This window comes from Thamnophis sirtalis, unplaced genomic scaffold, assembly GCF_051295495.1.
Source record: "Thamnophis sirtalis isolate CommonGarterSnake01/CBP01778 unplaced genomic scaffold, rThaSir2_p1.2 scaffold_15, whole genome shotgun sequence".
NCBI lineage: Eukaryota > Metazoa > Chordata > Lepidosauria > Squamata > Natricidae > Thamnophis > Thamnophis sirtalis.
Genome location: NW_028261395.1, coordinates 10,427,474 through 10,499,562, shown reverse-complemented (window position 1 = coordinate 10,499,562; position 72,089 = coordinate 10,427,474). Strand labels below are relative to the sequence as shown.

Below are 72,089 nucleotides of genomic sequence, written 5' to 3'. Positions count from 1 at the left end.
ACAAGCAAATGTGGAAACCTTTCTAGCTTTTGCTGAGTCCTAATCTGATTGTAAAGTTAATCGGGCTTCTCCATTGACTTTGCTTGTCAGAAGGCAGCAAAAGGGGGGGGGGTCACATGACCTCAGGACACTACAACTGTCATAAATGTGAGTCAGTTGCCAAGCATCTGAATTTTGATCTCGGGGCCACAGGGATGCTGCAACGGTCGTAAGTATGAAAAATGGTCTTAAGTTCCTGTTTTCAGTGCCGTTGTAATTTCAAACAGTCACGAAAAGACGTCTAAGACTATCTGTACTATAACAAGAATGGCACTAATTGGCATTTGTAATGAGATGAAGCCAAGGTGTAGGGCTTCATTTGCACAGTTGCAGCTGCCATCTTGAGGTTGTTGGGTTTTTTTACCCTGTCTTGTGGGCATTCCTGAAAACTAGCTTGACCCAGAACTCTCTAGGACAGTGATGGCAAAGCTTTTAGATACCGAGTGCCCAACCTCAAAGGCGTGTACCGGATATGCCCGTGGACCAGTGGTGGGTTTCAAAAATTGTTCGAACCTACTCTGTGGGTGTGGCCTCCTTTGCGGGAGTGGCTTTGTGACCGGGTGGGAGTGGCTTTGTGTCCGGATGGGAGTGGCTTGCCACCCATGTGATCGGATATGAAGATGCCGACGACACTTGTCAGAACCACCTTAAATTACCTCACACACAGCACTGGCGTGCATAAGAATATGATGTAAACTTGTTTTTTAAAAGGCATCTTTGGTTTGCGTTAAAACAATTTCAACACACGCAATGTTCTGACTGCACCACAAACGCAGTAGTCATCCTTACCTTTCACAGAGGCACTGAGTTTTATAAATATGAGCATGATAGTGTAGAATAATCATATCCAAGGACCAGTGGTGGGTTTCAAAAAAGTTTGGAACCTCTTCTGTAGGTGTGGCCTGCTTTCCGGGTCCACTGCTGGAACCTCTTCTAACCAGTTCAGGAGATTTGACGAACCGGTTCTACCGAATAGGTGCGAACTGGTAGCAACCAATCTCTGGCGTGGACCAGAGGTTGTTTGCTGCCGGTTCGCTCCGGATTTGACGAACCGGTAGTAGTGCTGGCGGGAGGCTTCGCCCACCCACCCGGACGCTTCCGCGCATGTGCAGAAGTGTCGCAGGCGAGCACACACGCAGACACAAGCGAACCAGTAGTAAAAATATTAGAAACTCACCACTGGCATGGACATGTGTGCATACTCAGCAGAGACCCAGAGACCAGCCGGCTGGCAGGAGGCGGGGCATCCCAACTCTGGCAGCATGGCAAGAGATAAGATCTTTTTCTTTCGTGAGCTTCTGTTTCGGTGTTTGCAGGGAAACAGAAGCTCAGAAAAGAAACACCACGGAGATATGACCTGGGGCGACGGCGCATGTGCCAGCAGAGTGCATTCTGTGTGCCACCTTTGGCATGCATGCCGTAGCTTCGCCATCACGGCTCTACAAGCTGCTGCTAATCTGAGGGAAGGTAGTGAGTTAACCAGGTTATAAGATTGAAATTCAGTTGCAGTTCCAAAACTTGAAGACTTCTTTTAAAGAACAAGTCTTGCTTGGCAGACCAAAGTTTGGCTAGAATAGTAAAGAGCAAATGAGATGCATATAAATCTCAAATTGAAATGCTGTCCAAATCTGGAAAGAGACAAGCCGGAAAATAAATAGAAATAACAATACTAACCACAAAAGTCTCCCACAAGTACAGTTGTCTATTAGGGATTTCATGGACACATCCATGGCAACAATACAAAAATGGTTTGCTATTTTCTTGACTAGTACTGATGATGTTACCTACTCTGGGTAATGAAACATCTGCAAGAAAAAAAAATCAGGCTCACAGAGGACCCAAGGACTCCTCATTTCAACCCTGAGCTAAAAATATTCTGTTTTATTTGTTATTTCCTTTCGGGGGGGAAAGTGTTGAACTTCTCAATCTAGTCTGCAGTGTCCACCCAAGAATTTTGCTGTGCTTTTTCAGATTGGCCAAAATTGGCTTGACATTGCTACTAATGTAACATCAATAATAATATCCCTCAGTTAATTTTCTTACGTTTGTTCCAACCCCATCACTTTTGTCTGGGGAAAAACAATTGTTAAATTTCAAGGATGTCTTTGATTGTTATCTTCCATTGTTTGTTATGTAAGATTCTATAGAGATTCTCAGTCAACCAGCTCATTGGTTGTCCCAAAGGTGTTTTTTCAGGAGGCAACTGGACTTCCTTCGCTTTTCCTTGAAGAAGTTTTGCTTCTCATCCAAGATGCTTTTTCAGTTATGAGTCTTCTAACTTAGTTTCATCTAAGACCCTGTCACAAACCCACCCTATCATGCAGAAAGTTACTCAACTTTTATAAAATGTAGATCCTCTGGGAGGAAAAGATTCCAAGTGGGGGGGGGGAAATCACTTAAAATCTTTGTAGCAGAATGACAACTGAAGACAGACATGTAAACTGGTACAGGAGGTCAACTTATTCTCTAAAGCTACTGGGAATAGGACAAGAAGCAATGGGTGGAAGCTTATCAGATGGGAATCCAACCTGGAACTAAGGAGAAACTTTTTGACAGTAAGAACAATTAACTAATGGAACAGCTTGCCTCCCAGGGCTGTTGGTGCTCCATTGCTGGAGGTTTTCAAGAAAACAGTAGACAACCATTTGTGCAGGAGGATATAAGGCCATGATGGCGAACCTATAGCACGTATGCCACAGGTGGCACACGGAGCCATATTTGCCGGCACAGAAGCCCTCAGCTCTGGTGCGCATGTGTGCGCTGGCCCACTGATTTTTGGCCTTTTAGAGAGCTAGGGGAGGCCGTTTTCACCCTCCCTAGGCTCCGGAGGCTTTCCTGAAGCCTGGGGCGGGTGAAAAAGAGCCCAACAGGCAAACTGAAGTTCGTGAACGTCCAGTTGATCTTTTGGGCCTGTTTTTTGCCCTCCCCAGGTTCCGGAGGCTTTCCTGAAGTCAGGGGAGGGCGAAAATGACCTCCCTGAGGGCTGCGGGAGGCCGTTTTCGCCCTCCACAGGTTTCAGGAAAGCCCTTCAAAGCCTGGGAAGGGTGAAAACTCCCCCCCACACACGAGAGGTTGTGCGCACAAGCGCAGGTGGATGGGCACAATTTTGGCACACCTTTAGAAAAAGGTTAGCCATCACTGATATAAGGTCTCGTGTCATGGGTAAAGGGTTGAGCGAGAAGATCTTTAAGAATCCTTCCAGCCTTGGAGAATGAGTAGACAATTAGCTGATACTCCAAAAGAAGCTTTCAGAGATCAGAAATATCTAATAGCAAAGCCAAAATGTCAACCATAACAATGATAGACGCAAAAGAGGGTGGGGTGCTTTGATTGTATAGTTGTGCTGCCATTTTGACTTTTTTTTTGACACATCCACGTACGCACTTTATGGACACTTTCATTCTGAGATAAAACTTTTGCTCTGCCAGTAGTTTGCGGAGGCAAGAGAAGCCATAAATCATTTCTAGTTTACCACCATATGCTGAACTGAGAAATTCCTAGAAAACAGCATTCCAGCCCCCACGTTGTTTTCGCAAAGACCAATGTCTCGTTCTTGTGGATTCCTCCTTTTGGCAGAGAAATACATAGTCAAGAGCATTCTGATAGTTCCTTGAATACAGGCACATTTGTAATTCTCAGAATCCAGATCTGGGCCATGAAATTTGTACTGCCAACATAAAGACTTCTCAGCCAATTTTAGATGTTCTGTCCCTTAATTTCTTCCTGCAAGATTACAAAAAAAAAAAAAAAAGATTCTGGTCTCCTTCCAGCGATTTGTGTTCCTACTGCTCCAAAGAAAGGAAAAGAGGCAGATCCCCTTTTAAAGATGAGTCAACGTCAACGCAGAAGGCACCACCATTTATAACTTAGATGGCAACCATCCAGGGCAACCAATGCCAACGTCTCATTTGTTCTTGAAAGCTTTCAGATGAGATTTCTTTCAAATGTTCATGCCTCTGAGGTTTGAAATGCCTGCCGCATTGACGTTTGATTGATTGGAGTGGATTTCTTTAATCGTTGAGATGACACTCTAAAATAGCACTCAACATTAACATCAGAAATGTATTATTAAAAAAAATAATAAGGAAGACAAAAGTCAAGCAACACAATGGCAATTTTTTTTAAAAGTATTGTTTATTTACTGTATCTGTGTACTGTATGTCAGCCTTGAAAAACAAAAGCGGTTAACCCTAATAAAATTATCCTTACCAAGCACTAGATGGAAAGGATTATGTATTTTTTTCCGCACAAAGTTTGAGTTGAACACAGACCTATTGTCCATTCCAAAGCAGATTATCAGAACTCAATCCCATATTTTCAATGTGTGCGGAACACAGAACACTAGAGAAAGAGCAATGCTGCACCACAGCACTACTACACACCTCACAACGTCCGATAAGAACTCACAGGTTAGGCCAGTGTTTCTCAACCTTGGCAACTTGAAGATGTCTGGACTTCAACTCCCAGAATTCCCCAGCCAGCGAATGCTGGCTGGGGAATTCTGGGAGTTGAAGTCCAGACATCTTCAAGTTGCCAAGGTTGAGAAACACTGGGCTAGGCCTCCTCCGGGTGCCGTCGGCCGGACAATGCCGACTGGCGACCACTCGGGGGAGAGCCTTTTCTGTAGCTGCTCTGGCTCTGTGGAACGAGCTACCAGCAAAGATCCGGACCCTTCCCACCCTTGTGGCCTTCCCAAAAGCCACCAAAACCTGGCTGTTCTGGCAGGCCTGGAGTTGCTGATTTAAATCAGGTTCAACCCCCAATTAAACCGGATGTATGTTGTGTTTTTAAACTGTTTGTTATTGTTTGTATTCTCCCCCTGTGTGTTATTTTATTTCATTCGTATTTGTAAGCCGCCCTGAGTCCCCCAGAATTGGGCGGCATATAAACCCATTAAATTGCGAATTGCATTGAAACTCACAACTTATATCAATCGTTCACTCTGACACTAAAAGCATGGAGAGAAGTCAGCCAGCTTATGTCATGTTTAATTAGGAAACTTCGGTAGTAGATTCCGGGAATCCAGGTAGGATTCTGGGAATTCGGGGAATGTGGTAGATGCTGGAGCTTGCTTGACTCAGAAAGTGGGATCCCGCCATTTATTGAAAGCAGAATGCTTTTGTGGATTTGTGCCAAGCACCCAGGCGGCGGTGTGTGGGGGGGGGGGATGAGACAATTAGAGAAGTCACCACCAAGCAACCAAGGGATGCCTCCTAAGAGCCGAGGTAGCGCAGTGGTTAGGGTGCAGTACTGCAGGCCACTTCAGCTGACTGTGATCTGCAGTTCAGCGGTTCAAATCTCACCGGCTCAAGGTCGACTCAGCCTTCCATCCTTCCGAGGTGGGTGAAATGAGGACCCAGGCTGTGGGGGCAAGTTGCTGACTCAATTTGCTAAAAAAATCTGTAAACCGCTTAGAGAGGGCTGAAAGCCCTATTAAGCGGTATAGAAGTCTAATAAATAAATAAATAAGAGACTGAAAGATGAAACTGCAGCAGTAGCCAGCTAAAAGGGCAGAGGCCTTGGGCAGAGGCTAAAACATATGAAGGACAGTTTCAGGAACTGGGTATGTTTAGTCTAGTGAAAAGAAGATCTACGGGTGACATGATAGCAGTGTTCCAATATTTGAGGCGCTGTCCCAAAAAAAGAGAGGGTGGGCTGTCAATCTATTTTCCAGAGCACCAGAAGGCAAGACAAGAAGCAGCTCCTTGCTCTTGTAGGAAGTTAAAACCCACCCCTCTCCTAGAAAAAATGAAATATCCTGGCAAATATTGAAAAAAGCAGAATATTATATTTCCCTGGATAAGAAATGGAGAAATGTGTTTTAGGCAGGAAACAGGCTTCCTCTTAACAGCCCCCACCTTTGTCAATGGGCCATTCAAAGGCCTGAGCCTGTCTATTCTACATAACAAAGATCCCCCCCTGAGCTTCAGGGTGATGGAATTAAGGCATGATTGTATTAGCCTTTCACCCATCTCACCACAGGGCACCTGGGAAGAAGCAATGCTCAACCAAACTTGGACTCAAAACACAGCCTACAGAGCTGCCCTGCATGGCCCCATGGGAGTCTGACAACCAATCAGAATACAAGATCAAGATCAAGGGCCAGAGAGGGCATAAAACGAGGGACTTTCAGCACCTCGCTCTCTTTTGTCTTCTTCACCCAACATCTAGAAGCCTGTGATCCCCCTTTTCTGTTCAGGAGCTCAAGCCATGTGATCCTGTCCATCATTAAACCATCTTTCCAAGCAGCCTTCATGTTTCCAGTGTCTTTTTCCCCACTTGGAACTCAACCCAGAAGGACATTTCTTCCAACCATATCTACCATTAAGCAGAAATGTAATGCAATTGATGTGTTTCTTCCACCATTACACCTCTAAGCTATACATGACCCACTGATATCCTTCTATTTGCATGCTGCAATTAAAGGCATGGGAGCCTTGCCAAATGACAACAGGCAGTGGTTCTGCTATGATGTCAGCCCACTGTTTTTAAACATTTCGCTAACATTAAATTCCAAACAGAATTGTTCTGCAGGTTTGCAGGAGGCCAGTAAATGGTGCCTTTTTCCAGGGGAATACAGCAATCCTAATTACACAGTATGCCAAACAATAGTAAGCTTTCCAAAGCCTTGTCCTTCATACCCCTATATTAAAGCTGCATTTCTTCTTCCCTTTGCTCCTTACCAGCATTATCATCAGAGTGTCAGGCTCTGGAGAACCTGTTCTTCAACTGGGAATTATATGGTTCTGACTGGCTGCAAAGTTAGCGCAATTAATTGCAGCCAGACTCAGCTCCTGAACATTTGAAAATGTGGGTGCATGAGACATTTGAATTGAATTGAATTGAATTGAATGGGTTTATTTATAGGCCGCCCTTTTCCCTGAGGGGACTCAGGGCGGCTAACAACTCATAGGAAGGGGGATACAGACAATAACATATAACATTACATATAATTAAAAAGTAAACAACATTCATCCAACATTCGGGTGGGGGCAGATCAATCTCTACCCCCAGGCCTGGCAGGATAGCCAGTTCTTGAGGGCTGCGCGGAAGGTCTGAAGGGTGGTGAGGGTACGGATCCCCACGGGGAGCTCGTTCCAGAGGGTCGGAGCTACCACTGAAAAGGCTCTCCTCCGCGTAGTGGCCAGCCGGCACTGGCTGGCAGATGGCACTCGGAGGAGGCCTAATCTATGAGATCTAATCGGTCTCGAGGAGGTAATCGGCACACACAGTTCCAGGTAAATCTTCGATTCTTGATCATTCCTCCCTTTTTACCACCAAAAACTCCCCTTTCCATCACCACCCCCCAGAAAGTAAGTCATGTCAGAATCAATGGCAGGGAAATCACAAGGGGGAAAGAGAGGAAGGCAGCAGAACAGAAATTATAGTCAATTGCATTTTGACTTAGACTTATATACCGCTTCACACTGCTTTACAGCCCTAAGGGGTTTACAGAGTCAGCCTATTGCCCCCAACAATCTGGGTCCTCATTTTATCCACCTCGGAAGGATGGAAAGCTGAGACAGCCTGGAGTCTAGTGGGATTTGAACTATCAAACTGCTGGCAGGCAGTGATCAGCAGAAGTAGCCTGCAGTACTACACTCTAACCACTGCACCACCACAGCTCTTATGCTGAAAGTTGGCTGAATGGACTTTCAACACTCCGCATGTCAATTAGCTTTGTACCAACAAAAGAGGCAGGACTGAGGAATATCATTCCATATGGTCTAGCTCTAGCCTTAAATGATTGTTTATAAATTTGAATCACAGCTTGGAAAAAAATAAGGAAGCCATATTTATTTGTTTGTTGAAATTTAGATATAGAGAAAAAAATATTAAAAAGTAGAAACGAACAATAATTAAATATTTATTTCATGGGTTGGTCCTTGACCACCAATAAAAACTGGTAAATTAATCATTAAATAATTATTAATTGAGACATAACTATTATTTCAAAACTAACTTAAAGAAGTTAATGAAAATCATTTCTTTCAAAACTAAAACTGACTGAACTGCAGGGTGGGGGGAACCAGTTGAAATTATGTGTGTGTGTGTATGTGTATGTGTATATATGTTGCTCCTAGTTGTATTGCATAATTTGAACTGGTTTTTCCCCCTACGGTTCAGTCTCCCTCTCCCTCTCCCTCCTTCCCTCCCTCCCTCCCTCCCTCCCTCTCTCTCTCTCTCTCTCACACACACACACACCCTATACATTATTCCATAAACTAAAGCACATTTATTCTGCTTTGGCTGTCCTCAAAGATACAAACCACTTTAGCTCAATCCACAGCTATTAGTTCTGAATCCCAAGTAACTGGTGTGAAATGACTTCATCCTTGGTGTGACTGCATTCTGTATTTTTTCCAGCCCCGAGACATACCATTATTACAAACATAAAAATAAGATAAAATAAGATATGACGTGATGTTACACCTTAAAAATCACTAACACGGTCAACATTTGAAAATATATTAACAGTAACAGAGTTGGAAGGGACCTTAGAGGTCATCTAGTCCAACCCCTTGCTCACGCAGGAGACCTATACTAGGGATTCGAACTGCCGACCTTTCTGATCAACAAAAGCTCAGCATCTTAACCACTGAGCCACCTAGCCAGGAAGCCCCTGAGCCACCTATCCAGGTGTAAAATAATGGATGTATTCATGATCACATCTTGATTCAAAGATTGCATTTTTTTAAAAAAATTGTACTTTTTAAATGTTTAAGTGCTGAAAGAAAAAAATTACTAGAACCGAGAAACATTATTTTCTCTATATATTTCAGAATAATGCCAAAGAACAAGATATAAATATATATACAAATATTTTTATTTGAGGCATATACCATATTTTTGGGGGACTATAAGACGCACTGGTGTATAAGACACACCAAGATTTCGAAGAGATAAGTAAGAAAAAAAAGTTTTTGTCCTCCTCGGCCCCCAGGAGCATTCTGTAGGCTTCAGCAGAGCTGGGGGAAGGCAAAAACACCCCTGTTTTTATGAAAAACGGGCAGAACATGGGCCGTTTTTCACAAAAAGGGGCATTTTTACCTTCTCCCAGCCTTGCTGAAGCTTGCAGAGTTTTTCTGGGGGCTGGGGGAAGGCAAAAACGCCTGTTTTTGTAAAAAAATGATCTGTTTTTTTGCAAAAATGGGATGCAGGAGCGGGACTTTGGGAGGCCAAAAATGGAAGTATTTGGTGTATAAGACGCAGCAACATTTCTACGCTCTTTTTTGGGGGGGGTGCGTCTTATACTCTGAAAAATACGGTAGTTAAGAGTATTCATCCAAATTGCCATTTTGCTTCCTGTATTCCCAACAAACTATTCCAGGAATTATCCTATTTTTTGGTGCCTGAAGGTCCTCTGAAGATGCCTGAAGGTCAAATCATTGCAACTGGACTAAATTTTTTGTTGTTAGCTTGAGAGAGTTTCACTGCCCATCCAGTCAGCTTCCTCAGTCAGAGCAAGTTTGGCAGAGAGCCTAATTGAACCTTCAGACATCTTCAAACAACCTTCTGACAACTCTACTTGGATGATTGAGAAACTTCATCAACTATTTTTTTTGGATGAATTTTGGCTTGGATGTTTTCCGGATTGATTTTGGGCCAAACCACAAACCAAGTATTAATACACCTATTTACATCAATACTTGCACACAGAGATACCACTGTAAGCGATAAAAAATTAGCTGCATTGGTACTTACACCTGGAAAGTATGAAAGAGATTTCTTTCCACACTAATTTGGAAATTTGTTCCTGTTATTTGTCACTGGTGGATGGTCTGCTTAGTTCTTTATAAGTATAATCCTGGTGTTCAAACGGCAATACCTTAAGCCTGATGTTTATATCTTAAAAAAAAAACCTTAAAGTGTGTCACACTTGTTCTTTAATATGATGTTATTGGAAGAAATCTCCTTCTGGGTTCAGTTCCAAGTGGGGAAAAAGACACTGGAAACAGGTAGGCTGCTTGGAAATATGGTTTAATGGTGGATAGGATCACATGCCCTGGAGCTCCTGGGTAAAAAGGGGGATCACATGCTTCCAGATGTTGGTTGAAGAAGAAAAACGGCTGAGATGCTGAGAGTCCCTGAGTTTTATACCCTCTCCTGGGCCCCACTTCCTGTCCCTGTCCCTGTGTAAGAAATGTATTCTGACTGGTTGTCAGACTCTCAGGGGCGGAAGGGGGGGTCTTAGCTAACTTTGTAGACTGTCCTGAGACCCAAGCTTGTTTGCCTTGCTGGCTGATGTAATCTTCCCAGGTGCCATGTGGTGAGATGGGTAGAGGGTTAATCCTACCTTTGTTATGTAGGATGGGCTGGCTGAGGCCTTAATGGCCCATTGACAAAGTTGGGGGAGGCAGAGTTTCTGCCTCTCTGCATTTCTACTTCTCTTTTTAGGGGAAATATTCTGCCTTTTTAACATTTCCTAAAGTATTTCATTTCTCTAGGAGAGGGGTGGGTTTCAACGTCCTACAATGTAAAATGCAAAGGGCAAAGAACAGAAGAAATTCAGATAATTCAAGTCAGACCACAGGGCTAAAGCAAAGAAAAGTCAAACTTAAGCTAGCAATGAGATGCCTGACGCAACAGAGACCTCCAGATGGGTATCAGCAATTGCAGCCAAGCTGCATCTCAGGATTTATTGTTGCTGGGGGTTGGGGTGGGGGAGCGAGAAAGACTGCTCCAAGTTTAGGGAGGGGGGCGGGGAATGTCACGTATCTCATGTCTCACATGGAGAAGATGAAATGGGGGAAGAAGGGGGGTGGGCTTGGAGGAAGTAGAAGAGTTAGGAAAACTCAGCAGTACAAGCTCAGTTGCAGCTGGCCAATGCGAGGCTAAGAAAACCACCGAGTCAGCAGAAACAGTTCAGATACAGTGGGAAACTCCAGGGGTTGCAAAATGAATTCCTGTTTGTTCGAAGACCCTAGGGAAATTTGGGAGGGAGTGGGGCTCTATGCAGCTGCTCACAGAGCTGCCTGGAACCCTCCAAGACCCAGGCCTTGGCTCAGCTCCACCAAGGATGGGCAATTTTCATTTGCAAAGCCTGCAGGGGTTTTAATAGACAAGGCAAAATATTGGCTAGCAATATATCCCAGCTTGTATTATACAGATTCCTGGTCTTTGTACCAAACAGGAATAAAAACACGGAGGATGTGCTTTTCAGGCAGTGTATTTCTTTACATGCCAGTAGCTTTGAGTGAAGGAAGGATTCACTGAAAAAGAGACTAATGCTGGGAAAGATTGAGGGCAAAAGAAGAATGGAACAACAGAGAATAAGGTGGCTGGAGGGAGTCACTGAAGCAGTAGGCATGAGCTTAAATGGACTCCGGAGGATGGCAGAGGACAGGAAGGCCTGGAGGAACATTATTCATGGGGTCTCCATGGGTTGGACACGACTTCGCAACTAACAACGCCTTGAGTGATTTCTTTTTCCATCCATGGAGGACAGGTATTAAAAAAAAAAAACACCATTGTGGATGATGGCCACAACTGCACCATGTCAGACTGAGTCCCTTATTTTTTAGCAAAGCATTTTGAAATGCAATGCAGCTAAAAAGGTTGGGGCCTCAATTGCACAGCTGTCACCATCCTCTTGACTTTTTTGATCCTTTCCTGCAGATACTTGTGCTATCTACAATGCTGTACAATAGATAGATTAAAATATACAACCTGTGCCTTACCGGTTGGTTGGTTGGTTGGTTGGTTGGTTGGTTGGTTGGTTGGTTGGTTGGTTGGTTGGTTGGTTGGTTGGCTGGCTGGCTGGCTGGCTGGCTGGCTGGCTGGCTGGCTGGCTGGCTGGCTGGCTGGCTGGCTGGCTGGCTGGCTGGCTCATTTTCATGGTCGAGTTGCAGGAAAGGCGCAAAATGTATTAATGTGTGACACAAAATGTATTGGTGAGAAAATCAGTATCCTTTCCTAACCACAAGGATGCCAAAAATAACACAATGTGCCTTACAATGTCAGAATGCAAGCTCTGTGCTTTAAAATTGCATTACTACCGGTAGGTTCACCTATTCCCCTCCTGTTTTTAGTTTTTGTTCTGAAACCCATCTACACCAAGGAGTAAGTCTTTGAGTAAATTTATTGCTAACAAAAGGAAGGAGAAACACAATGCTGGAAGGCTAAACTCACAAGCCAGTGTTCCTCAACCTGGTATCCTTGAGATGTGTATGGATTAGTAATCCCAAAATTTCTGACGAGCATATGTGTTGGGCATCCTGGAACGTATAGTCTTGGTTGGGGAAATTTCTGACGAGCATATGTGTTGGGCATCCTGGAACGTGAGACTTGGTTGGGGAAGGTTGTTCCAAGATTCTGATTGCTTGGCAGCGTATGTATGCATATATGTTACTGCAAAACTCTGGAACGCTTCGAGCAATTTCAACCAAATTTGGAACATCGATGACTCTCTGGAGAAAAATACTGTGGGGATAAGATACTCCTAACACCCCTCGGGGTGTGTTCTGTTAAGATGCAGCCTGTTGTGCCTTTAAATAGCTTCTACTGTACTGCAGTAAAATGGCTTCTACTGTACAGTGCAGTGGAGTTGCCATGGTAACGGCTTCACAGTACTCCACAAGGGGGCTCCCTCTGATAAGAGGGAAAATCTAACATTAGAAATTAAGTTTGGTCTATTTCTCCCCTATAAATAAATGCCTGGGCAACACCGGGTTATTGGCTAGTATGTTCTAAAAGTGTTAGGTGGATTTGTAGAATTGGTCTCATACCGTGTAGAATTTGCAACTGTTTATATATATAGACTTGATATACTATCTAACTATTCAAAACACACAGCATGTTGTAGAGTTACAAAATACCAATTAAAACAATCCAAAGCAACATGGCGCTATTGAAATAAACAACCTCAAAAGTAAAAGAGAGCAAAAAAAAAAAAAAAATTTTCTGCATGAAATTTTGGCTGAAACTCAGGAACTTTAATGGTCTTTTGTAGGGCAGATTTACAGAGCTGAATTCACAGACACGCAGTCTGGAACACCCGTTCAGTTCAGCAGTTGCTCATCTTTTAAAAGGAAACTAAATAAGTGGAAATACTGGCTGGCTGATGTAAAGCAAAGTTTCAGCTCCTGGTGGTATCTTTACTTGCAAAAAATGCATCTTACTCTCCTCAAGGGCATTCTTAAAACATGTGGGGGGGGGAGCAATTTGGCTTAAATCCAGAGTTTTTATATGGAAGGGTGCCCAACTGTAGGGGAGGTAGAGGAGACAGAGATTAGTAAAGGACCCTCCTTGGGGGCTTAAAGGAGTAGTGAAGATAATTCTCATCAGTTTGTAATCAAGTACTTAATGGGTATCTGGTGGCTTGATGTACCTCCTGCGGCAGCCATTTTGTGAGTAAGACATGCCTCCCCCTCATGACAGCCATCTTATAGGAACCCTTAACACAGTGTTTCTCAACCTTGTCAACTTGAAGATGTCTGGACTTCAACTCCCAGAATTCCCCAGCCAGCGAATGCTGGCTGGGGAATTCTGGGAGTTGAAGTCCAGACATCTTCAAGTTGACAAGGTTGAGAAACACTGCCTTAACAGACCCTTTTAAGCCGGCTACAAGTGTCCATTAATCCAAAGAGCTGCCCAGTCCTCAATTTACGAACAGTTTAATAACATGTTTCCCCGAAAATAAGACAGGGTCTTATTTTCTTTCCAATCCCAAAATAAGCACTTGGTCTTCTTATTTTTGAGGTGCAGGAGGCAGAGAGCGTGATGACCTCGTGGCTGCTGCTGTGTCGCAATATTTTCGTGGAGGGCTTATTTTAGCAAATGCGCTCAAAAGCCCAATATTATCCAGGGAGGTCTTATTTTGGGGGAAACAGGATAACTATTTGAAGTTACAATAGATTTCAGAGCTATTTATGCAGAATTACAATTGCTACCCACCAACCTGTGTGTGTGTGCGCACACACACACACACACACACAAACTTGCAGTCACTTGAATACATTTTTGCCAACCAGCTCGCCTTTATGGCAAATTTGCAGCATCCCACAGAAACGTGATTGCAATTTGTGACAATTTTTGCTGGTTTCCAGTGTTTATTCCTGGCATCCCGCAAAAAGAAAAAAGCTCATTGAGAGAAATGGATTCACTTAATGACCACCATGTTCACTTAGCCACCTCAGCATTTGCTTAATGGCCATTGTATTAAAAAAAATGGTTGCAACTTCAAATTCAGTCACATGAGGTCTCAATGACTGCAGTGACTGACAACCGCAATTCCAGGCTCCGTTACAGTCACAAGTCAAGGATTACCTGCATTGAAGAAAGAGGAAAAGAGAGGAAGAAAAGAAATGAGAAGGACAAAGTAGAGGAGTTAAGATGACACAGTGGTTAAAGTGCAGTACTGCAGCAGAGGTGGGTTCCTATTGGTTCGGAACTGGCAGCGACCCAGGCCTGCCACGCCCCTGAACTGGTTCTCCTACGGGGCCGCCATCTTGATTTTCGGTTCTTTTCATGCGCAGAACAATTGTAATTGCACAAACGTAATTTTGTTTATTTTTTAAATGTCTTGTGCATGCACAGACCTATGTGCACGCGCGCAGAGCACGCATCTGGCTCGTGTGTGCGTGAAGCGCGTGCATGTGGGCCAAAGTTTTGTGTGCACTGAACAGTAATGCCAGGAGCAACCCACCCCTGTACTGCAGGATACTTCAGCTGACTGCTAGCTGCAGTTCAGCAGTTCAAATCTCACCGCGTCAAGATTGACTCAGCCGTCCATCCTTCCGAGGTGGGTAAAATAAGGAGCCAGATTGTTGGGGGGCAAGAGGCCGACTCTGTAAACCACTTAGAGAAAGCTGTAAAAGCACTATGAAGTGGTATATAAGTCTAAGGGATAAGTCACTGAATGGTTTCCGTCTGTTCACATTCTGGTTCTGCAACTTTGCATAAGAAAATTGGAGTGGGGGAAAAAAGGAGGATGTCTTAGTAGGCTAAACTTTCCCACTTCTCTCTTTATAATCCCCACCCTGTCAACACCCTTCAACGTTTAGATTCAGGGCTGGCAGTTAGTCAGGCACACAATTCTACCCCTTTTGCTGCTACATGAACCACTGGAAAAAAGATAGGCCAGAGAACAGCATCCTGCCTGAGTCCCCAAGAGACATTTGTAAGAAAGAATTAGTGGAAGCTCAGAAATAAAGGCACTTGGCTTAGAGAAAACCACACCTTCTTTACTGCAGATCTCCAGTTTACTGCCATCCATTATTCATTCTATGTCCCTACCATAGAGCAGAAGGGTGCTAAGATCCAGTGGTGAAATCAGAGGTGGGTTCCTACCAGTTCGCACCTATTCGGTAGAACCGGTTCGTCAAATCTACCGAACTGGTTAGAAGAGGTTCCACCAGTGGACCCGGAAAGCAGGCCACACCTACAGAAGAGGTTCCAAAAATTTTTGAAACCCACCACTGGTCCTTGGATATGATTATTCTACACTATCATGCTCATATTTATTAAACTCAGTGCCTCTGTGAAAGGTAAGGATGACTACTGCGTTCGTGGTGCAATCAGAACATTGCGTGTGTTGAAGTTGTTTTAACGCAAACCAAAGATGCCTTTTGAAAAACAAGTTTACATCATATTCTTATGCATGCCAGTGCTGTGTGTGAGGTAATTTAAGGTGGTTCTGACAAGTGTCGTCGGCATCTTCATATCCGGTCACATGGATGGCAAGCCACTCCCATCCGGTCACATGGGTGGCAAGCCACTCCCACAAAGGAGGCCACACCCACAGAGTAGGTTCGAACAATTTTTGAAACCCACCACTGGGTGAAATGTAAAAGATTTGGCTACCAGTTCTCTGGCCATGGCTTCTGTGAGCTGTGAGCCGTGCGATCGTCAGAAGCTTCCCCTCCCCCCCACTTTTTAAAGCATTGTTTTCCTGCTGAATAGGTAGGGGAAAATGCTTTAAAAAGTGGTGGTGGGGAAGCTTCCGACGAGCTGTGAGCTGCGTGATCCTCGGAAACTACCGGTTCACAGAACCAACGACAATCGTCCTTACCAGTTCGTGCAAACCAGTGCAAACCGATAGCATTTCATCTCTCATTACAGTATGTAACAGATGCTTTTTGGGTCAGGTTTCATTTGACAGAAATGGTGTAGGGTCTCCAAATGGTGTAGGGGGGTTGGAGTAGATGGGTTCCACCACAAAACCGCATTCGACTAAAGGGCGTTCGACGAAACTGCGTAGCTGACGTCATCACAGCGCGACAACAGCGCGGAGAAAAAAGCACGCTGTGAACGCTAAACCTAAAATTAACCCCTAAACCTAAACCTAACCCCCCTAAACCTAATCCTAAACCTAGCACTAAACCTAACCCTTAACCTAACCCTAACCCTAAACCTAACCCTTAACCTAACGCTAAACCTAATCCTAACCCTTAACCTAACCCTAAACCTAACCCTAACCCTTAACCTAACCCTTAACCTAACCCTAAACCTAACCCTTAACCTAACCCTAAACCTAACCCTAAACCTAACCCTTAACCTAACCCTAAACCTAACCCTAACCCTTAACCTAACCCTAAACCTAACTCTAACCCTTAACCTAACCCTAAACCTAACCCTAAACCTAACCCTAAACCTAACCCTTACCTTAACTTGAATCGGCTTGCTTTAAAAGCGCTATTTAAAGCGCCCTTCTTTCTCCGCGCTCGCTGTTGTCGCCCTGTTGATGCCGTCAGCGACGCGGTTTCATCGGGCGCGCTTTAGTCGAGCGCGGTTTTGTCGTGCCACGGAGTAGATGACCTACAAGGTCCCTTCCAACTCTGTTAATCTTTTAATACCTGTTAATTATTTCAACAGGAGTCCACCTCTTTTCCCTACTCCCCTCCTACTGTATGAATATCTCTTAGCTTGCAGCTTTGGCCAAGAAGGAAGTGTATCTTACTTCAAGGCACCTCCATTTCCTCCCTTAACAAAGGCAGGTCAGGAGGCGGCTTCCCCACCCTTCCAGATCATGCCAAACCGAATGTTCCTAGGGCTGTTTCCTGATTCGTATCAGCCACTCCGCTGTCGTTCATTCAATCAAGATCTGAAGCTCTGGGCCACTGGAGGCTGCAATACCATCAAGATAAGAAAAAAAGAAAAGAGAACCAAAGATTTCTCTCGGAATGAAATTGTACATTTCAGGACTCGCCCTTAGTCCCTTCAGAGAAGGGAAGTCAGCTATTTAAATAGAGCTCTATACAAAGACATTGGTGTTTTATTTTTTAAATGCCCACAAAAAGAATTCCTTTGGGTGATTCTTCCAAACCCTTTACAAATGATTCTTTAAGAACTTAATTGAAGGTGGTAACATCTTGAGAAGAAATAGCACCGTTTTCAATTAAGTTTGTGCTTTGCTGATTGGAAATTTTTTTTTTAATCTCCACATAAAATAAGACAGGCACAGAGAAAGAATAAGCCCTTCTTTCTATGTGGAATATTTCTTTATATTTTTTTTCTGGGTGGAGCCCATACATCGTGACCCGTCAAAACCGCGGTAGACTAAAGCACGCCCGATTAAAGCGCGTATGTGACGTCAACAGCAGTGTGACGAAAAAAATTAAAAATAAATTAAATTAAAATTAAAATAAAATTAAAGCAAGCCGATTCACATAAAGGTAAGGGTTAGGTTTAGGTTTAGGTTTAGGGTTAGGTTAAGGGTTAGGGTTAGGGTTAGGTTTAGGGTTACGTTAAGCGTTAGGGTTAGGTTTAGGGTTAGGTTAAGGGTTAGGTTTAGGGTTAGGTTTGGGGGGGTTAGGGTAAGGTTTTCGCTTTAATTTTAAATTTACCGCTCACAGCGCGATGTTTTCGTCGCGCTGTGATGATGTCACGTACGCGCTTTCATTGAGCGCGCTTTATTCTCCCGCGGTTTTGTGGTGGAACCCCCGTACATAGGAATAATTTTTAGGGAGGATGCAGGGAACATATCCTTCAGGTTTTTCAAAGTTTTCCCGTTGTCCTCCCCAACATTTAGCCAGTATTTGTGGTGCCTGCAGGATAAAACCAGCAGATAGGTATAGGATAGAAAATCCTCTCTGTATTTATTTGTGAGTACATATTTTGAGCAGGATGTGGTGGCTCAGTGGCTAAGACGCTGAACTTGTCGATCAGAAAAATTGGCAGTTTGGTGGTTTGAATCCCTAATGCCGCATAACAGAGTTAGCTCACGTTACTTGTCCCAGCTTCTGCTGTAAAAATGCAAGCAGAAAAATAGGAACCACCTTTGGTGGGAAGGTAACAGCATTCCGTGCACCTTCGCCATTTAGTCATGCCGGCCACATGACCACAGAGACATCTTTGGACAGCGCTGGTTCTTCGGCTTTGAAATGGAGATGAGCACCACCCCTTGGAGTCAGGAACGACTAGCACATATGTGCGAGGGGAACCTTTACCTTTTACATATTTTGAAGCGATGAGAATGAAGAGTACTACAAGGCAGGCTGTTGTTGTCTTCTGTGTCCTCATGAAGTTGCATTCAACTGACGTTCAGTCCAAATCTGAAAAGAACTATGAATCATCCTTAGCTTACTGGAGATAACTTCACTGACCATCTGGATCATGGTGCACCCAGATTGATCTCTAGGGTGGTTTCTTAATTTGAGGATGTGTGGACTTCAATTCCTAAAATTCCAGCCAGCCTCTAGTCACCAGTTCAGCACGCCTTTTAGGTTTTTAATAGGGGAGTGGGCACATCACACCAGGGGTGGGTTTATCGCCCCGTTCCAACCGGTTCGGTTGGAACGGGGCCGGCAACGTCCTTGTGCAAGCGTGCGATGCACGCGTGCACGTGCGCAGCGCACGCATGCGTATTAGCGTCTGTGCGATGCTCCAGCTGCTCCTGAAGGATCGCGCAGGCGCTGTATGTGTCCTGCACATGCGTGGAAGCGCAGAACTCGACAAAACTGGGTAAGGAGCGCGGGCGGGTGCGCCCTTCGCTGTTCCCGGAAGTTACTTACTTCCGGGTTCGACGACCAACCGGTTCGCAGGGACCGCCGCGAACCGGTTGAAACCCACCCCTGCATCACACCCTCTATTTTCTAGGCATTTATAAGTTATTGTTCAACACAGGCACTTCACTGGAATAGTGCTAAATCTGTGCCAGGTGGAATGCCAACTATTAACTGAACTTAACAGAAGATGGGGTTCCTTTTGAACTCATCCCACAAAAATATTTGTACAAAACCAGAGAGAATCTTGATAGGTGGTTCAATTTGTTGGTATAGACATCTTTTGAAGCCTGTTACTTACCCATCCCCCATCTCGTTTTAAGGTAAGTGATTGCTGGTGACATTTGGTGGAAGAAGAGGGAGTATCGGGGGCAATTTATAAACCTCTGCCTTTAATATGGTCACCATAAATAAGAATCCTACCATTTGTTGGCCATTGTCCCTGTGGGTTCAAAAACGTGGGGAGCTGTAAATTATATGTCACTGTGGTTTTCTGTCGGTTCAAAGAGTGATAGAGAGCATTTTCATTTTGGTTGCAAGAAAGAGCACTATCTTTGTTCTGCTTTGGAAATAATGGAATTTGGTATTAATAATTCTTGTCCCTCACCGCATTTTTCAGAGTATAAGACACACCTTAGTTTTTGGGGAGGAAAATAAGAAGAAAAAATTCTGCCTCTACCAGTATCCATGGTATTCAACTGACACATGGCAACAAGATCAGCCAATGAATAGGCATAGCAACTAAATCAGCCAATGAGGGCTATTTGGACAAATTTGCTGTATGGAGACAGGAAGGAGCCTGCCTTAGCCGAGAACTGAAAGCGAAACTGCTTATGTTTTGCTTGTATTTACTGCTATCTTGGAAAACCTGCTTTTGGTAAAGTATTGTACATTATTATTATTTTGAATCCTGCTGAATCAGTTACTGTGCTTTTTGAACGTGATTGCTACCACAAACTCTGGCCAGCCAGGTCAGCTTCAGCACTTATTGCAGCCTGATTCAGCACAGCTGAATCGGAATACTGGCATATCCTCAACCAGCTGTTCCAGACAGCAGGGATTCCACAGACCATTGCTGCCTCCAGGGTTCCACCACAAATGCGTGAACAACAAAAGCGCGCCTGACTAAACCACGGTGACAAAACTGCGCCGACAAAACCGCGCGACGAATGAGCGTCCAATTAGCCCTGAAGCGTGCCGACAAAAGCGCGCCGACAGAAGCGCGCTGTAACATAACCCTAAACCTAACCCTAAACCTAAACCTAACCCTAAACCTAACCCTAAACCTAACCCTAAACCTTACCTTAACTTAAATCGCGCTTCTGTCGGCGCGCTGTTGTCGGCGCACTTTTGACATTGGGGTTTTAGCGCCGCGGTTTTGTCGGCGCGCTTATGACGTTCGCGCTTTTGTCGGGTCACGGCCTCCATGTCTCACATTTTTGGCCTCTGGAGGAGGTGGGTGGGGCTACATTTGGTGTATAAGATGCACCCAAATTTTCACTCTCTTTTTTTGGGGGGGAAAGGTGCGTCTTATACTCTGAAAAATATGATTTATTTCCATTTTGTTGAGCCGCAGTGGCACAGTGGTTAGAATGCAGCACTGCAGTCTACTTCTGCTGATCATTGGCTGCCTGCAATTTGGCAGTTTGAATTTCTGCAGGCTCAAGGTTGACTCAGCCTTCCATCCTTCCAAGGTCAGTAAAATGAAGACCCAGATTGTTGGGGTCAATATGCTGACTCTGTAAACCTCTTAGAGAGGGCTGTAAAGCACTATGAAGCAGCATATAAGTCTATTGCTTTTGCTATTCTTCTTCTTCTTCCTCAGCTTGGTAATTCTTGATCCTTGTCATATCATATTACTTTGCCAACATAAGTTAGAATATCACACAATGACCCGTAACCTAAGTGTCATGGTTGTTTCAACCAGAGATTTATTTGTTGTTCCAAATAAAAGCATTTGTTAAGCATCTATGGTCTCTACTGAGGCATTCGCCATTTTCTATTCTATTCTGGTACTCATAAAGCTCAGAATAGTTTCCTGCTCTACTTTCTGGCAATATCTATGGCAAATAATATACGGCAAAACAAAAACTTCCCACCACTGTGTGGGATTGAACTTGAACTTTCCAATATTTGGTCAGACTTGAGATGTTTCTTCCTACAATGGTGTTCCAAGTATATTCTCTGCTGCTTCATCTCCTTGAATGCTCTAGTGCAATTTGATCCGTGACTCGACAAAAGCGTGAACGTCATAAGCGCGCCAACAAAACCGCGGGCTTAAAACGCGATGTCAAAACCGCGTCGACAACAGCGCGCCGACAACAGCGCGCCGACAGAAGCGTGATTTAATTTAAGGTAAGATTTAGGGTTAGGTTTAGGGTTAGGTTTAGGGTTAGGTTTAGGGTTAGCGTGCTTATGTCGGCGCGCTGTTGTCGGCGCGCTTCCGGGCTCATTCGTCGCGTGGTTTTGTCAGTGCGGTTTTGTCACCGCGGTTTAGTCAGGCGCGCTTTTGTCGTTCGCGCATTTGTGGTGGAACCATTTGATCAAGAATCCTAACCACCCTCAAATACTTTGGCCACCCTAAGGAGAAGGAAGGACTCACTGGAGAAGAACCTAGTGCTGGGAACGATTGAGGACAAAAGAAGAATGGGGCGACAGAGAATGAAATGGCTGGATGGAGTCAGTGAAGCAGTTGGGGTGTGCTTAAATGGACTCCAGAAGATGGTAGAGGACAGGAAGGCCTGGAGGAATGATGTCCATGGGGTTGCGATGGGTCGGACATGACTTCGCAACTAAAAACCACCTAACCATCCTCTTATTCCAATCTTAACTCAATCCCTCTCTGAAACTCATTGGATTAATTAGGCACTTAGGAGAGATTGATGCAATAGGGTCTTCTCCACTGTGGAGGTTCATTCTGTGAAGCTCCATAGAAAAAGAAGCGATTAGTCCATGATTAGAGACTAACTTTGATGCTCTTCACTTTCAGATCTTTTTGTGTCTGTCTTGAAACATCACTCAGATACAAGGCGTGATCTTAGATACTTTATGTTGGGCTCACAGTAAATTGGGTCGGGTCCATGGTTCATGGTTCATGGGATCTTGGATCGCTCCAGACACCTTATCCAAGAAAGGTAGGTTGAAGTTCTCCAGAAACACCAGTTTGGGGAAACTCCATCACTACTCCAGCAAGTGGTTCCACCACAAATGTGCGAACAACAAAAGCGCGCCTGACTAAACCGCGGTGACAAAACCGCACCGACAAAACCGCGCAACGAAGGAGCGACGAATGAGCCCTGAAGCGCGCCATCAACAGCGCGCCAACAGAAGAGCGCTGTAACCTAACCCTAACTCTAAACCTAACCCTAAACCTAACCCTAAACCTAACCTTAACTTAAATCGCGCTTCTGTCGGCGTGCTGTTGTCGGCGCGCTTTTGACATCGTGGTTTTAGCCCCGCGGTTTTGTCGGTGCGTTTATGACGTTCACGCTTTTGTCGGGTCACGCAGCAAGTAGGCTGAGCAGGCCTGTCAGGGATGCTGCTATGTAAGAGAGGGAGCTGACAAACTCCCTCTTCAGGCTAACCTACCAGCAACGCTATTTTTGGACAAAAGTTTCACACTATTTCAGAAGAAGGCTGATTGATTAGTAGCTAAACAGGTCATTCCAAGACCCACCTACAATTGCACAAGTCCTCTCCACACCTCTTCGGGGGAGTGATTCATATGCATACTGTTTCCTCCTGTAATATGCACCTGGTATTTTTTTTCTCTAGAAGGAAATAAAATGGCTTGTGTTTGATGGAGGGAGGGGAAATTAATAAATAAATAAAAAGACTCAAGGAAGCTGGTTTGTGTAATTGTTTCATTAAGCAACATTTAATTCTACTTCTTTGAGCTTTGGGGAGAGAGAGGCAGTGGACACCAGGGGTGGGCTGCGGAGGGGGGTCACACGGATTTGGGCGATCCTATAGCGAAGATTCTGCGCAGTTCGGCGAACCCCCAAATCCCACTCCTGGCTGGCCCTACCCACCCCGCCCTGCCCCTCCCAGGAGTTTCCACACAGCCCATTCATCATGCCAGCTAAGTGCAGGGCCCACATGGAGGTTCGGGGAGGGGGAAATGGCCCTGTTTCCAGCCTCCGGAGCCCAGGGGAAGCAGTTTTCATCCTCCCGGAGGCTCCCCCCCCCCGCTATGATGCAGGAGGCCGACTAGGCCACACCCACCCAGCAACGGGGCAGCGAACCCGTTGCTGTTACTTTTGAAGCCCACCCCCGGTGGACACTCTAAAAATGGCCAATTCAGGTACAACCACCTGTCTTTAACTTATTTAAACTCAATTAGTCAAAGAGTACAAGGAAAATATGTGTGGTAATGTAAGTAATTTGGACAATGTTGACACAAATGAAATCAGCTTAACGGTGGTAGTTGTGCGGTCGCAAAAGATGAGACACACTGCCACATGATTAAAGGCACAGTAACCACTTTTGTATCTCTGATCACCCTAGGAAAACCCAGAGCGGAAAGCACAGAAGGAACAACAGATGCTTAAAGAAAATTATGGAATCTTCTCCTGGAGTTCAGGTAGAGGAAGCTAAATACCTCTTACTGTTTGTACAGATAGTCCTTGACTTACAACTAACCTTCAGTTAGAATGGCACTGAAAAAAGTGACTTATGACTGTTTTTCATACATCCCCATTGTCATGTGAAGTTTTTTTTTAAAAATAACAATTTTTAATTTGTTTATAATGTAGCATACAAAGAAAATGTAAAAAATAAATAATAGGAAAAATAGGGAAGGAAAAGTAGAGGTTACTGCTTATGTTTTGAAATTCTGTCCGTGAGGTTAGAGACTAGCCTAAAGAGTTTACAACTCACCCCCACATTTAGATTACATTGATATTCTGGACCTTATCTTGAAAGATTTTGTTGCACTTCATATAAATAAGACTTCATGAATGATTTAGGGGGAAAAGAGCCAAGGTGGCGCAGTGGTTAAATGCAGCACTGCAGGCTACTGCTAGATCAGCAGGTCAGCGGTTCAAATCTCACCGGCTCAGGGTTGACTCAGCCTTCCATCCTTCCGAGGTGGGTAAAATGAGGACCCAGATTGTTGGGGGCAATATGCTGACTCTCTGTAAACCGCTTAGAGAGGCCTGAAAGGCCTATGAAGCGGTATATAAGTCTACTGCTATTGCTATTGCTATTGCTATCCTTCACTCTCACAACTTACCTCTGTGCTACTCTTAAAATATCATACCATGGCAATGCAAGACTCACAACCACAATTGAGCCCAAAATTCCCATTGCTAATTTGGGGAATCATCTCATCAAACTTCAGCAACTCCTATCATAATCAATTTCCAACAGGGATTACAGCTCATCTTCTTTCCAAGAGTGTTGCATCAGAGTTTCAATATCTCTCACCTGCTTTCCTGGAAAATTTCTAGATATCTGCATATCCTCTTCGTTCCTCTTACAGTAGAGGTTGGTTTTCTTCAAGGTTGAGTCTGCAATCTATCTCCTTGATGAGCTAATCGGCTGCAGGAAATATTCCAGTAATGTCACTAGAGGGGGCCTAGGAAAAGGTGTTTTGTCCCATTTTTTCATGCTGTGTATATATGTGTGAGTGGAGGTGAGAATAGATTCTTGCATTCCCATCTCTGTTGTTTGTTTGCACAGGTTCACCGACAAAACCGCGCTCGACTAAACCGCACCCGACTAAACCGCGTTGCTGACATCATCAACAGGGCGACAACAGCGCGGAGACAGAAGCACGCTGTAAACACTAAACCTAAAATTAACCCCTAAACCTAAACCTAACCCCCCTAAACTTAATCCTAAACCTAACCCTAAACCTAACCCTTAACCTAACCCTAAACCTAATCCTAACCCTTAACCTAACCCTAAACCTAACCCTAACCCGTAACCTAACCCTAACCCTTAACATAACCCTAACCCTAACCCTTATCTTAAGTTGAATCGACTTGCTTTCAAAGCGCTATTTAAAGCGCCCTTCTTTCTCCGCGCTGGCTGTTGTCGCCCTGTTGATGACGTCAGCGACACGGTTTAGTCGGGCGCGATTTTGACGGGTCATGGTTTGCACAAGCTCTCAAAGCAAATGAAAAGTAGGAGTGAACTTAGCTGGTGGTTCAAGAAATGAACCTTTTCTATCATTATTCATGATAGCACTATCATTAGGCTTATATACAGCATCACAGTGCTTTACAGCCCTCTCTAAGCGGTTTACAGAGTCAACCTATTGCTCCCAACAATCTGGGTCTTCAATTTACCCATCTCGGGAGGATGGAAGGCTGAGTCAACCTTCAGCCGGTGAGATTCTAACTGCCAAATTGCAGGCAGCCGGCAGTCAGCAGACGTAGCCTGCAGTACTGCGCCACACACATGATAACCATCATTTAGCTTTAGAATTCTCCTTATAGTCCTCTTATCATTTATACACATACAAACACCCAAACCAGGTCCATCACCTTCCTCTTCAGGGTTTGTCAGACAGAACACCTTAACGAGACCTGGATGTATCACTCATTTCTATGCAATCTAGTGAATATGAATCATGATAAATGAACTTGACAAGTCTTGATCATCTTGTTTATCACATCCTGGATCCATACCCTGGGGAGAGCGCACATTATAACAGTCAACATATCTGATAGCAACCTCTTTGGTATCCCAGGAAGATTAATACACCTAATTTTTTCCTTGGAGGGTTAAAAGTCTTTTCTATATATTCTGGAATCCCCTGTGAGGCACTATGAATAGCTTCTCACCACTTAATTTCTAACAAAAAATGCCAATCCAGAGTTCCAGAGGTAGCTTGTAGTTCCATCACCTCTGCAATATATTTTTTTAATCCCATGGCAGTATTAACCATTCGTTTGATTGGAAGCATAAGAGCACTCTTCTGTGGTGGGAATCACTTCCCCAACTATGTGCAAAGTTACAATTTGGGTTCCACCACAAAACCGCGGTAGACTAAAGCGCGCTCGACGAAAGTTCGTACCTGACGTCATCACAGCGCGACGAAAACATCACGCTGTGAGCGGTAAAGTTAAAATTAACGCGAAAACCTTACCTTAACCCCCCAAACCTAACCCTAAACCTAACCCTTAACCTAACGCTAAACCCAACGCTAACCCTTAACCTAACCCTAACGCTTAACGTAACCCTAAACCTAACCCTAACCCTTAACCTAACCCTAACCCTTACGTGAATCGGCTTGCTTTAAAAGCGCTTTTTAAAGCGCCCTTTTTTCTCCGCGGTCGTATTTGTCGCGCTGCTGCTGATGTCAGGTATGCGCTTTAATCAGGCGCGCTTTAGTGGACCGCGGTTTTGTTGTGCCACGACAATTTGTTGCCTCTGAAATCTCTGAATTCATGGTATCATTAAGAATTCTAAAATATCAGGACACCTTGTGGTTGAAATAGTATCAGGGAGGAAAATAATATTCTTCATGAGGTAATCTGACAGCCATTTTCAGTATACGGCATAGCAGCTTTTTACAAATAAGATCTTCTTGGGTTCGTGTTATTTAGAGCAGCAGAACACTCAGTCTCTGTGGACTCTTGTAAATAAGCTTTGCCTTTTGTGGAGCCCAGAAATATATTCATTACTAACAACAAGCACCAATTCAGTTTAAGGGCAGCTGCTGGGATGACCCCATCAGGGCATTTGGTGAAATGGCTCCACTTTGCTTGTACGGTGACACAAACACCAGGGGCAAGCTTTCATGTTATAAATCTTTATTTATAGATGTACAATTATATAATTAAGAAATACAGCCTTCTTCAATATCTTTCAAGACCTATGCTTGTTATTGCACGTTGCTCATTCATCCCCAGCTATCTACTTAAGAAAATCAAAAAAAAGATCTGATTGGTTATGGCCTGGGGCTCCTGCCATCTCACAAGCTGGTAATTTTGCGCCGCGCAGCTGGACAAGTGATCCTTCAAAATGACCGGAGGGATCACTGAATGTTAATCAGGAGGGCTGAAGTTTTAAGCCACGATCCGTTCTCCAGGGACAGCGGAGGGTGGAGGCGTCTCCTTGGGACCGCAGACAAATGGAGTAGATTTGTCCATCAAGATGGCCGCTTATGACAGGAAAAACGGAACCCAGCAACTCAGTTCGAATCAAGATCCATTTGTCGATGCCAAAGAAGTAACACAATTATTAGACCGCCCCCTAATCCATCAGCTCTTATTTGGTACTCCAACAATTCTGAACAGAGGGATGTTCGCCAACAAAATAATATAAAGGTTTCTGGACAAAACTAACAGCAACGTAAAGAAGGTTCCAGTGTGAAGTAATGAAGGGCGATGCTATTTCCTTGGCATAACTAAGCCATTTTCTTAACGTATTACCCTGATCCTGAGGGCTGACTTGCTTTGATGGTAGGAGTTGATCCATGCCTGCAAAATGAATCCTTTTTTTTTTTTGACTAATGAAAACGCAAAACCTCTTGCAGGGGTGGAAGCATCTTCAGATTACTGCTAATTCAAGATGATGAGGCTTATTGGAAATAGGAGCATTAACTGTTAACTCTGGCGAATAGCTCAGCTCTTTGAAGTAACTTCTTTTAAGGCTCTTCTGACAGCATTGTATGGACTTCAAAGATAAAAAAAAAAGTCTGGCATTAAGTAGCATTTTTTTTTTCCAAACAAAAGTTGGACTTCACTGCCCAGTCAAGTAATAAAGAATTATTCTTTGTCTTTTTTCAGTTGCTTAAATAATGGAAAGTAGCAAAAACTCATTGGGACAAAGATGGCTGCTCTCCTGAGGAAGAGGACATCAGAGTCCCATTCTCCTGAGGAAGATCCTCACCCAGTCTACAAGCATTGTTGCTGCACAGCCTTTCCTTATTCTAGAGAAGGCAGGGTCTCCACATTTGGCAACTTTTAAGACTTGTGGACTTCAACTCCCAGAATTCCTTAACCAGCCTGGGGAATTCTGGGTGTTGAAGTCCACAAATCTTAAAAGTTGCCAAGCATGGATGCCCCTGCTCTATAGAGAAGGGCCATCCAAGTCTCACCATAATGGAAAAGTACGTAGCTACATCACTGCTTGGTAACCCACGCCAGCGCACAGCAGGTTCCTGGAATGAAATTACCGGCAACAAATTTGTTAAATAAAAACTATTTTATAGAGCAAGAGGAAATCAGATTGGGGAGCAATGGAAAAGGGAGAAGGGGATATCTCTTGGGAAAAAAACAAAACAATAGCACATCTCTGGGTAGCAAAATGAACCCTGATTGCAAGGCAAAAGAAATAAAAAGAAATAAAAAGTCTGCAAAACCTAACAGAATTATTTTTTTAAAAAAGTCCACACAGCAAAAGCCATCCTGGTGAACTGAAGATTGTTATAAGGACAATTTGTTTTCCATTTATTAGGAAGAACGAGTCGTTGAGCAAAAGCCGCCATACGTTGCAAATCCAAAACGGGGCCGAAACGTGTCCGTAGAAAATATAATCTATTGGGCTCAGTATTTCACATTTTAAAAAAAGGAAACAGTTTCAGAGTTTGTGAGTTTTACTTTCGTTTTCCCCCAGGAAGTCCAAGCCATTATAAAATATAAAACATTTGTATTGTCAGATAAGATTGCCGTTGATAGAAAACAGGACATTGGGCCAGAAAAGGGAAGGAAGGCCCAGGCAGGGGAAAAAGAAGCTAGAATTCAGAGATAGTAAATTATGAAGTTTCAGCAAAATAAAAAAAAGAAAAAGAAAAGAAAAGAAATAATTTAATTCTATCCCTGCATAGTTTAGAAGTACAACATATTTACAATGGTGAGTTCAATTCTAAGTAGTGTCTCTCAAAATTAATTTTGTTTTTAATTTCTAGCTCTTCCAGTTCCTCCCTTGCTCTCTGAAGTGACTAGTGCAATTCCAGAACTTTCTCCACTGCTCCTGATTTTCTGATGATCTGGAAAGGAAACGAAAGCAACTCAACAACTGTTCTCGGGGGGGGGGGGGGGGAGATCCTTTGGAGGAAGGGAGAGGGAGGAAGGGAGGGAGAAAAAAAAAGACCAGCCGTCTTTTTCCTCCTTGTCTTACGAGATGTTCAAGTCTAATGCTGGACAGAGAAAGAGAGGAGAGGGCAGTTGTGCGTTGTTAATACTCCAATGCCATTTTAATTTAAGGACTGATTCTTTAAATAGAAAGTCTGTCTCCTTGGCTCAGTGCACTTCCCCCAAAGTCTTCAGGCATTTGAAGAGTCTGAGGAGAAAAACAGCAGACGCATCGTCAGTCTCCGGTCAATTACAAGCAGGGGTGGGCCGCTAGGTGTTTGCCCGGGTTTGGGAGAACCCTTAGCTAATGTTATGGCTGACTCATAGAACCTCCAAACCCCACCCCTGGTTGGCCCCAGCCACCATGCCCTACCCCTGCCACCCCACCATGCCTCTCCCAGGAGCCTCCATGCGGCCCGTTTTTGATGCAAATTAAGTGCACGGCCCGCAGAGGCTCGGGGAGGGGGAAAAACGGGCCTCCCGGAAGGCCTCAAGAGCCCAGGGGAAACAAGTTTTTGCCCTCCAGAGGCTCGAAGAAAGCCTCCAGAGCCTGTGGAAGGTGAAAATGCCCCCCCCCCGGGCAGAAGGCTAAGTAGGCCACGCCCACCCAGCGACCAAGCAGAAAACCCGTTGCTGAAATTTTTGAAGCCCACCCCTGATTATAATGGTAACAGGACCGGCACTTCCATTAAAGAACAGACTGGCATAACTGGAAATGTTAATTTAGAAGCCGATTCTTACTGGTTTTGGTCTTTAAATATTGAAATAAAATGCATAATAGGGTATCTTTGAGCAATGTAAAAAAAAAAAGAGGTCAAGATGGCCGTAACTACATTGACTGAGGCCAGGCCCTTTGAATGCCTACAAAAAGTGGAGTCGCTTCAATTACACAGTTGTATGTCTTTTCGCCATCTTGGCTATTTTGCTCTCCTTTTATGGGTGCCCTGAGAAGGAGCGTGACCCGACAAATTTGCGAACGTCAAAAGCGTGCTGACAAAACCGCGGTGCTAAAACCGCAATGTCAAAAGTGCGCCGACAACAGCGCGCCGACAGAAGCGCGATTTAAGTTAAGGTAAGGTTTAGGGCTAGGTTTAGGGTTAGGTTTAGGGTTAGGGTTACAGCGCGCTTCTGTCGGCGCGCTGTTGTCGGTGTGCTTCAGTGCTCATTCGTCGGTGCGGTTTTGTCGGCGCGGTTTTGTCACCGCGGTTTAGTCAGGCACGCTTTTGTCGTTTGCGCATTTGTGGTGGAACCGAGAAGAAGCACTAGTCAATGAAGACTATCGCTACAGACAAATGTGAGATTAAATACTTTGCTTCTCAGGTATTCTTCAAATATTTCTCCCTTTATCCCCAAACACACATCGACATTCAGAACATTTTCTTAGGAACAGAATTCTTAAAACAAAAACTCAGGGTAGCAGCCTCAGATATCTAGGGTGCCTTAAATAGCCTCTCTATTAAGCCTCTCTACATTTCTAAAAACATGACTAAAATGTTTTTCTCATCAAGAAGGATAGCTATGTCTGGGGATAGTTTGCCTGAAATTCAAGTCAAACCTGTTCTAGAAGGAAAGGGGGAGTGTGTGTGTGTGTGTGTGTGTGTGTGTGTGTGTGTAGCATGGAAGACCATTCTGTGAAATACACCCTGGTTGCATTCTAACTCTTTCTGTGTCATTTTTCTCACTCAAAATAAAACACATGCCACAGGGGGGAAAAAAGAATGAAAAGTTGTGTGACTGGAAATGCGTTAAGTTTTTGGCCTGGTTACACCTGATCGATGTTCACTAATCTGGCTCAGATCCAGTTGGGAGGGAGGACACAGCCCTGGAAGGTTCTAGTACAGTGTTTCTCAACCTTGGCAACTTGAAGATGTCCGGACTTCAACTCCCAGAATTCCCCAGCCAGCATTCACTGGCTGGGGAATTCTGGGAGTTGAAGTCCAGACATCTTCAAGTTACCAAGGTTGAGAAACACTGTTCTAGTACAACTGCCACTCCTGCTGCCTAAAAACATGCAGGCTATCGCTCCATTACAGGCTAAGGCAAAGCACCCAACTCATAAGTGCAGCTAAGCCACCATCTTAATCCCATTAACTAGTGGGTTTAACATCCTAGAGCAGGGGTGCCAAACTGGCGGCCTGCGGGCCACGCCCACCCTACCTCCCAGAAGGGGGAAATGTCACGTGATGACAACGTGACACCGCCAGTTTGACACCTGTGTCCCAGAGAGACTTCCATTTGAGGCTTTCAAAACTTAGTTTCAGAACTCCAGTTTCTGGAACCCACTCGCTCCAAATAATAATCGCTTCTGGGGAATGAAAATATAGTTCAACGGTGTGCATGTTTGGAATAAAATAGGGGGCATATCTTAACTATGGTTTCTTTTTTCCTTCCCAGTTTGAGAACAGTATGTGAGTTTGGTTTAGTGTTTGTTTCTGGAGTAACCAGTTAACCCTTGGATTCCAATTATTATTCCAAGTATTATTTTTAAAGTGCTTAAAATTAATTTTTTTATATTTTGATCAGGGGGCCCCTATATGGAGTGTTTGTAGATTGTTTCAACTTTAGAAATATTCACATTAATAAGGTGTTACAAATTAGTGGGATTCAAAAAAAATGTACTATCGGTTCTATGGGCGTGGCTTGGTGGGGGTGGCTTGGCTTGGTGGGAGTGGCAGGGGAAGGATACTGTGAAATCTCCATTCCCTCCCCACTCCAGGGGAAGGTTATTGCAAAATCCCCATTTCCTCCTAATCAGCTGGGACTCGGGAGGCAGAGACTAGATAGGGGCAGGGCCAGTCAGAGGTGGTATTTACCGGTTCTCCGAACTACTCAAAATTTCCGCTATCGGTTCTCCAGAACTGGCTAGAACCTGCTGAATACCACCTCTGGATACAATGTATATAGATTTGCTATGCAATCACCCCAAAGCTTCAGTTTGCTATGTAATTTGGATGTTCTAAGTTGCTTTGAGGAGAACTGACCCATATTATAATGGAACACAATAAACAAAGATGGATGGCGACAAAGACAACAACTTTAGGTGATAAACAATTCTAATTGGAAACCTACAGAAGCATCACTACCCTAAACCAGTTGCTGTGTATCTTACACTAGTTTTTATTTTCTTTTAAAGATATTTAACTAGGGCTGAATGAAGCAGATGTTCTCATCTCTTTGAAGCTGTTAAATATTATTTCAATGCTTACAATTCTTTTGCCAAGCATCATTATCAGTAAGAAATTCTCACTATGAAATAGACAAATTATTGTGATGTTTTTTTTTTTGCAATCCAAAAGAAACGACACGCAAGGCCACATTTTTGTGGTAGGTCCACCAGGCCCCGCTGAACCTCTTTTCTACAATTTGTAATGCCATGCTAAATCCATGTATTAAAATGAACTATAGTGTTATCTTCCAAATGTCCAATGCCTGTGATATTACGACTACATTTTTACTTGAAAAGTAAAGCAACTTGGCTAAGCACACATGGGCGAAGTGATTTAATTGCTTAAATAATTTTGAAGAATCACAGGACCCTTTAAAGCCACATTTGACACTGAGTTTGCAAAACTATGTTCAGTATTTTAACAATGCAGCAACAATCCATAGCTGACTGTCCATTTGATGCTTGACACACTACCTTTAGCTGAAGCCACTGCTGCTGAAAAGCTTTATCAGTGAGTGCTTCCAAGAAGAGGTTCACCAATCATTCTGCAACAGACCCATCAGCTTCCCAATAATTATATCTGCACCAAAATTAATGACGCTCTTGAGGAACAGAAGGGACCCCCAGCAGTGTTTGCAGAGAGGGGGAGGCCACTCAAATTCAGCAAGATGTCAGATAAAGCAAGTCCTGCCCATTTGATACGTGTGTACAATGCATGTAGAAATGGGGTTGGGCCTCACACTGCAACCCTCCATCTGTCACCTTGCTCATTTTGACAACGGCCCTCCAACCAGAGACACTGCTGAGAGTAGGAAAAGTGCAACTACTGAACTTAAGCTAAATGCTCCGGCAAAAGGGATGGTGATCAAAAGCACATCAGCACATCAGAGGGACCAGAGAGCATATAGGAAGTCACGCTTTGGGTTGGGTGTTATGCAATTTGATTTTTTTTTTTGTCTTAACGTTAACAGGCAAATGGGAGTCAGTGAATTAAAAAAAAGGATTTGGGGCAATAAAGCACTGAAACCATGATTCATGTTGGCTTTCAAACTAAATAAGTGGTTTAGCATGATGCGTAAATAGGAGCATTTTGTTTATTCCCAGTTTGTTTGTCGGTTCCACCACAAAACCGCGGAGTACAAAATCGCGCTCGACGAAAGCGCGTACATGACATCATCACAGCGCGACGAAAACATCGCGCTGTGATCGATAAATGTAAAAATAAAGCGAAAACCTTACCCTAACCCCCCCAAACCTAACCCTAAACCTAACCCTTAACCTAAGCCTAAATCTAACCCTAAACCTAACCCTTAACCTAACGCTAACCTTTAACCTAACGCTAAACGTAACCCTAACGCTCTAAACCTAACCCTAACCCTTAACCTAACCCTAACCCTAACCCTTACCTTGATGTGAATCGGCTTGCTTTAATTTTATTTTTATTTCAATTTTTAATTTTTTTCGTCGCGCTGTGATGACGTCAAATGCGCACTTTTGTCGAATGCGCTTTTGTGGACCGCGGTTTTGACGGGTCATGTGTTTGTCAACTCTGAAGCTGACCTGGCTGCGGCCATTTTGGGGCTTCACTGCTGCCACAACTGGAGCGATGGGAAAGGGAAGGGGGAGTAGAGATAACTGGGGTGCTGTAGCCAAAATAAAATACTTTCTCTTGGGAACAAGGACATTCCGACCAGGTGTCCAGAAGGAGAGGATTGGAGTCATCTAGCAACTGGACTGTATCCTGATTGGACCATGTGACTGATTGTTGGGAGAAAGTGAAAGAATTTTTACTTTTAATTAGGTAAAACCACCGGAACATTTAGAGTCGGTTTTCACCAGCTCGTGCCAATAGGACATGTCCAATAAATCTATTCTTTGAGGGATACAGTTGCCTCCGAGTTTTGATTGCTATGGGTGTGTTATTTGGAATCCTGACATTAAACCGACATAAATGTACCCAAACCGAACATGAAATTAATTCAGAGAGATGCAAAGGAAACGCTGATAAGAATGGAGAGGATGATCTAAGAATGACCAAAGAGCTATCTTTTTTTTTTCTTTTTGTCTGTAAGACTAACACTCGCTTATTTGGCTAACTCTGCTAAAACTAACCACAATTTAGCACAAAACAAGACAAAGCAGCTTTGGATTCTGAATTATGCTGGGAAATTATAATTCCTAAACCAAACTTCCCAGCTCCCAGAAATAGAAATCACCAGCGCTCTTACTTAGGTCCCTATGGACTGTTTCTGCCACAGCTATCCATGCATTGATGCTTGAACTTCAGACAGCCTGGTACAGCTTGGTGTGCCCATCTTCTGTGCTCTCTGATACAGATCTGAATCACCAAAATAACGGGCCCGGTAAAGTAAGCCTTCCTCTGTAAAAGAAGAAAGCCAAATCATTAAAGCAACAGTCCCAAGGAGCTTGCAACTCTTCTCTTTAGTTTGTATTGCATTTCTGATCTACTTTGTGGATTTCACTGGCGAGAGTATACGGTTTTGTCACCTGCCATTCTGAGTTGTCAAAAATATTTATCCACTGCTAAACCCTGCCCCAGATATTGTGGTTACACCTTAGCTTAGGCAGAATTTTTAAAGGAGGCAAGGGCAAAGCGTGGGGACTATTGTTCCATTTGGATATTTTAAACTCTTACGTTTGGGGAAACAGGACAATAGAGTTAGTGCAGAACATAATGATCAATAGGGCTGCATAAAGCCTTTGAAAGGAGCATTTTGCAAGACATGCCAGCACAAGTCAAGCATTCTTCCCCTCAGGCATAAATACATTATATCCTCTGGAAAGCTCATATGTCTCTTTGCAGGGTCTGTTTGTACATGTGCGCACGCATAAATAACACTTGCGCTGCAACGGCTAAATTGTCACATGTACCTCACTTATAAAAGTGGCTTGGTTTTAACCATCAATAACCTCTTTCCAACATCTTTGTGAAGTTCAATTTACAGGGATGGGATATAAATATAATAAAGAAGCAAGTGATACCCTGTTTTCCTGAAAATAAGACCTCCCCGGATAATAAGCCCAATCAGACTTTTGAGCGCATGCGCTAAAATAAGTCCCCGTGAAAATATTGCAACACAGCAGCAGCCATGAGGTGACCACGCTCACTGCCTCCTGTACCTCAAAAATAATAAGACCTCCCTGAAAATAAGGCCAAGTGCTTATTTTTTTGGAGGGGGGGATCAAAAGAAAGTAAGACCCTGCCTTCTTTTCGGAGAAACACGGTAACACAGAGTTTCTTGAAATACAGTTTACAATGCCTTGAATCCTGCATGTCTCTTTATCCCATGTCTTAAAAGCTGGGCTACTCACTCTGCTGTTTTTCTTTCCAACAGTTATTTCTGAGGTTTGCAATATAATCATCTTCCACGCTCCTCTCTACATTTTTAAGATTCGTGCCTGTGTATTCTTCTGCAAAGCTGTCACCTACATAGTAAGACACTTTCAAATGCTCAGTCGTTCGTTTAAATACGTGTCCCACCGACCTGTGGAGGAAAGGAGGACAAAAGCAACGGTCAAAATTGCACACTTGCCCACACGCAAAGGAACATCTGTTTGGATAAGGAGACCAAAGACCAGCCAATCCCACCCAAAAGCAAACCGTGATACCCAAATCTTCCTTTATCCTCTGCCATGCTGCTCCTGCAAGAACAGAGTATAGGTCCTCTAAGGAGAAACAATTTAAATTATCCATAAACTGGGCTAGTATAGATTATCCACAGGCAGAAACAATGTAAAGCTTAAGAGCAGGGTGTTTCTAGCTACTTCATGGGAAGAGAAAATTGAATGAGGGAGGAATGAGCTTAACAATGGATATTAAATGAACATAAGCTTTTGTAGAAGAATAAGGAATGTGATTTGGAATAGAGGAAGGGGACTGCCTCAACAATCCATTATCTCAATGGTTTGTTCCTGAAAAAGTCCATCTTGTCACCTCTTTCCAAAGTCCTTGACCACTACTGACATCCCAGAGACCTTCTGCAACCACCTTCAACTTAGTCTGCAAGCTGAAGCATGTCACCAGTAAGGAAATGTCAGAATATTCATGAACCGGGAAGAGAGGTGATGTTGCGACGGCACAACGTGCGATCTTGGTTTCCGAGATCGCAGTCGAATTCCTGACACTGGACGGTCCATTTGGACCTAAACCGTACGCAGAGACGCTGATTGAGAAGGGCACATTCTGCTGATCTCAGGAATACCACAAAGTCCCTGAAAGATCCAGGAATAGCCTTTTTTTCCAGCGACAGAAACGCAGCTAATGAAGCTGCTGAAGTTGAGACAGCTCCGGAATGGGAAGAAAGCGGAAAGATAAAGTGTGTTTAATTGGTGAGTAAATTTTATTATTAGAGGAAGAGACTACCCCCCCAAAAAAAATTAAGTTAAGATCGAAGACAAAAGACCGTAGGCGGCAAGATTGATCTGCATTGAACTTAGTGTGTTATCTAGTTTCTAATTTCTTTTCTTTTTTTTCATGGATGGAACTTTTGCAGGGGCTCCCTATTTTTTAAACTGAATGGATTATTTTTTTCTTCTTTTTTCACTTTTGCTTATACCTATGGATTAAAATTCTCATTTTTTTAATAATGCTTGATTTGATTGATTGGATTGTTTTTGATCTCCATTTAAGGTTTTTTCTTTATTTCTTAAGCTTGGAATATAAAGAAGAAAATAAGGAGGATTATAAAGAGGGTTGTAACAACAGGGGGAAAAGCAGTTACACTGCCACTTAGAGGCTGGAGGCTGGATACATTGTTTTTTCTTCTTTCTCTTTGATCACTTGAGATTCAAGGTTCTTTCAGCTTGTTTATTGACAGTGATAGTAGGAAGTGCACAAGTTGTTTATACAAGTGCCTTTTGGAAGTTCTATCACTAGCTATCAGAGAGAAGACAACATTTTGACTTGAAATATAATAAATCAACCTGTTTGAAGTTTATTAAAATAGCCTTGAACCCTATAGTGGCAGTATCTGCAAAATTGAAAGAATGGCCCAGCAGGAAAAAGAAACTGTAGCATTGCAAATGATTATGTTTGAAATTCAAAATCTATTAGTTGTGACAGAGAGAATTGAAAAGAGTTTGGAGAATTTGGAATACAAAACAGAAAAATCTGATGGAGAAACTGAGGATGTTTACCAAATGAAGAAAGTGGAGGACAGAGTTCAAAAGATGGAAGAAAAAAATGAGCAAAGAGATAAGAAAACTGTGGATACTGACAACAAAGTGAGCATGGTTGGTAATGGCAAGATCGGAATATGGAAAGGGGAGATGGATGGATTGGAACTCTACCCCAGACTTCAAAGCACAGAAGAAGAAAAGAGAGAAAAATTGACGGCGATAAGGAGGGAAATCTTGATAGAAGCACTAGTGATAACAAAAGATAAGCTGATGGAAAGAGCAGATATTAGGTTTCAAGCTTTTGTGAGATACGAAAGGAACAGCATGTTGCCAAGGGAGGTTTATACAAGATTTATTAAGAAAATAATCAGAATATTAATGCTACAAATGGCAAGAGATATAAGACCGCACTATTGCTGGAGGGATACAGGTTGATGCAATAAAAATGTATAATAAAAACTAAGCTAAATTTAGTTTACTAGTAGTATGTATAAAATGAAGCGACAATAGCTATAGTTAAATAATGATTAATAATGTTAACAATACATATAGATATATTAGTTTGATAATATGAAATTTTATATAAACAATATATGGGGATTATGAGAGGAGGTTTAAAAGCTTTATCTAGAATATGTAATAAAGATGTATTGTGATTGGATGATTTTAGGATGACTTAATGGAATGTTATCATATAATCCTATTCTAGATTTTGAATATTATTTATAAAAGGATGTAAAAACAATTATAGTCAAATTAAGGTTGAGATATAATAATTGTAATATACATGAATATAGGTGAATTTAAAATATGGGATTTGATATGAAAAGCAGGTGGTGACTATGGAAGAGATGCATGGAAATACTGTAACCAACTGACACACTTTCTACAATTTGTAATGGAAGATGGGTTTTTTTACTTTTATTTTTATGTTTGTTTGTCCTTGTTCAAAACGAAATAAAATTTGGTTTTTTTAAAAAAGAATATTCATGAACTGGCAGAGACACAGTAACAGGGTCAGCCAATGAATAAGGCTTATTAACAAGGTCAGCCAATGGGAGCTGAAACACTTTGAAGTCTGGTGTGGCTTAGCTCTGAACTGAAACTAAAAGAAATTTATTCTCTGTATAGCCTGCCTGTATTTGAACTGGTTTACAATCTCTCCTCTCTATCATGTTGAAAGAATCTGCTGTTGGTATTGTACAGTTATTCATGTGTTATTACGTATATAAAGAAGTTAATGAATCCTGCTGAATCAGTTATCAGTTCCACCACAAAACCGCGGTCGACTAAAGCGCGCTCGACGAAACCGCATACCTGACGTCATCACAGCGCGACGAAAACAGCACGCTGTGAGCGGTGAAGCTAAAATTAACGCGTAAACCTAAACCTAACCCCCCCAAACCTAACCCTAAACCTAACCCTTAACCTAACGCTAACCCTTAACCTAACCCTAAACCTAACCCTAACACTTAACGTAACCCTAAACCTAACCCTAACCCTTAACCTAACCCTAACCCTTACCTTTACATGAATCGGCTTGCTTTAAAAGCGCTTTTTAAAGCGCCCTTTTTTCTCTGCGGTCGTTGTTGTCGCACTGCTGATAACGTCAGCGACACGCTTTAATCGGGCGCGCTTTAGTGGACCGCGGTTTTGTCGTGCCACGCAGCTATCTGTGTGTGCTTTCTGGATGTGATTTTTGCAACAAACCCTGACAGAAAAGGCCTGAATTGACCTGCTGCAGATGCTCACAACTAGACATATTTCTGATACAACTAGTTGGTTTCTATGGCTGAAGCAACAGGGCTGAAGCCTTTGTCTCTTATGCCACGGTACCCGGAAAGAAACAGCTTGTGCTAACTTGAAAACAAATGGCACTCTCCTTATTACTTTGGAAAGAGAAAAAAAGGAACCTGATCCTCTCTGTGCTACAGGGCTAGATTAAAGTAATCTGCTGAGAAGACTTTTTCCTCTTACTGAAAGTATTCTGTAATTCTCATGTTTCAGAATGTCTGCAGGCCTTCCCCCAAGTTTCTCAGCACTCGACCTATGAAAAATTAGTTGCTCTTGAAAGCTGCACCTATGTTTAGTAAACACTTTTATTTTAATGCTTTACAAGACTATGTATAAGCCCCTTGGGACATAAATGATCATCTAATCAGGCTTTGCAAATCACTAATTACTTTGTCTTAATTGTGCCCCCCTCCCCCCACAGTTTTTGGGCTGCACAAATTATTCCTTCTCTTTGTTTCAGATCAGAAGCCATGTTTTTTTATGCAAAGCTAGAGCCAGTTCTTGGATCTCGAGTACAGAATCCCTCCATTTCAGAAGAGTAACTGCCTGACCCTCATTGTTACAGAAAAATGTCAAGATTATGGTTGAGCTGGAAGTTGCAAAGATATTCGTTTTTATGGAAGAAATGTCTCTCGCTGTACATTTGCTTAGTTCCATCTGTTCGTTTTACTCTTATCACGTATAATTGCAAGATATTTTTAGTACCTTTTTTGAGGGAGGAATTCTTGTGAATCTACTTGCTAGATATTTACAGAGAAATAGTGCTTTTGGCTTTCCTAGCCTAGTTAAGGAACCTTATCCAAGTCACCCTATTTATACCCTACCCTCAACCCTGTAGAGATGGCACTGTCCCAACAAAACAATTGCTATTTCCTCCTGAATAAGATAAGCATTCATAAGCGTTTACATACAGTGATACCTTGGCATTCATTCTTCATTGGTTCTGGGAGGCACAACAAGTACCAAAAGCTATGAGTAACAAATGGATTTTTACCATAAGGAATAATGTAGTGAATCACAAGGCAACGGACCATCAGTAAGTTCTAACTTGTGCATTGGGTACCAAACTAATGAGCACTGGGACAAAATTTTCGCATCAAAATGCATTGAGTACCAAATTCGATGAGTTTTAAAGCAGTTGGGTACCAAGGTAGCATTGTAAAACAAAAATGTATTTGCTCCTTACATCATACTTCTGCATCACATACGAGAAGACTAGATATTTCTTCTACACATGATGAAATTTTTAGAAAAGGGATGTTGCTCTTTGCCTCTGCAGCAGACACTTAAATCTCTGGTTGGCTGCCTATGTTCCCACCCACTTCCCCCATTGATGCCATCCAGAATGAAATGCTTTTAATACCCTGGCCTCTTAACCCAAGACAGACAAACAGTTGATCACTGCCCAAAGAGCTGCTGATTCTGTTCTACAGAGGAATTATTGTCTTTCATCTGCATCTCCATAACTGTCTGGTTTGATTCTGCAACCCAACAAGACCTGGGTACTTGAGAGACCGCCTGCTGCCAATTACCTCCCAAAGACCCGTCAGATCACACAGGGTTGGCCTCCTCCAGGTTCCGTCCACCAGCCAATGCCATCTGGCTACTACCCGGGGGAGGGCCTTCTCTGTAGCAGCTCCGGCCCTTTGGAATGAACTCCCCGCGGAGATCCGGACCCTCACCTCTCTCCAGGCCTTCCGGAAAGCCGTCAAAACCTGGCTGTGCCGGCAGGCCTGGGGTTGATGAGTTCCCCTCCCCTCTCGACTGGTATGGCTGTGTGATTTTCGTGTATTTTAATTATGTGTACTGTTGTTTATGTTCCCTTTCCCCTTTGAGTTGTTCGCCGCCCTGAGTCCCTCCTGGAGAAGGGCGGCATACAAATAAACCCAATAAATAAATAAATAAATAAATAAATAAATAAATAAATAAATAAATAAATAAGACAGGATAATTAAACTGCAGAAAAAAACAATTGCTACCAACCTGCCTTCCATTGAAGACCTGTATACTGCACGAGTCAAAAAGAGGACTGTGAAAATATCTACAGACCTCTCACATCCTGGACATAAATTGTTTCAACTTCTGAAAACCATGCTATAGGGCACAGCACACCAGAACCACAAGACACAAGGACAGTTTTTCCCCACATGCCATCACTCTACTAAACAACTAATCCCCACAACACTGTCAAACTATCAAAAAAGGCAGTATTACCATCATTATTCTCATCTTCCCTATTACTTATCTCCTTATCTTCTTATGATTATAACCATGTTGCTTGTATCTTTACAATTTATATTGTTTTATTTGTTCCCTGGTGTGATTTGATTGCTTATTAGTAACCTATGACTGTGACTAAGTGTTGTATCTTATGATTCTTGATGAATGTATTCTATTTTATTTTTCTTTATACGCCAAAGACAAATTCCTTGCGAGTCCAATCACACTTGGCCAATGAAGAATTCTATTCTATTCTATTCTGCACGTGAATTGGAGACAAATCATTTTTCCCATTTGATAGATTTGTTTACATGGGTGATAATCCAAACAAGGATTAAATCTAACACTTAATGGCTGAGCTCCAGCCTTTTTAGCAGCAATACATTTTCCTCCACCAAGACAGCTGGCAAGATCGGGTTCTTCTAACCCCTTGGTTTGCTTGGAAGGAAGAACTGATAAAGCAGCATTGCCCCCTTCTGGCTATCTGCTATATTCTAGTGACAAATGGCCGGTGCAGTGCATGTATAACGTATTCAGTTGCTCAGGCAGTGGATGGCATTGCTTCTAAAATGTTTGCCATTTGGTTAATTCTGCGGATTTATTTGCGGTGAGCCAGTGCACTCAATCCATTTGGTTGCTTGCATCCCTTTCGAGTTTCTACTGGGGAAGGATTGGGGTGGGGGGGTGGGGGGGTTCTTATGAAAGTCACCTCACTTGAACAAGTTCAGACTCATAGTTTAAGAAGCATCCTGGGAATGGATAAGAACACATCAGCTCATATGATCAAAGCAGAAATGGGTATCCATTCCGGTTCCACCGCAAAACCGTGTTCAACTAAAGCGCGCTCGACGAAACCGTGTAGCTGACGTCATCACAGTGCGACGAAAAAAGCATGCTGTAAACGCTAAAGCTAAAATTAACCCCTAAACCTAAACCTAACCCCACTAAACCTAATCCTAAACTTAACCCTAAACCTAACCCTAAACCTAACCCTTAACCTAACGCTAAACCTAATCCTAACCCTTAACCTAACCCTAACCCTAACCCTAACCCTTAACCTAACCCTAAACCTAACCCTAACCCTTAACCTAACCCTAAACCTAACCCTTACCTTAACTTGAATCGGCTTGCTTTCAAAGCGCTATTTAAAGCGCCCTTTTTTCTCCGCGGTCGCTGTTGTCGCCCTGCTGATGACGTCAGCGACGCGGTTTAATCGGGCACGCTTTAGTGGAGCGCGGTTTTGTCGTGCCACGGTCCATTCCACACATAGAGAATAATAAAGTTTCCACATAGCTAGCAGAGGACTTAATGGATCCTGATAGGCTACCCAAAATAGGTCTAGCAGACCAGGGAAGTAGGGCTCAGCCTACGTCCTGGGTAAACTGACTTACTAACGTTATTTCACATTCAATATTTACTCTCAACTGTCTCCCAGGCAAGGTGATTTTTTAAATGAGGGGCCCTTGGTGCTCTCTGAGCTTGGTTGTGTTCTTGCAGGTATTTCATTATCTCAAATAGGTTCCCCAATGACAAGTTACCCAGTTTGGGTAATGAAAAGTCTGCAAGAAAACAACCAAGCTCAGACAGCGTCAAGGATCCCCTCACATCAACCGTGAACTACAATTATTCTCCTTTATTGGAAATTTTTAAATAGGAGTCCCAGATATCAGTGTGCAAAATGACACAAGAGTTTTTGGCCAAGAAAAACAGATTGGTCCTTGAAGTTGGTTAAGAAGAAAACTCTTTTTCAATTTGAAAAATACCAGTCAATGAGTTTTGATTCACAATTTTCAAAAAGGGCTCTTCTAGAGCAAGATTTGAGTTGTTGGATCCCATGGCCAAATATGGACATTTAAGTATCCAGTGGTGGGATTCAAATAATTTAACAATCGGTTCTCTGCCCTAATGACCAGCTGGGTAGGCGAGGCTCGGTGGCCATGTGACTGGGTAAGTGTGGCCAACTCAATGTCACTCACGTCGATGGGTTACAATGTCGTAAGGGTTAACCAGAGAGGCAGTTTCTGCAAGCAGGGCAATAAGAAACAACACCAATGTTTCCTTCCTGCCTTCCTTACAGGATTAGCCCTGTAAAGTGGAAAAAAACAAAATGAGATTTCTTCCAATAACTGGTTCTCCAAACTGTTTAGAAAGTTAACAACTGGTGCTCCCGAATAGATACGAACTGGCTGAATCCCACCACTGCTTCCATTACCTGCCATATCATAAGGTAACGTATACATGCAGTGCCCCAGCCATTATATACTTATTACATATACTACATCAACACGATATTGCTCACGTTGTTTGACTGACATGCCCCTCTTAAGTAGGTACCTTAAGTAGGTACTTAACATCCCTTCTTGAAAGAACAGCCTACTGGGATCCCGATCTCAGATTGTCTTATTTCCTCCTGGGCTCTAATGCATACATTGTGGGGCAGGTCTGCTAAATCCATAGTTAAGGCAGTTGAGCTAAGAACTCATGATATCCTGTAAAAGTGATCTATTTATCTGAATGTTTGTTCTTCCACATACGTCTTTTATTACTGTATTTTCGCTTGTCTATTTTATCCTAGAACTATGTAGAGTCTTTATTGACTTTTTTAAAACTACGGTCAATAAATTATCAAGCAATCAAGCTATTGAGGAAGGAGGTGTAGATTGAACAAAGGGAAGGTTTCTTGTGAGTTTCAGGAACCAGAAGACTTCTGCATCTAAAGACAAAGAGAAATATCTTGGCTTCTTCCAGAGTATGACATGGAAAGCTACTAAGAGCTTTTTTATCAGGGCTGTGGTCTTGCACAAGGGCCTATACAGTCATGCCACCAGCTGATAAAAATCTATGGAAGATCACAGCAAGATGTTGCTATGAAGAATAGCTAGAGGGGGGCGTGGAGCTTCAAAGACCAACAATGCCACACACAGTCTTTAAAAAAACTGCATTTTAAAAATATTCAAGTTTTAAAATCCTTTATTCTGGGTGTTCAGACTTCAAAATTTAAAATGCACATCTTTCTGGTGAAATATTTCTTTTTATGGATTAATTGGGATAGTCGGCTTCAAGTTTGAGAGATTACATTCATGAATTCTGCATTTCTTAAATGCTGAATTCCAAAGCCGATTTGCTGAATCTGTGCCTTGAGATCTGAGCTCGGCTTCTGAATCCGACATTTAAGAAATGCAGAACTTGAGAAATTTGAACTCCAAGCTAAAAGATGAACTATCCCAGTTTGGTCCAAGAATCCTTAAAAGCAAGTATTTTATTATAAAAATGTGCTGTTTCAATTTAAACAACTAGCGTGAGGATGCCAAACATGACTAATTAAAAGTGCCAATTTGAATGTATAGTTTATAATCTTTTTTAAAAAAAATCACCTTAGAATGGCACCAGATACGGGAAGTTCACATCTAACCACCTCCTTAAAGAATATAATTCTTGTGCGGTCAACATTTCCTAAAAACCAGCTAACATGCAATAAAATATATGAGACTTATATACTCCCTTATGGCTATTAGATGATACCATTCTAATGGCAGAAAGTGAAGAGGAACTAAAGAGCCTCTTGATGCGGGTGAAGAAGGAAACTAATCATGGCATCCGGCGCGTGCAAATTCCTGGCAAATAGATGGGGAAGAAATGGAGGTAGTGACAGATTTTATTTTCCAGGGCTCCAAGATCACCGCAGATGGGGACTGCAGCCAAGAAATTCAAAGACGCTTGCTCCTGGGGAGGAAAGCTATGGCAAATCTAGACAGCATACTAAAAAGCAGAGACATCATCCTGCCAGCAAAAGTGTGGATAGTGAAGGGTATGGGTATCCCAGTTGCAATGGATGGCTGTGAAAGTTGGATCGTAAGGAAGTCTGAGCGCCAAAGAATTGAGGCCTTTGAACTATGGTGATGGAGAAGACTCCTGCGAGTCCCTTGGACTGCAAGCTGATCAAACTGGTCAATCCTAGAGGAGATCAATCCTGACTGCTCTTTAGAAGGCCAGATCCTGAAGAGGAAACTCAAATACTTTGGCCACTTAATATGAAGGAAGGACTCACTGCTTGTCTTGTTTCTACATGTTCCATTCTTTGTTCTAGAACAGTGTTGATGAACCTTTTTGGCACTAAGTGCCGGAAACCGGAAGAGCAGTCCCCAGTGCGCATGCATGCGCCAGGAAGCTGAGCTTCCAGTTTCCCGGCATACATGCATGCATGTCAGGTCTTCCAGTTTCTGGCTCACATACGTGTCCTAGAGAAGATCAACCCTGACTGCTTTTTAGAAGGCCAGATCCTGAAGATGAAACTCAAACACTTTGGCCACCTAATGAGAAGGAAGGACTCACTGGAGAAGAGCCTCATGCTGGGAAAGATTGAGGGCAAAAGAAGAAGGGGACGGCAGAGAATGAGGTGACTGGATGGAGTCACCGAAGCAGTCAGTGTGAGCTCAAATGGACTCCATAGGATGGTAGAGGACAGGAAGGTCTGGAGAAACATTGTCCATGGGGTCGCAATGGGTTGGACAAGACTTCGCAACTAACAACAACAAATGTCTATTAGTTGTGAGTTGTTTTAACAGCAGACCGCTTGGAACCAAAACCTATCAGTCAAAGGATGGATGTCTCCCCCAGTCCAAGGGCTCAAGTGCCCATATTTCTTTCCCTTCTGGCTGATTCAATGCCAGGCTGGAGAAGGACCCTCAGAGAAATCAGATTATGCCTCAAGGTTCCAGCTTCCAACTCATCCTTGAACAATAACAGTGTAGAAAGAATGGAAAAGTACCCACAGCCTCAATATCCAAACATCTTGTCCTCATAGAATAACGAGTACTTTTTTGTAGGCAATATCTCCTGCCTTACCTTTGTCAATCCTGCAGGTCAATCCATTAGTAAAACTGACAATTGCACAACAAATAGCCAGATCTTCTGCCGGAACCACCTAAAGCAGGAGTCTCCAACCTTGGCAACTTTAAGCCTGGCGGACTTCAACTCCCAGAATTCCCCAGCCAGCAAAGCCATACTTTCCCAAAACCTTACCACCCAGGTTAACTATAGGGACAAGAATAATGGTCACTAACGGTCTGTGACTCAAACTGTAAGGTGGACTGGAGACCATCATCTGGCTGAGGGCAGACACAATGATGAGAATGAGGATAGGCATCAGCTGGACAAATAGCCCAAGGCCACCCTGGAAAGAAAAAATTGAAAATAATCAATCATTTGCATTCTCCAAATCACTTATCTTTAACAACTTTGGTTCAAATCTTGCCTCTTTGGGCACAACCTAAAGTACTGTACACTTACCCACAGCTTTTGATCTTCCCTGAACTCTGTTGCAGAGAGAAATTAAATCCTCTGGAAAAAAAACTGGAAGGAAGTGTAAGGGACTTCAGGTTAGTCCCGTTTTATGTATTTATTTATTTGTATCCTGTTTTTATTATTTTTACAAACAAGGCTGCAAGCATATCCAACACACCTCGCTCCTATTTTCTTCACAACTTCTCCTCTGTGAGGTGAATTTGACTGTGCGTTTATTTAATCCATGATTAAATACATGAGGCTTGAAAAACACAATGATACTCAGTAAGCCATACAGCTGCTGTATTTATATGATACAAGGTGCTTTGAAGGGTTAACATACACAGATAGTATGGGGCCCCTATGCTCATGAGGCCCACAACAAGCTCACACCCCACTCCAGGGGAAGGTTACTGTAAAATCCCCATTTCCTCCAATCAGCTGGAACTTGGGAAGCAGAAAATAGATGGGCGGGGCCAGCCAGAGATGGTATTTACTGGTTCTTCAAACTACTCAAAATTTCCACTACCGGTTCTCCAGAACTGGTCAGAACCTGCTGAATACCATCTCTGATTATAGTGGTGATGAGATCAGTGTGGGAAGACCCGAAGAGCCAGGTTAGGAACGTGGAGAAAATCTATGTTGCTAAGAGTCAACACTAATTTGATGTCACATACGATCATTAGCCAGTTTATAAATTTACCCATTTTATTCTTGTCCTGTTATCTTTGTGGTATGTCTGGTTGAAAGTATTACTCTTGCAACACTGCTAACAATGTGTCCAAGGTTTGTGGGTCAATGAAAGAATTGTTGGGAAGCAGGAAGAATGTCAGAGTTCGGATCTATGGAAAACCAAGGGAGGGAGGGAGGGAGGGAGAGGTCACCCCGCTAGCTTTCATGACTAAAATGGGCCTAGAACTCACAATCTTTTGTTTTCTAGCCTGGTGCCTTAAACACTAGACCCAAGTGGCTCTCTACTTCCTCCTTGCCTTGTTTCTATATGTGCCATTCTTTGTTCTAGAACAGTGTTGGCGAACCTTTTCGGCACCAAGTGCCAAAATGGGAGCGCGCGAGAATGAGTGAATGACGGAAACTGGAAGAGCAGCTCCCTGGTGTGCACACATGTGAGCGCCAGAAACCGGAGGAGCAGTTCCCCAGTGTCCATGCGTGTGCTGGGAAGCTGAACTTCCAGTTTCCGCCATGCGCATTAGCCACCTGGTCTTCAGGTTTCTGGCTCACATGCATGTGCAAAGACCAGCTGGCTGGCGCACATGTGCGCTGGAAACTAGAACTTCAGCTTTCTGGCATGTGCATGCGTACCAGGGAGTTACTCTTCTGATTTCCGGTGCTCCTGTGCGCACAAAGATCAGCTGGCCAGCATGCATATGCGCACCGAAGAGCAATAGGCCATGGCTGGTGGGCCCGGAGAGATGTCTCTGTGTGCCACTTCCGGCACACGTGCCATAGGTTTGCCATCACAGTTTTAGAAGATTAACTTCTGGAAATTAACAAATTATTGGGCAGCCCTTGAAGAGTATTCAGAGACTTCATTCAACTCGTCCAGAACGCATCCACGCGAGCGATTGTGGGTGCACCTCGGTACACCCACGTTACACCTATCCTCCGCGAGCTGCACTGGTTACCGATCAGTCTCCGGATACGCTTCAAGGTGCTAGTCGTAACTTATAAAGCCCTTCATGGTATTGGATCTGGGTACTTGAGAGACCGCCTGCTGCCAATTACCTCCCACAGACCCATTAGATCTCACAGGGTTGGCCTCCTCCGGGTGCCATCTACCAGCCAATGCCACCTGGCTATTACCCGGGGGAGGGCCTTCTCTGTGGCAGCTCCGGCCCTCTGGAATGAACTCCCCGCAGGGATTCGGACCCTCACCTCTCTCCAGGCCTTCCGAAAAGCCGTCAAAACCTGGCTTTGCCGGCAGGCCTGGGGGTGATGAGTTCCCTCCCCTCTCGACATGTATGGCTGTGCGACTGTTGTCTACTTTTATTATTTGTATTTGGTCTTTTATGTTCCCCCTTTTTTCCCTCTTGAATTGTTCGCCGCCCTGAGTCCTCCCGGAGAAGGGCGGCATACAAATAATAAAATACAAATACAAATTCCTGCCCTATCTGGATTGGGGCACTCCAGGAGAAAAATAATGATCTTGAATGGACCAGACATATCCTCTAATAGCACTGATGATGTTACCTAGTTAGGGTAATGAAACATCTTCAAGAAAACAAAGAAGCTCAGAGAATACTAAGGGTTCCTCATATCCTCTAATAAACAATATTCTGATCGAAATGCACCCCTAAGTTCCACCTGTGACATTTGGCTTATTTTATGACTGGGTATGAATCCTTATTTTAGGATGGTGGGAGTCAAGTCTTGCCCAATGACTGTAGAGCAGAGGTGTAAACACAAGGCCTGTGGGCTGGATACCGCCCGTGATGCGGTTGGATCCAGCCTGCGGGGCCTTCCTGGAAAACGTAAGGGGCCAGCCCACATCGCTTTGGCCCAGTCTACCCAATGCAAAGAGGAAACATTGGGCCAGTGTGGCTTCGGCCCAGTCTGCCCAGTGCGAAGAGGAAACATACCAGCAGTTTGGGGAATGGCATCAAGCTGGCCACACCTAGCCAGTTGGCTACATCCACCCAGTGTCCTGTCCCCCCCCCCCACTCCCCATGGTCAACCACAGCCCTGATTCGGCCCTCAATGAAATTGACTTTGACACCCCTACTCTAGAGAGTCTGTAGTAACACGCCAACCCTGACTAAATGACATTCTCCTTCATAGCTTTTATTTTCTGGAGGATGAGTCTGGTATAATAGATAGCAATCAGAATGACTCTAAGTTAACTCCAATATCAGAGGCAGACTGTTCCTCAATATTAGGTGCTAAGGAAGATTAGTGGCAAGGCATGAGTCTTTATTTTCCTGTTTGCAGATTTCCGTAGGCGACTCATGGGCACCCAATGTACTGGTGAAAGATCTTTGCAACAAAACAGAGATCATTTTCAAAACACAATTTTCAAAGACTCTCAGTACAATGCATTACAAAAGCACAATAATGCTGCTACTTTAACATTAGTCAGAAACTGTACTCCTACACTTAAATAGCACTGAAAACTGCCTTTCTAAAAGCCAGAGTTAACTACAAATCAAAAAACTAGCATCGTCCTGCACTTTGGGATTAGCAAAGGAAAAAAAAATGAACAGACCCATAAGGACAGAAGCAACATAGCAAAATGCCGCCATTTGACTGAAACAGATCTGTGCACATTCTGAAATATTTTCATTTCTCCCTCTGCTTTGCTTCAACTTACATCGCCTTGATGTTCCCGCCTGTCTTGCCGTTGGTGGTAGGTATACCGCATCCTGCCATTGCTATATACATGTACGTTACCTATGAGAGAAAGAGATTTTTAAAGAATGGTTGAAGACTGTCCAATCGGCTAAATATCCGAGAGAGGAGCTCCTAACTGTCCCTCTTTTTTAAAGTTACGTTTAACAGGGCGCTTTCAACTGAACACAATCCAGCTTCGTCTACGACCTGCTAATTGTCGATGTTGTAGCCAGCAAGTTCAGGAAAGACAAGCTTAGACGGTGGGATGAATGGAGAGTAGAAGAGTAATTGTAACGATAACCAAGGCAGACAAGGGCTCTTTGGGGTGGGGATGTGGTGGGGGGAAGCTTATTTGGACACTGGCCTTTAGAAAATGCTGAACACTGCGTTCCTGGCCATGAAGCATAGAAACCAAATTCCAATCAGTGAGATTCAAGTACCATGTTTCCCCAAAAATAAGACAGGGTCTTATTTTATTTTGCACCTGGCCTTATTTTCGGGGAGGTCTTATTATTTTTTAGGTGTAGAAGGCAGCGAGCATGGTCACCTCATGGCTGCTGCTATGTTGCAATATTTTCGGGGGAGGGCTTATTTTAGCGCATGCGCTCAAAAGCCCGATTGGGCTTATTATCCGTGGAGGTCTCATTTTCTGGGAAACAGGGTAGTAACCTCAGCATCGTTGGACTCTTATTTTCCGCTCTCCAGGAACGCTCTTGGGTGTCAGTTGTAAGCCTTTTTGTTCGGGGAATAAAGGGGCGGTAAAAGTTGTGAAGTCCAGGGACTTTTATAGCCCTTTCCTCCCTCTCTCTCTCTCTCCCCCACCTGCTGCACCATCTGGCTGTTCAGATAAGCAGCCTCAGATGGCCGCTCTGGGCCCCCAACTCCTTGGCCAAGGATTCCCAGAGGAGGTTAATCTCACGCGGTTCTCCCTGGTGTTCTTTCCAAGTAGGCTCCACCACTCTCGGAGGCTTTCTGTTGCGGACCGAGATGTTGTAATCGCAGCGTCGTCTTCCTTTGGGCTCTCTATTAAAGGTGGAGCCTGCCAGGGAGACTCAGGTAAGTATGCCCCCCAGCCTTCTCAGGAAACCCCCTTCCTCACTTCTTGAAAACCTGCAGATTGAATTTGCTGTTGTTTTATTCCTTTTTCCTGTTCGCTTCGCAGCTGATCCTCCCTTCCCTTTCCCATCGCTTGGAATCAACCGTGATCTCCACATCTACTCCTTGACCCTCACACCACTAAAAAAAAAACCTCAATAAGCCAGACAGAGCTTGATCAAACAAAGTTTTAATTGGTAAGTGGGGAGAGCCCTGCTCTCGGAAACTTCTCCCACTCAGTTAGCTATCTATCCGCAAATCTCTCACAATTCTGCTGCTCTAGAAGTGGCTCCTGTCTTAATGGACATTCAATGCTTTCAACAGCCAAGGCATGCCGTGCAAGCAGTAAATGTTTAGGAGGCCGCATGGCAACCTGCTGGGATGGAAGGTGGAAGGCCACAACAAGTTATCAGCAGGTTAGATGGTCATAAATGTGGAAAGCGGAAAGTCAAAGAGTATTATCTGGGCTTCAGTTTTCAAGGTGATTCTAAAACTGAAATCAGCACACGGCCAGACGCTCACGGACACATGCAATTCGTGAGTTGCTGGCAATTCTGGTTATAAAAATGCTCAAAGGGGGCAGTGGTGGGTTCCGATCGGTTCAGCGGCCTGGGTCACTGGAACCGGAAGCGACCCAGGCCTGCTACGTCCCCGAACCAGTTCCCCAGTCTCTTCCTGTCGCCGGCATGTTTCTGCGCATGCGCAGAACAGTTTTCAGTAAACAGTACATGCGCAGCAATGCGCGGCAGGCACGTGCGTGAGCGGAGCGAGCAGCACACCCGCAAAATTTTTGCACGTGCACAAAGCACCCTCTCTCAGCGAACCGGTAGTAAACCAATTAGGAACCCACCACTGAAAGGGGGGGGGTGTTGAAACTCACAAAATGCACGTTTGTGGATAGTTGAAATGTTGAACATAAATCTGCATTGCCATTCAACAACTAATTTCTTTATGGATTAGTATTATGATTCAGGAGGAAATTAGAAAACCCTTGTGGTGTACCACTTGAAAGGGTGGGACTTTTTCCTCTGCGACAATGTTGATAAAAGCTCAAATACTGAATCTCCGTACAAAACGTGAGAGCTGTTCACCAAACGTCAAAATAGGACATTTGCATCCTGGCTCAGATTTCCACAGAAGGGTGAAGTTTGCCAAGACTCGAGCAAACAAGCAAGCTAAGCTACATGCGACACGAAGGCCACCTCAATTGGTCTCTACTACTCAAATCAGTGTTTTATAGGCCAGAGGTCTTCAAATTTGGCAAGTTTAAGACTTGCGGACTTCAACTCCTAGAATTCTCCAGCCAGCTCTGCTGGCTGGAGAATTCTGAGAGTTGAAATCCACAAGTCTTAAAATTGCCAAGTTTGGGGACCCCTGCTCTACACTATTTTACCCAAAGGAAATTTCCTTCCGGATCCCCCAAAAGGTGATCACTCATCCTCTTAGGTGGGATTAGAAGAAAGCTCAAGATAGAAACTCAGCAAAAAAAAAAGCTTTTCTATTCTCAACTGATGCTTTAATAGTGTGAGGAATGGAATGTTCCTTCCACAGAGCAAAGCACAGAACTCACCCAACAGGAGCCCTTTTTCTCTCCATGTAGCTTCATTCTCAGCTACAACGTGTAACTCTGCCACAGCATCTCTACTATTAGCCTGAAGACACGTAGATCAGGTTCCATTATCAATGTCTTGGCCCCCGAGGAACAGAAAGTTACTTTCAAATACTTCTCTGGTCCAAATGTCCATGCAACCTGACCTATGGCCTCAAGCCCCGATTCTATCTCCGTTAACCATTTTTCTAACAATATTGTTATTTGTCCAGCATGTGAAACTTTCATAGCGCTATAGAACTAGGTTGACACGCCCCCACATGGGCAATCTTTTGGAGGTTGCAAGTCCCATGGTGTCCAGCTGGATAGCCCTATGAGCTGGTTGATGGTGGATGAAAGGAGACACATACCATATTTTTCGGATTATAAGACGCACCTAAATTTAGAAGAGGAAAACAAACAACAAAAAAAGGTTTTTGGCCTCCGTGTGCCCCATTTTTGGCCCTTTTCTAGCCATTTTTGAGGCTCTTTTTGGCTCTTTTTCTTTTGGCCTGTTTTGGGGGCTTTTTGGCCCATTTTGAGTCTTTTTTCAGCCTGTGTTTGAGGATTTTTTTTTGGTCCCTTTTTGAGTTTTTTTTATGGCCCAGTTTGAGCCTTTTTTTGTCCATTTCCAAGGCTTTTTGGCCCATTTTTAGGCTTTTTTTGGCCCATTTTCAAAGCTTTTTTTTGGGGGGGGGGAACTCTCAAAAACATTTCAAAAAAGCCTCAAAAATGAGCTGGGAAAAAAAAAAGGTCTGAAAAACGCCAAAAAAGGCCCAAAACCAAGAGGGGGGGGGAGGAGGCCAAAAAAATGGCTGGCAGGTGGGTGGGGCTTCAGCAATATTTAGTCTATAAGACACACATAAATTTTCACCCCCTTTTGGAAGACAAAAAGAGTGTGTCTTATAGTCAGAAAAATACGGTATATATTTTTGTTAAAACCATTATCAAATTTCCATTATAATTCTAAAGAAGTTTCAAAAGCTGCCCTGTCAAGAAAGGCTGGCCTAGGACTTTCACTGAGCACTGTCCCCTCTGGCATGACAAATGAGTCACACTTCCATCTTGGATTCCCTCCTTGAAGAAACAGGCGGAAAGCCAACTCAGAGGTATCCCCTTTCCTTTTAAGAGCCTTCCCTTTTGCCAGCCAGGCACACAAAATCCATGACTTACTAGAGGGAAAACCACCACCAAAGAACATATTGAAGAGATCCTCTGGAGAAATATCTGCCTCAAAGCCTCGGTTGAAGTCTGCATGACCGTGTCGCGTGGAGCTGACTTTGGCATCTCCAAACTGATCGTACTGCTTCCTTTTCTCTGGATTGCTCAAGACCGCGTAGGCATTCCCAATGGCTAAAATGTAAGAAAGAAGGAGACAGTCATATTTATTCCTTCGGCAACGGCTAATGTGTTAATGATGATTATGAAGGAACAAATCAGGAAATGTCCAGCATCTCCCACCTTACATTCAAATCCATCACTCACAACATCATTTCTTTCAGTCTGTGGCCTCTAGTGTTCTGAAGACGTTCACCCTATCTCTGGAGGAAAGGTTACTGATACATTTACACCACCTGTCTTGAGAAGCTAGGAAACCATTGGAATAATAATGATAACCACATCCCACCCTTTTTCGGAAGCTCTGTTCAACTTGTTCTGTAAAAGATTTTATAAAAGGAAGGAAGGAAGGGAGGCAGGCAGGCTACATTGCGGGTGCAAAGACTGGATCTTCTGGCTATGTTCTGGAGCTGTATTCAAATGTTCATTTTGTCACATGACCATTGCACTTATCAGGTGATTAGTGGTGCACAGTGCACAGTATTATTTCTTGTATGTTGTTTAACATTAGATTGCGAGCAGACTCCAATTATTTTCAGATTGCAAGTATAGATTGGAAGGTCTGAAATCTTCTCATAAGTCTTTGCCATACTATTAAAGTTGAGGTCCAGACAACTGAGAGACAGGGGTGGGATTGAAAAATGTTAGCAACCGCTTCTCTGCTTGTTTTCTGGGTGGACGTGGCCTACTCGGCCTCCTGCACCATTGGGGGGGGGGGTCATTTTCCGTGGCACGACAAAACCGCGGTCCACTAAAGCGCCCCCGATTAAAGCGCGTACCTGACATCAGCAGCAGCGCAACAAATACGACCGCGGAGAAAAAAGGGCGCTTTAAAAAGCGCTCACAGCGTGCTGTTTTCGTCGCGCTGTGATGATGTCAGGTACGTGGTTTCGTCGAGCGCGCTTTAGTCTACCGCGGTTTTGTGGTGGAACCGTCATTTTCACCCTCCTCATGCTCCACAAACTTTCCTCAAGCCTCCAGGAGTGCGAAAACAGTCTCTCCCGGGCTCCGGAGGCTGGAAATTCCAGGAGGCTCGTTTTTCACCCTCCCAGAGCCTCCGTGCAGGCTTTGCACCCACCTGACATCCAAAAAGGGTCACGTGGAGACTCCTGGGAGGGGCGGGGCAGGCAGGGCAGCCAATCCTTGCAACTACTAGCTCGGCGAACCAGATGTAAAATTAATATCTGGTTCGCCCAAACTGGTCCGAACTGGCTGAATCCCAACCCTGCTGAGAGACATGGTTTCTCTAGTGCTCCTGCCAATAATTTATACATTATACAAAGCTATATTCCAAAATGAATACTAGTTAAAAGTGGAACTTTAGCATGTGTTGGATTTTTCTTATTATACACGTGAGCTGGCTTTTGGTGAATCTTTCAAAAGGCAGCTCCTCAGAAACTAAATGAAACCCATCCTAATACAGGATTTAGATTGGACCAATCATTGGGAATTAAATAAGAAATATGTGGGGGAGGAACTCTTCACGCTGATTTCAATGGGATTTAAGTGCAGTTAATGAAGATTTACACTAATCTCTTACATTTTATTATAGCTTCTCTTTTTGAATCTTACATTCTCTTCCTTTGCTACTGACCTTCCAATTTGGTTGATTCACTATGGTTTATTTAATAAAGTAATTACTCTCCTTTGGAAAAATTACCTTTATCTTGGAATAACTGGAAATGCAAATTAACAGAAAACAGCTAGGGAGCAGGCAAGAAGTGTGATGCAACAGGAATGAACTCAGGGTGAATAAAACGTCTGTAATTAGTTGAGGCACAGTAGCTACCATCAACATTACTATTAATGTTGGAAAAATACAATGGCCAAATCCCAATTCATCTCTGTAATGATACTGTTGCTATTGTATGTTTTGGTTTCAGATTAATTGCTAATATAAATTATATTTTTTCTCCCCTGTATATATCATATTTTTATTCCTCTAATTAATGTTTCCATTTAGAGGAATATGACTTCACTTCCTATCCATAATTATCAGATGTTCAGACTTAGGCATGATTAAGCATAATATTGCAAAAACACAGTAACACAATACTGACAGTTTCACAGCATTACACACACAAAAAAGCATGACCAGAAGAGGAATAAATCTGCAATAAATTATAACCACAAAAACTAAAAACAATCAACACAAAAAATGCCAGGGATTAAGTACCCGTGTAAAGGAAATTCTATGTAATACCGGTATTTGATGAAAAAGAACAAGATTATCTTTGAGAAATATGCCTAAATTCGGTGCCTACTAATCTCATGTTTAGTCTAATAGTTTTCAATGGAGAGGTAAGACTTATTAATTTTCTTTGCCTGAATGATCCAGGCTATGGTTTAACTATAAACCGAGACGAGTTGGCGCAGTGGTTAAATGCAGCACTGCAGGCTACTTCAGCTGACTACAGTTCTGCAGTTCGGCTGTTCAAATCTCACCGGCTCAAGGTTGACTCAGCCTTCCATCCTTCCGAGGTGGGTAAAATGAGGACCCGGATTGTTGTTGGGGGTAATATGCTGACTCTGTAAACCGCTTTGAGAGGGCTGAAAGCCCTATGAAGCGATATATAAGTCTAATTGCTATTGCTAACTGCTATTGCTAACTGGAAAGGAATTCTAAAAGGGAACAGGAGCCTGAAACTTCAAAATACAATGTGCTAAAAATACAAAATACGATATTTCCATTTTATCAAAGCTAGGTGCATTCTTACACTCTTGCTACTTATTAACAATACAGCTATTTAAAAGACGTCGAAATGATCTACATGCAGAATTTGGCTTACATGGGTTTACTCTGCAAAACGAAGAAGCATGATTAATTTAAGCAAAGTTTAAAACATAAAAATAACCTCATTATCATCTGGCACCGCAAAATGGAAAATTAAAGGATCACTGACACCAGTGACTGAAAAACATTAACCAAGGCATTTCCAGAGAGAGAATACTAAACTCTTGGAAGATTACACAAGAGGAATAAAACATGCCTAGCTAAAGATAAACTTCTGGAAGATGGTCCAGTAAAGTGTTAGTTAGCTCATGCATCACAGTTGTGATATATGGATCTTGGAAAAGCCTTCAATAAACATAATAATATAAAGTCTACAAATGAAGAAACCTGTGCAGTGTTAGCTTTGTGCTAGATATGCTGTGGATGTCTAGACAAGGACAGTTTTAATCTGATTCAACTAAGAAGAGTTGGGAGCTAAGTCTAAGAAGTCTCATGTCTAAGTATATTTCCCCCTTTAGCATGGCTGTATTACTATTACTCTTCTCATCTTTTTAACTACCTTTCTTATTGGTATCATTATTATGATTATTACTCTATTGCTTTTGCATGTACAGTTTATGCACCTGAGACAAATTCCTTGTGTTTAATCACACTTGGCCAATAAAGAATCAAATCTGCCCTGCCCTGTATTATCCGAGGTGGTATTCAGCTGGTTTGGACCAGTTCGCCTGAACCGGTAGCAGAAATCGCAAGTGGGCCTGCCCACCCAGCCTGGCTCTATTTCATCCTATTTACTGACTTTTTTGAGCAAAGCGCATGCACAGAAGGCCGGGAGCATGTGTGGACGGGGCGCCTGCAAGTGAAGGCACACAATTGCGGATTGGTAGAGAAGGTAAGTGAAAACCTGCATCCTATCCAGTGGTGGGTTGCCAATTTTGTTACTACCGGTTCGGGGCGCGCTCTCAATACTTCTGCCCATGCCTCCCGCCGCCGCTACTACCAGTTCGGCTAATCTGGGCCGAACCGGCAGCAACCCACCTCTGATCCTATCCTATCCCATCCCATCCCATCCTTAGCACTAGCCCGTAACGTAAAAGAGAACAAATGAGTACAGTGTGTGATCCAAATCCTAATACAGCTTCCCAATTTCATGGCTGCAATTAACCCTTTAGCATTACTACTCAAAAAGTACAGCCAGTTGGTCTAGTGGTTAAGGCACCAGGCTAGAAAGTGGGGGACATAGATTTTTAAATTAAGTTCTGCCTTAGCCATGAAAGCCAGCTGGGTGAGTTGGGCCAGTCATTCTCTTTCAGTCTAACGCACCTCACTGGGTTATTGTGGGGAAAATACGAACATGTTGACATGTTCACCGCCTTGAGTTATTTGTAAAATAATAAAGATGGAATGCAAACAAACCAAAAATAAAAATAGTAGTTTCAGCTTGAAAAAAAAATTATTTTTTTGCTCAGGTGACAAACTGAAATAAAAACAATCAGTTTTAAAGCTGTGTTTGAATTCAACTATTAATTTCTAATTTCAATCCAAGGCACTAATTAAGTATGAAGATCACAGAGGGATGATTTCAGCATTTTAATATTTAGGCATAATCTTAACTGTTGCAGCAAAATCCCACAAGTTTGCACCATAAACCCATATGTAACTTTTCAGACCAAAAAAAATATCCAGGTGTTCAGGATACATTCAGATGTATCCTGAGGTATATAAATACAAATACATTCAGGGTCCAATACTTGTAAATATAAATGCATTTAATACTATAGCCATACTGAGTGTCTTTCGTCATCTCTTTAGAAAAAAGACATATCAATTTGCAACGGAGCTTAACTCGTGGAGAAGAGAGTATTAGATAACAGTCCTCATGTGCCTGCCTTTAGCACAGAAATAAAACTTTTAATCAGTTGGGTATCTGTTTCTTTTAAGCACTTATAGATAAGTCCGACTCTTCATTTATTTATGCACCAAATGATTAGGGGTTTCAATAAACACCCCCAACCCATTTGTAGGCTACGTTTGCTACCCTTTCTTGCAGCAGCTATAAAAAGTGATTGCAAAGTCTCTGTATCAAATGCATGAAGTGACTAAATTAATTATATGGACATTTATTTTACAATTTTTTACTTAACATAAGGTAAAGATAAAGGTTCCCCCGCACATGTGTGCTAGTCGTTCCCGACTCTAGGGGGCGGTGCTCATGTGCATTTCAAAGCCGAAGAGCCAGCGATGTCCGAAGACATCTCCGTGGTCATGTGGCCGGCATGACTAAACGCCGAAGGTGCACGGAACGCTGTTATCTTCCCACCAAAGGTGGTTCCTATTTTTCTACTTGCATTTTTACATGCTTTTGAACTGCTAGGTTGTCAGAAGCTGGGACAAGTAACAGGAGCTCACTTCATTACGCGGCGCTAGGGATTCAAACTGCTGAACTGCCAATCTTCTGATCAACAAGCTCAGTGTCTTAGCCACGAGTCAATTTACTGTACCCTTTCCAATTCTTTTTTAATGATTGCAAACCAACAACAGCCCTCTTTGGTGGACTTCTGTCACTAAAAGGTACAATTTTCAAGGGGCAAAGACACGCCTCTTGGAAGAAAAAGGGTATTTTTACCTGTAGGAAGTTAGCACCCACCCCTCTCCAAGGAAAATGAGATATTTTAGGAAATATTAAAAGGGCAGAATATTTCCCCTAAAAGCAAGGCAGAAACTCAGCTCCCCACACCTTTGTCAATGGACCATTAAGGCCTGAGACAGTCTATTCTACATAACAAAGATCTACCTCCTCCAGGCAGAGCCATAATAGGAATCCCAGAGCCCTTTCATTACATCATCACCCAGCAACAGCTCAACCAAGCTTGGTACTCAAAAGACAGACAGCCTACAAAGTTAGCAAGGACCCCCGCTCCCCTAGGACCCCCGCTCCCCTAGGAGTCTGACCACCAGTAAGAATACCTTTCTTACACAGGAATAGGAAGCTCGAAGGTGGGGCCCAGAGAGGGCATAAAAGCAGGGCACTCTCAGAATCTCTTCCTTTTTCCCAGCATCTCAAGCCATGTGATCCTGTCCACCATTAAAACCATCTTTCCAAGCCACCCCCCATGTTTCCAGTGTCTTCCTCCCCACTTGGAACTGAACCCAGAAGGACATTTCTTCCAACATACCTTTAAATGCTTCCGTGGCACCCGGTGCATGATTTTTATCAGGATGAAATTTTAGAGCTAATTTCCGGTAGGCCTTTTTCAGATCCTCGTCAGAGGCATCCCTGCCGACGCCCAGGATTTCATAATAGTCTTTACATTGTTTCACCCTAAAAGTTGAATAGACGAAACACCTCATTTGACAATCTATTTAAAATTACAGGTTCTGCTTCCCCTGAATTAAAACTCATAGCAACACAGTGCCTTCCTTCCCTTTTCTGGATAGAACCCAAATATTGGACTGAAGCTCAAACTCAACCCTGTGAAAACTGTGCCCTCAAGTGGCACACGCCTATATTACTTTAATAACTCAGGGAACTAAACATAAACAGAAGAGGAAGACTTAAAAAAAAACACCTTTAGACATAATTTCTTCACAAAAATCTAGATTAAAAAACCATTAAAAGTATTATCCTCTATAATAGCAGTTGTTCTGATCTAGGCTTCCCAAGAGCATGAAGCAAACGCCTTGTGCCGACAAAAAACCATTTCATTAATTGAGTCTGAATTCTGCTCATTCACATCCAGCGAAGTCTTTCAAGGGAGGATTTACAATCATAGACCTTATCTAGCTTAGAGAGCTGACAGGCTGACGTCTCGTCACAAACCAATTAAGCAAACTCATTGTCTCCTGCAAACTCCCCTCCTCTTTCACTCCTCTTTTATTCCCTATGGGAGGGGCCATTCATCATCCACCTGTGGCCTTACTCCCAAGTCGACCCCTGTTCTTTAGCTGTTCCCTTCGTCTGGCAACTCTGTGCATGCGCACACTGGGAACAGGCTCCAGCTGTTTGTCTGCCTCACTGATGTCTGACTCTGAAGGCAGCTGATTACTGTCGGACAGCCCTGGCCCCATCTCTGCCTCCGATACAGAGCCCCCATCAGAGCCTTCCCCATTCTCCAAGACTGGCCTATGTTCCTCCCCAATCTTCTCACTATCCAAATCTGCTGCCAACAGCAGCGTATTTTTCCACTTCAAGCCACATTAATTGTAATTTTAAAAGCAAATTACAAGAAGCCAAACAAATCATTTTCAAGCAACCAACGTTTAAGCAGTTGATCTTTACCCCATACTGACAACTCCCGCTGAAGAAACACCTCCTGTCAGATGTCTTCTGAATTCCCTCTCCCTTTCCCAAAGACTGAGACTGCTATTGATCAAAGTGTAGTCCTGCCTTACATACATTTACCCATTTAGTATGGCTGTATTTTTCACCTTTTCTACTATCTCCTCTTATTAGTATCATCATCAATGCCCCCCCTCCCCCCCCCCCCCGGAAAGAAGACTCCGAGACTTGACGTTCCTCAAAGTTCCATTTTATGAGAGATGTCATATTGGCACATCTGGGAAAACCCAAATCTGAAAGCTTCCAGATTTTCCCCACCCAAATGAAAGTCCAAGTCCCTGCCCAGCCCCCATATGTCCGTCACATGCCCCAATTAGGCCCTGTCCCAACTGGAGGTGCCTCCTAGTCATACCCCTTCAGGTATAGGGCAAGACGTCCTTGACACTCTGAGAAAGGAATGTTATTATGACTGTATATCTCCCATACTCCATATAATCCCCCCTCCCAGTTTCCCACAGCATTGAATGTGGCAGGCCTGAAGGCCCAATACTAAAGATGGCTTCCAGGCCTGACAGTAGTCTATTCCAGTGTTTTTCAACCTTGGCAACTTGAAGATGTCTGGACTTCAACTCCCAGAATTCCCCAGCCAGCGAATGCTGGCTGGGGAATTCTGGGAGTTGAAGTCCGGACATCTTCAAGTTGCCAAGGTTGAGAAACACTGGTCTATTCTATGAGATTGCTACCACATCCCACAGTTACTCTTCCAACTGTGACCGACAAGTTGTTCTATGATTGTAACTGTGGTCTGTTGGTCAGAATCTTACCTCTTCACAGCACCCACTTGATCCTGAGTGTAACCTTTGCTGGTATCACCCCCGGCTTCTCCATTGGCTGAAGCAAAATCCTCGGTCCTTTTCTGACTGCCGAGATTGGAAGATTCCTTGGGTTGCGAATGGTCATCGGCTGTTTGTTTGTTCTTGGTGAGTGAGTCCAACAGCGCTACAAAGAAAAAAGTTCAGCATAGATCCAGTGGTTCCAGTCTCACAAATTTATGTTTTCTTCCTCCCTGCCCCAAGTCATTGCCAAATGTTCTCATTCCACACCTCAAATATAATTTTTGTTGAGCTTTATCTACTGTATTTTTCAAAGTATAAGACGCATCTTTTCCCCTCAAAAACGAGGGTGAAAATCTGGGTGCGTCTTCTACACTGAACACATTATTTTTGGCCTACCGAACCCCCCCCCCCCTTTCACCAAAATGGCTGTGCATAGCCTTTAGGTTTCCAGAGTATTCCTCTGTGGCTGGGGAGGGCAAAATTGAGCAAACAATGGGACGCTTTTTGCTCATCCCCCCCCCAGCCTCCAAGAGCACTCTATAAGCCTCCTAAAGGCGATGCATGCCCTTTTTTGGGATGAAAACCGGGCCCGCGTTTTCAAAAAATGGGCTGTTTTTTGCTCATTTTTGATCCCCCCCCCCCCCCGTCCCCAGAATCACTCTATAAGCCTCCTAAAGGCTATGCATGGCCATTTTTGGGACAAAAAACGGGCCCATTTTCAGGAGGTCTGCAGAGTGCAAAAACTGTTTTTTTATTGATTTGCCTCTTCAAAATTTTGGTGCGTCTTATACTCCAAAAAATACAGTATTTCCAATAATATCGGGCTGGCCAAATTACATTGCACTGATACCCAAACAGAAAGAGTGTCATTTAATATGTAACATTTATTGACAAATCTTTTCATTGCAGCTAATCAATCATTCCTTACGTTTTTGTTTGGTTTCTTCCAGAAGACTCCAGAAGTTTCTCCATTTCTTTTTGAGCAGCAAGTGTAAAAATGTGCATGATATTAATGGGCAGATTTCAAGATTAGAAACTCAAAACAGAAAGATTGCTTTCTGATACCCCAGAATTCCTCTTGTTTGTATGAGAATACAGTATTTTCAGAATAGTTATCGCTTTATATTCTTGAAATGGGACACCTTCCACAATTTAAAATTGTACACATACATTAAATATAGTCATTTAATCCTTACAAATATTTTAGTTGTGCCTAGTATTTGATGTGATTTTTATTAGATCAGGTTTTTGTGAATAGGGGGTATTCGCTGCTGGGGAAATGTGTTTAAGAGAAGTAACATACATTTTTAAATCAATAAAAACAAAACTGCATATAATAAAAACAGGAAATCAGAGCAAATAAGCAACTAGCATTCAGCAACAAACAGAACACCTAAATTAATACTCCTGGTAAGATCCTCACTTATCCTACTTCATGCCCAGAATTATGTTGAATAATTCTTGGCATGAAGAATTAGGATCTTTGAAATTAATTTCTTTGAACAAACCATAATGATTTGGCTAACTTGTAATACTAAACTATCAAGAGCAAATTACCATCACATCAGAAACTGCCGTATTTTTCGGAGTATACGATGCACCTTCCACCACCCTCCCTAAAAGAGCGTGGAAATGTTGGTGCGTCTTATACACCGAATACAGCCATTTTTGGCCTCCTGAAGCCCCATCCCGGATCTTATTTTTGCAAAAAGCAGACTCTTTTTCGCAAAAACGGAGGCGTTTTTGCCTTCCCCCAGCCCCTAGCAGCACTCTGCAGGCTTCAGCAGGATCGGGGGGAAGGCAAAAACACCTCTGTTTTTGTGAAAAACAGCCCATTTTCTGCCCGTTTTTCGCAAAAACAGGGATGTTTTTGCCTTCCCCCAGCCCTGCTGAAGCCTGCAGAGTGCTCCTAGGGGCCGGGGAGGACAAAATCTTTTTTTTCTCTTACATATCTCTTTGAAATCTTGGTGCATCTTATACACCGGTGCATCCTTATAGTCTGAAAAATATGGTAATTATATTCTGGCTTAATGTTTTGAGTAAACCTTGTAAACAGTTGTTTCAATACCATAGAATGGTTAGAGGAACACAGAAGACACTTATCTGGGTGGCAAAAATCTGGATGGACCACTAGAAAGCAACAATGAATCTTCTGTTATCTCCATGCTACCATCAGTGGTTGTCTGGATTTTTATAGGCTACATGCACAATGTTTAAAATAAAGGGGAAAAAGAGAGCGCATCTAATCGGATAATCGCAGAGGGAATATTAGCTATATCTATTTCCAAAACCACTGTGACTGCCAGCTCTCTAAATGCACAAAGGCCTGATGTAATATTGATAAATTCTAGTTCTTTAATTCTACTTTGGCATAGAACATGAATCTCAAGAGTTTATAACAGCCCCATCTGATCCAGCTTTGCCATCACGTTAAATGTTCTTGCAGAGCCATATTCAAAGACGACAACTAAAACAATTTTTAAAATTCATTTTCCCCTCTTAATTGCGCGAACAACAATAATAATCACGACCCTGGTTAACATATAAACCAAAAGTCGAGCCAGTCTATATGAAATGGCTTTTCTTTGGAGACAGATCATCTAGTTTTGTCTATTTGGATTGGCTATGATTTCCCAGAGTTTTAGAGACAGTATTTTCCCCTTTTTCTGTAGTCCTTGATCCACTTAAACTAAGTGGTATGTTTCGAATTTAGGGAGTCTGCTGTAGGCAAACCATTCATCATGAATCCTTCCCACAAAGTTATGATGGCATCCACCCTGCTGGGTGGATACTATGGCAGGGATAGGGAAGTCTGCAGTTTTCTATGTGCTTCTGAATTACAATTCCAACATACCGTATTTTTCGGACTATAAGACACCCTAACCCTAACCCTAACCCTAACCCTAACCCTAGCTTTTGGTGAGGAAAACAAGAAAAAAAATCTGCCTCCCAGCAACCATCTGGTATTCCAGGGGTGAAATGCTCCAAATTCTGCTACTGGTTCGCTTTGCGCACACATGCGCACTTTGTGCGCAGTTCACCCAAACCGGTAGTAAAAAAAAATGCTACCAGTTCAGGCGAACCGGTAGTTCTGACAATCAGCTGCATGACAATCAGCTGATTGTCAAAACTACTGGTTCGGCCAAACCGATAGTACCAGTTCCGGTGAACTGGTCCGAACTGATAGCATTTCATTCCTGCGGTATTCACCTGGCCCGTTTGCCGCTGCACCGCATTCACCACCATCTGTCTGCCACCGCCGCAGCCTGTTCACCACAGTCCATTCACCGCAGCCCATTCGTCCTCCCCCCCACCGCAATATTCACTGTATAAGATGTACAGACATTCCCATCCACTTTTTTTTGAGTGGGGGGGATGCGTCTTATACTCCCCAAAATATGGTACTTTTACCGCTAACAATTCTCCCTAGCTAAAGGGAATGAAACTATTAAATGCACTTGGACCTCTTGACTTTTCCCAATATCATGCAAATCTATCCTACGATTAAAAACCAGGTGGAACTACAAGTTGTGGAGAGTTTGATTTGTCTGCAGCCTCTCTCCTCTAGTGGCTTGAAATAACTGACACAGTTTTGTATTCTGCTTTGGTAGTTTTCTACTTATTGTTTCCACTGCATTGCTGTATTATCATACTCCAAAGGGCCACACAACATTCCCAGCAAGAGAAACTACTCCACACTTTACTAAGCAACAAGCATGTGTAGATCTGCTAAAAGGTGGGCACAATGTCATGAAAGAAAGCTTGCCACTTTCTTCCTTTTCCTAAAAGAATAGCACATTTTGACGCTTTAAGCTTGGCAAGGAAATAACCAGGGCATCTAGCCATTTCTATGAAGATTGAGAGCACCGTTTTAAAGTCATTAATTAGTTTTAGATTGGTGGCCACAAAAATGCCACCTTGTCTGTAATGCTACTTGATGCCCACATGAGCTTGCTGGAAAGAGTCATAAAGAGATCTGGAGCCCACTGTCGTAAGACTCCTTCAATTTCTCCCTGATACAGGTAGTCCTCAAGTTACAAATTAGGACCGGAATTCCCCTGGTTAAGTGATACAGTCATCATGCACGACATCACATGACTGCATTGCATACGGACAGTGATCCTGACACTCCCTGTTGCTGTCATAAACCAAATCACCCTGGCCATTAGCTGAGGATCCACGCCCATCCATGCCATTTCTGGCTTGGCCCCTCTGAGCCTTGAGCCTCAGTTCTTTCAAGATAAGGGACTGCCTCCTGTTCACCTCTCCCCAATTGCCTACTCAGTCATATCTCTGCCCTTTTCGGCCGTCCCGTATCCCCCTGAGGGGCAGCAAACAGCACCAAAACCACTTGGCTCAGCGGTTATTTACCTCACTGTGGTCCAGGAGCTTCTTTGGAGCGACAAGAAGCCTCTGATCCGCATTGCAATGTGAAGCTGCAGCTACCCCAACCTGGCTCAACACCATAGTGCAGAGACTTAGATGCATCCCCGCCCCCAGAATATCACCTAGTTTAACAATGGGTTCACCCAGAATCAAAAATGTGAGCGCGCGCCTTGCGCACATGCACTGTGTGCTCGAAAACAGGGCGACTGCATAGGACAGGATAGTTTCACACACACGCTTTGCGCCCTTTGGAGTGATTATATAGGATGGGATAACGCAGGGATGAGCAGGCGGGCCTATCCGCTAGCTGTAACTACCGGTTCACCCGAATCGGTCCGAACTGGCAGCAGCCCACCACTGCCTGTACTCCAAGGCCCATGCCTCCCTGCCCTCTACCAACCCAGTTGATCTTTACCATTTTCTTGTCCCCGTTGCTGACCAAATGCACCTAGCCTGGCCCTTTGCTGAACGAATGGTCGTAACTCAAGAATTATAGCAATAGCAATAGCAGTTAGACTTATATACCGCTTCATAGGGCTTTCAGCCCTCTCTAAGCGGTTTACAGAGTCAGCATATTGCCCCCAACAACAATCCGGGTCCTCATTTTAGAATTACCTCTATACCGATCAGAAGAGGCCTTGAGGATTGAAGGGCCAGTATCTAACAGGCTCAATGTTTGTCTTTTAATGACCCCGTAATCTCTTGCAGTGAGGTGGAGTCTGGGGTAACTGAATGGAGCTAAGTGTCTACTGGCTGGATGCCCTTCCTGTTGCCAATGCAGAGTTTGCAGCTGATATTTGCTCACCCTGCCCAGAGAGAGAAATATCTGCCACTACCTAGGATCGAACTCACAGCCTCCTGATTGTGAGGCGAGAGCTCCACCTCTAGGCCACAGCACCACTCATAATGAGGCCTAAGAATGTCAACTGATATGAAACACATTTTCCTCCTTTTTGGAACATCACCTGCTGCCATTCCGTGAAAGGAGAGCTGAGACTCGGTGACTTAGTAACATGTCAATTGCTGCTATGTACTTTAGCTGAGACTATTCTTAAGAATGGTGTAGAATCGTGATGGGGAACCTATGGCACGCATGCCACAGGTGGCATGCGGAGCCATCTCTGCTGGCACGTGAGCCGTTGCCCTAGGTCAGCTCCACCGCGCATGTGCAAACACCTCCCGCCAACCAGCTGATTATTGGGGTTCTGCGGAGATGAGCGTGCATGCATGGGGGGCAGGTGGGGGGATCACCCGCGCATGCATGGGGGGGTTCCACCACAAAACCGCGTTCGACTAAAGGGTGCTCGACGAAACTGCGTAGCTGATGTCATCACAGCGCGACAACAGCACGGAGAAAAAAGCACGCTGTAAACGCTAAACCTAAAATTAACCCCTAAACCTAAACCTAACCCCCTAAACCTAATCATAAACATAACCCTAAACCTAACCCTTAACCTAACGCTAAACCTAACCCTTAACCTAACGCTAAACCTAATCCTAACCCTTAACCTAACCCTAACCCTTACCTTAACTTGAATTGGCTTGCGTTCAAAGCGCTATTTAAAGCGCCCTTCTTTCTCTGTGCTCGTTGTTGTCGCCCTGTTGATGACGTCAGTGACGTGGTTTAATCGGGCGCGCTTTAGTGGAGCGCGGTTTTGTCGTGCCACGTGCACGGGGCCTCCCTGAAGCTTTTTAGTACCAAAAACAGAGGTTCCCAGGCAGCTTCAGGGAGGCCTGCTAGGCCCAAAATGAGGTTGGGGAGGCATGCATTCATGCGCTGGAGGCGAAGGGAGCACGGGGGTCACACGTGAATGCGCATGGGGTGGGGTGGACGGGGGCATTGCATTATGGGTGTTGGTACGCGCACGCACACTCACGCACACTTTCGGGGCCCGAGGGAAAAAAGGTTAGCCACCACTGATGTACAACTTACAATTACAGATAGCCTTCAAATTATGACAATTGAGGCCAACATTTCAGTTGCTAAGTGAGCCATTTGTTAAGTGAGTCCCCCCCCCCACTTTACAACCTTTCCTGCCATAGTTGTTACGTGAATCGCTGCCGTTGTTAAGTTACGTGACAGGGTTGTTAAGTGAACCTGGCTTCCAGGTTAAGTGAACCTGGCTTCCAGAAGAGCTGAGGTGGCATAGTGGTTAGGGTGCAGTACTGCAGGCCACTTCAGCTGACTGTTATCTGCAGTTCAGCGGTTCTAATCTCACCGGCTCAAGGTTGACTCAGCCTTCCATCCTTCCGAGGTGGGTGAAATGAGGACCCAGACTGTTGGGGGCGATATGCTGACTCTGTAAACCGCTTAGAGAGGGCTGAAAGCCCTATGAAGCGGTGTATAAGTCTAACTGCTATTGCTATTGCTATTCCCCATCGACTTTGCTTGTCAGAAGGTCGCAAAAGATGACCCCGGGGCACTGCGACTCATCATAAATGAGTCAATCGCCAAGCATCTGGATTTTGATCACGTGACCATGGTCATGCCACTTTTTGGAGTCTTGTTGTAGCTTTGAATAGTTGTTAAACAAACGGTTGTTAAGTCGAGGGCTGCAATGGGAAACGATAGCAAACATACGAGTGCATGAAATTCAGCCATTCCCACAAACACGTCTCCTGAAAATACTGTGCTACCTGTTGGTTTGAAAGTGGGCAGGCTTGAAGTTTCGATATTAATCTGTACAACCTTAAACCTGACCAAGCACTGTAATCATCACTACAGGCAATTCTGGTTATGCCAGATTCTACAGGCTTTAAAAAAAAACAAACACCAATAATTGGAAATAGCATGCCCCAAAAAGTTTAAATTAACAAGCTGCTTCTGAGGATGACTGTGATGCACAGGGCAGAAGTTTTTATGGCTTCAGAAAGTGATTTAAAAAAAAAACCCCAGTTCTAAAACATCTTGCAATAATGAATTATACAAGGGATTAATCAGATTGTTTTAAATCTCTCTGTACTACATGTTACTTCCAAAGGTTTCAACACTGGTTTTGTTTGTTCAGAACGATATATAATTACACCTTTATAGAATAAAAACATCTTCACAATGCTTCATAGCTGTTTGGCCTACCAAGCAATTTTCAAGGAGGTAAAAATCTGCATGTTTTAAAAATGTGCTCAAAAACAGTAATAATAATTGTAGTAGCCAAGGTTGACTCAGCCTTTCGTCCTTCCGAGGTGGGTAAAATGAAGACCCAGATTGTTGGGGGCAAGAGGCTGACTCTGTAAACCGCTTAGAGAGGGCTGTAAAGCACTGTGAAGCAGTATACAAGTCTAAGTGCTATTACTAGCAATAGCATTAGTAGCAGGAATCTAAGGAAGAATAACAGCATATACCCATGATGGAGAACATGTGGCACGAGTGCCAGAGGTGGCATACAGAGCCCTCTCTGTGGGCACGCGCGCCGTCGCCAGCTGCTCTTCTGGTTGCTCAGCTGGTCTTTGTGGGTGCTGGAACGCTGGAAAACAACTCCCAAAATGGCTAGAAACGCCCAAAAAGCAGGGTGTTTTTGGGGCCGTTTTCCAGGCTTTTTTGAGCCAAAAATAGCCCAGAAAAAGCCCACAAACCTGCCAAAAAGCAGGCATGCACGCGCTGGCCAGTTGGTCTTCGGGCTTCTGGTGCTCTGGCGCGTGCGAAGACCAGCTGGCCGGCGTGTATGCATGTGCTGGACCCAAAGACCAACTGGCTGGGGTATGCACACATGTTCCGGTTTGGGCACGGTGCCGAAAAGGTTCGCCATCACCGGCATATATTTATGAGATTCAAAGCACATCAGTTAAAATTCATTTCAATGAGCTATTATCTTTTTAGAGACTACCAGGGACCAAGGAGCCGAGGTGGCGCAGTGGTTAAATGCAGCACTGCAGGCTACTTCAGCTGACTGCAGTTCTGCAGTTCGGCTGTTCAAATCTCATCGGCTCAGGGTTGACTCAGCCTTCCATCCTTCCGAGGTGGGTAAAATGAGGACCCGGATTGTTGTTGGGGGCAATAAGCTGACTCTGTAAACCGCTTAGAGGGCTGAAAGCCCTATGAAGCGGTAAGTCTAACTGCTATTGCTATTGCTATCAAACCCAACTGGAGAGGGTCTTCCCTTGACTTCTGCCCACCCAACTGGAGAGTCTCTTCCCTTGACTTCTGCCCACCCAACTGGAGAGTCTCTTCCCTTGACTTCTGCCCATCCAACTGGAAAGGCTCTTCCCTTGACTTCTGCCCACCCAACTGGAGACGGTCTTCCCTTGACTTCTGCCCACCCAACTGGAGAGGCTCTTCCCTTGACTTCTGCCCACCCAAATGAAGAGGCTTTTTCCTTGACTTCTGCCCACCCAACTGGAGAGGCTCTTCCCTTGACTTCTGCCCACCCAACTGGAGAGGCTCTTCCCTTGACTTCTGCCCACCCAACTAGAGAGGCTCTTCCCTTGACTTCTGCCCACCCAACTGGAGAGGCTCTTCCCCTGACTTCTGCCCACCCAACTGGAGACGGTCTTCCCTTGACTTCTGCCCACCCAACTGGAGACGGTCTTCCCTTGACTTCTGCCCACCCAACTGGAGACGGTCTTCCCTTGCCTTCTGCCCACCCAACTGGAGAGTCATCCCTTGACTTCTGCCCATCCAACTGGAGAGGCTCTTCCCTTGACTTCTGCCCACCCAACTGGAGAGTCATCCCTTGACTTCTGCCCACCCAACTGGAAAGTCTCTTCCCTTGACGACTGCCCACCCACCTGCCCCAGCCAATGCCCAGCAGGCCCAAAACATAGTCCAGATCATCCGAAAGTTGTCAGGACCGAGGCTAAAGGCGGGGGGGGGGGAGGGCGCACACCACAGTCTACAACGGATCTAGGGAAGGGGCTGGAAAAGGAAGGTCCGGATCCCCAGCAGAGAAGGCCAAAGGGGGAGAGAGAAGCTTAAACCGCGCCTGTCCCAAACCGGGAGGGAACTGATGATGGCGGGAAGGGGAGATGGAGAGAAGCTACAGCATTGGGGAATTGCAAATGTGGGGAGATGGGGGGGGGGCAAAGGGACCATCCCTGTCACTCAGGTGCGGGGTTGCCCCCTTCACCCTCGGCGCAATGCCCGCTGGGAGTTGTAGTCTCTCCCTTTAGTTAGGGGAACGACAACCGCCGTGCTCTCTTCGTGCACCACATAAACCCGGCTCGCCGATTCGGGTTTCCCCCTTTTTCCCCGCGCCGACCATGAAACGTCCCTCGAAAACCCCCTTCCCACAACGCGCGTTTTCCTGTCACGGCGAGTTAGGGGACTTCAAGTCCCAGGGTGCCTCACGCCACCCCTCGCTTCTGCACACGCGCAGTACGGGTGAGAGGTCAGGCCGGCTATCCGAGGCCTCGTCATCTAGGCCTTCCCCCGCCCCCCTCCCCGTGCCCCGCTCACCGCCGACCCGCTGAGATGGGTACAGCCGCTGGGCCTTCTCCAAGAAACGGCGGGCCTTCTCGATCTGGTTGGCCTTGATGGCGGCTACCCCGATAACAATACAACGCTCCGCTTCGTCCCTGTTGGATTCCATGGTGGCGGTAGCGGTGGAAGGCGCCGGCGCACGATGATACGGTCATAGCGTCCCCTGCTGGAAACTCCCTAATTGTCAGGGCGGCAAGCCTTGCCGTATTGTTTGGAATAGCCGCGCCACCGCATGTCATAATCTCGCCAGTAGCCTGGCAGCGCAAAGGTAGCATCTGAAGCGGCAGAAAAACTGGCTTTGCTAACGCGGCTGAGAAGGGAAAAAATGGAAAGGTTCAACCTAGGGAATTGGTTCTTTTTCCAAATTGTATTAGAGTGTCATGCAATCTAGGAGTAGGACGCGTAAAACCAGCGTTTCCCAACTTTTAACAACTGTGGCTGAGGAACTCTGGGAATTGA

General features: G+C 43.9%; 1 protein-coding gene across 4 annotated transcripts; it reads right to left on the bottom strand.

Annotated features, from left to right (window-relative positions):
• Positions 1 to 26,729: 26,729 nt before the first annotated feature.
• DNAJB12 (DnaJ heat shock protein family (Hsp40) member B12) lies at positions 26,730 to 71,775 on the bottom strand. Of its 4 annotated transcripts, none has more exons than XM_087702310.1 (10): positions 71,607 to 71,775; positions 61,817 to 61,991; positions 59,890 to 60,035; positions 53,815 to 53,994; positions 50,878 to 50,997; positions 49,939 to 50,018; positions 46,394 to 46,503; positions 35,511 to 35,683; positions 34,406 to 34,557; positions 26,730 to 29,219 (listed from the first exon to the last, which is right to left on the bottom strand). In XM_087702310.1, the coding sequence occupies exons 1-9, from the start codon at positions 71,737 to 71,739 to the stop codon at positions 34,436 to 34,438; spliced, it is 1,239 nt and encodes a 412-aa protein (XP_087558436.1). In that variant the 5' UTR covers positions 71,740 to 71,775; the 3' UTR covers positions 26,730 to 29,219; positions 34,406 to 34,435. The 4 variants fall into 4 exon arrangements, with proteins under 4 accessions (XP_087558436.1, XP_087558437.1, XP_087558438.1 ...); XM_087702311.1 differs by having other exon boundaries at positions 26,730 to 28,926; XM_087702312.1 differs by having other exon boundaries at positions 26,730 to 27,611.
• Between the last annotated feature and the right edge of the window lie 314 nt (positions 71,776 to 72,089).

Bases quoted from the DNA above. Each gene is read 5' to 3' on its own strand.
- DNAJB12 (XM_087702310.1), bottom strand. From the start codon at position 71,739: ATGGAATCCAACAGGGACGAAGCGGAGCGTTGTATTGTTATCGGGGTA. The intron at 50,019-50,877 runs GTGAGATTAACC...TTTCTCTCATAG, and splicing joins AGAACACCAGGGAGAACCGC to GTAACGTACATGTATATAGC. The intron at 34,558-35,510 runs GTGAGTAGCCCA...CTTCTTTTACAG, and splicing joins TTGGAAAGAAAAACAGCAGA to AGGAAGGCTTACTTTACCGG.